This window comes from Oryctolagus cuniculus, chromosome 13 (genome assembly GCF_051225735.1).
Source record: "Oryctolagus cuniculus isolate XC-2025 breed Fujian yellow rabbit chromosome 13, ASM5122573v1, whole genome shotgun sequence".
Lineage (NCBI taxonomy): Eukaryota > Metazoa > Chordata > Mammalia > Lagomorpha > Leporidae > Oryctolagus > Oryctolagus cuniculus.
The window spans coordinates 59,708,558-59,778,452 of NC_142879.1; the positions used below are offsets into that span (position 1 = coordinate 59,708,558).

The 69,895-nt window shown below is 38.7% G+C and overlaps 1 long non-coding RNA gene across 1 annotated transcript; it reads left to right on the plus strand.

The window, feature by feature from the left end:
- Window positions 1–30,601: 30,601 nt before the first annotated feature.
- Window positions 30,602–42,161, plus strand: LOC149122615 (uncharacterized). Its single transcript, XR_016219332.1, has 4 exons — window positions 30,602–30,792; window positions 31,155–31,268; window positions 37,308–37,374; window positions 40,265–42,161. It is a non-coding gene; the product is annotated as an uncharacterized LOC149122615 (long non-coding RNA).
- Window positions 42,162–69,895: the final 27,734 nt, after the last annotated feature.

Below are 69,895 nucleotides of genomic sequence, written 5' to 3' on the forward strand. Positions count from 1 at the left end.
CATCAAGATTCATTTTCGATTCTCTTTATATACAGAAGATCAGTTTAGCATACATTAAGTAAAGATTTCAACAGTTTGCTCCCACACAGAAACATAAAGTGAAAAATAATAGATGATTTTTTAAATGATGATGAAATCAGATCAGACCTATTGTCATGTTTAATCCCAGTGAGAGTCAAGTTGGGAATTGATAATTTCTTTCTTTCTTTTTTTTTTTTTTTTTTACAGAAGATCAGTTTAGTATACATTAAGTAAAGATTTCAACAGTTTGCACCCCCATAGAAACACAAAGCGAAATATACTGTTTGAGTACTCATTATAGCATTAAGTCTCAATGTACAGCACATTAAGGACAGAGATCCTACATGAGGAGTAAGTGCACAGTGACTCCTGTTGTTGACTTTACAAATTGACACTCCTGTTTATGGCATCAGTAATCTCCCTATGCACCAGTCATGAGTTTCCAAGGCTATGGATGCCTTTTGAGTTCACCGACTCTTATCTTGTTTAGACAAGGTCATAGTCAAAGTGGAGGTTCTCTCCTCCCTTCAGAGAAAGGTACCTCCTTCTTTGAAGACCTGTTCTTTCCACTGGGCCACTGGGATCTCACTCACAGAGATCTTTTTGCCAGAGTGTCTTGGCTTTCCATGCCTGAAATACTCTCATGGGCTTTTCAGCCAGATTGGAATGCCTTTAGGGCTGATTCTGAGGCCAGAGTGCTGTTTAGGACATCCGCCATTCTATGAGTCTGCTGAGTATCTCGTTTCCCATGTTGGATCACTCTCCCCTTTATTTATTCTATCTGTTAGTATTAGCAGGTACTAGACATGTTTATGTGCTCCCTTTGACTCTTAGTCCTTTCATTATGATCAATTTTGAACTGAAATTGATCACTTGGACTGGTGAGATGGCATTGGTACATGCCACCTTGATGGGATTAAATTGGAGTCCCCTGGTATGTTCTAACTCTGCCATTTGGGGCAAGTCAGCTTGAGCATGTCCCAAATTGTACATCTCTTCCCTCTCTTATTCCCACTCTTATGTTTAGCAGGGATCACATTTCAGTTAAATTTCAACACTTAAGAATAACTGTGTATTAATTACAGAATTAAACCAGTCATATTAAGTAGAACAGACAAAAAAACTACTAAGAGGGATAATGTATTAAGTTGTTCATTAACAGTCAGGGCTATGCTGATCAAGTCACTCATTGTGGAGATCTTACTCTTCTTTAGTTGAATTTATTCCAAATTATTTGATTTTTCTTGTGGCTATTATGGGATTAATGTTGTGACTTCTCTTTCAGCAGGTTCATCATTAGTGGTGCAAAAGTTACTTTATAAATTGGTTTTCAGTCTTAACAGCTTTTTGGAGGAGTGTTATATTTTTTTTCTATATATAATGCCATGTCATCTACAAACAGAGATATTTGGCTACTTCCATTCCAATTTTGATTGCCTTCATTTATTTTTCCTCCTTAATTAATCTTGCTAATATTTCCAATAATCTACTAAATAAGAGAGGTGAACATCCTTGTCATGTTTCAGATCTGAGGGGAAATGGTCTCAACTTTTCCCCATTCGGTATAATGTTGGCTATTGATTTGTCATGTATGGCCTTTATAATTTTAAACTACTTGCCTTCCATATTTAATCTGTGAAGGGCTATAGCTTAGTATATCTCATCAAATGCTTTATCTGCATATATTGAGATGACCATATGTTTTTTGTTCATCAGGCTTTTGACATGATTTATGACATTTACATCATGTTGAACAATCCTTAGATCCCTGGGAAAAATCCCATTTGATTGTGATGTCTGATCTGTTTGATATGGCATTTGATTCAGTTGCTTGTATTTTGTTGAGAATTTTTGCATCTGTGTTCATCAAGGATGTGCATCTATAGTTTTACTTCCACATTGTGTCTTTGGTTCTGGCATCAGAGTTGTTGCTGGAAGCATAAAAAGAGTAAGGTAGTATTTCATCCGGTTCATTATTTTTGGAATAGTTTGAAAAGTATTGGAGTTAGTTCATCTTAAAGGTTTCATAGATTTCTGTTTTAAAGCAATCTGGCCCTGGACTTTTCCTTGATGAGAGTTTTAAATAGTGCATCAGTTATGTAACTTGTTATGAGTCCATGTATATTTTTTATAGTTATTGATTTAATCTTGGTAGATTATATGTATCCAGGAATTTGCCCATTTCTTTAATTTTCCAATTTGTTAGCCTATTGCTATCCATAGTAATTTATTACAATCCTTTGTATTTAAGGGGTGTCAGTTGCGATGTTTCTTTTCCATCTCTAATTAGTTTTTTCTTTTTTCTTTGTTAGTCTGGCTAAGGATTTGTCTATTATTTTGTTTATCTTCACAGAAAACAACTTTTGTTTCACAGATCTTTTGCATTATTTTGTAGTTTCAGTTTCATTTATTTCTGCTCTGATCCATATTTCTTGCTTCCTGCTAATTTTTGGTCTGGTTTGCTGTTATTTTTAAGTCCTCAAGATATATTAGTAAATCATCTGAGACCCTTCTATTTTTTAATGGAGGTATTTAAGGCTATAATATTCATTCTTTATACTACTTTTGCTATATCCCATAGGTTTTGGTATATCTTCATTTTCATTTAATTTAAGAAAGCTTTTTTTGCTTTTTTAAGTTACCATTTGTCAATCAGTAGCATGTTGTTTAATTTCCATGCTAGTAAATGTTCTGTTTTTTCTACTTAGTGCTGATTTTTAGTTTTGACTTTGTGATCTCAGATGATACATGGTATGATGTCAATCTTTGTAAATTTACTAATACTTGATATGTGCTCTAATATATAGTCTACTTTGGAGAATGTTCCATGTGCTGAAAATAAGATTCTGCAGCTTGAGTGGTTCATTTGCTCAATAGTATGGTTGGACACCAATGTATGCTTTTTGATTTTCTGCCTAGATGATCTGTCCATTGATGACAGTGGGTTTGATGCTCACCACTATTATTGTATTGGCATTTATCTTTCCCTTAGGTCTTATAATATTTGCTGTAGATGTATGATTGTCCCTGTATTGGGTGCATATATAAGATTTTAATACCCTCTTGCTGATTTGAGCCTCTTATCAATATAATGTTCTTTTTCCTCACTTTTTATAGTTTTTCACTTAAAGTGTTATGCAACTCTTGCTCATTTTTAGTTTCCATTTGCCTGGGATATCATTTTCTAGCCCTTCACTTTCAGTTTATGTGTATCTTTATTTGTGAATTGAGTTATTTATAATCAAGGTTAGTATTGGCAAATAAGAACTTGGACTTGTCATTTTGTTGATTGTTTATTGATTGTACCTCTTCTGTTAGTGAATCTAGTAGTATCATGTGTTTTCATGATGTTTACTTTTAATCTAGGACTCCTTCAGAATTTCTTGTAAGGCTGTTCTCTGGTGGTTAATTCTGTTTTTGATTATATGTGACATGTCTTATTTCTCCTTCACGTCTGAAGGATAACACTGGATATAATCTCATTTGAAAGTATTTTTCTTTTAAAACCTTGAATATATCACCCTACTCTTCTAGCCTGTAAGTTTCTGCTGAGAGAAGTCTGCTGTTAGTGTAATTGGATTTTCTTTATCTGTAACTTGACACTTTGTATGGTCTTTAGGATTCTCATTGTCCTTAACTTTAGACAATTTAAATACCATATGCCTTGCAGAAGATAGGTTTTGGTTGAGTTTGGTTGGGGTCCTTTAGGCTTTCTGTACCTGCATTCAAAACTTGGGAAGTTTCCGTCTATTTAGCAAGTCCTCGATGACTTTTTCCTTCTGTTCTCCTTCAGGAAGCCTTATAATAGGAATATTTAGTAACTAAATAGTATCCCACATTGTGTATAATCTTTCTTCATTCTTTATAATTTTTTATTTTTTCTGATTGGGTTACTTGAAATGTCTTGTTCTCTTGATCAGAAATTCTTTTGTCTATTCTGCTGTTGAAGCTCATCAACTTTTTATTTAATTGATTGGAAGTTTTCATCTTCAAATTTTCTTTTTGGTTATTTTTAATGATTTCTGTCTCCTTGGTGAATTTTTCATTCATGCTACTTTTTAAGTACTTTTTAAGACCTTACCCTACTGGCAAGCCTGGGTGATGATGGGACTTGATGCAACAATAGCTGTGGCTCTATGATGGAGTGATGTGAACAGAACCTTCCCCAGGTCTTATTTAAGGAGTCCTACTTGTGGTTGGGTGTACAACACTAAAAACTGTAGTCCACAGATGGGAGTATATGAACTGAACCCTGTTCTGCTCCTATAGGATGACTCCAAGGTATAAAGAATTTGTACTGGCATATATGGGTCTGGAGAGGTGAAATAAAGACAGATTCTCCCCCTAGTCCCACCAGGTAGATTCCAGTAATTTTGAGGAAATTGGTACTGGAAATTGTAGTCCTAGGGTTGCAGGATAGAGTGAGGTAGGCAGGTCTAGCAAGGTGAGAGCCAGGAATTGGGGATAGTGGTAGCTACTTGCCTGCAGCACAGTGATGCTGGTAGGGCACTATATACCTGAAAATGAGTACAGTTACTCCAAATATTGCAGTACCAGTATCAATTTTCCTGGCTCTCGAAGGCACAAGGAACTGCCAACAGTTCTCGCAAACATGAAAGAGTGACAGTGGGGTTTGTGCCTGGAGCTGTCCGCACCATGACAAAGGATGTACAGAAGGAACTTCCTCAGGTTGGGTCTGGATTTTTATGGACTGCTGCTGGTCCCAAGAAGCTGAGGGGATCTCCCTGGATCACACAGAATGAGGTGTTGTTGTTTTGTTTTTTTTGTTTTTTTTTTTTTTTTTTTTTTTTTTTTTTTTTTGATAGGCAGAGTGGACAGTGAGAGAGAGAGACAGAGAGAAAGGTCTTCCTTTGCCGTTGGTTCACCCTCCAATGGCCACCACGGCTGGCACGCTGTGGCCGGCGCACAGCACTGATCCGATGGCAGGAGCCAGGTGCTTCTCCTGGTCTCCCATGGGGTACAGGGCCCAAGCACGTGGGCCATCCTCCACTGCACTCCCGGGCCACAGCAGAGAGCTGGCCTGGAAGAGGGGCAACCGGGACAGAATCCGGCGCCCCGACCGGGACTAGAACCCGGTGTACCAGCGCTGCAAGGCGGAGGATTAGCCTACTGAGCCACGGCACCGGCCCCCACACAGAGTGAGTTAAGTACAGCCTCAGGACCTGTGCATAGGATTCCCACAGTAGCAGATGCAGGTGTGTGCTCTTTTCCCTGTAAATTGCCTTGTCTCTGGCTCTAATTGTTTCTGGTAGCTCCATGGACTCAGAACTGAGTTCAGCATCAGATACTTGGGAAGAGATGAGAGTGGGTAGCCAGGCAATGTGGCTTTGCTTTTCCAAGCAAAGTAGTCTCTGAGACTCCTCTCCACTCCATAGGCTACAACTGAAGTCGGTGGACTACTGTGGAATTCCCACTCAATGAAAGATGTTGGTGGAGGGGTGCTACCGCAACTTCTTGCTACCTTGGCAAGATGGTGTTTCCCAGCTGGGGCCTGACTGCACAGCTGCATGGATTGTTGACAGAGCAGCCAGCCATGGGAGCATGTCTAGCCTCTTTCCTCACTGTTCAACATTGCATCTGCTCAGTTCTGTCACTTCTCCACTGAGAATTTCTCTCAATTCATCCCCTAGGAATGTGTTCTTCCTCTGCTTTGATGGTATCTTTCTATGGCTGAGGTCTGTGTGGCTTCAGCCATCTTGGATATCTCTCAGGTGGGAGCTACCATTATTGTTTTTCTACATAGGACAAGTCCTTCAGCCAAAGGTTGCCTTGATAATCTTTGTATTCTGTAGAGCAACCAGTTGACTGTTTGACATACAATGGAAATTCAATATACTTACTGAATTAAAATGTAATATAACCTCATTGCTACAATGAAGTAGCTAAGACAAGCTATTAAGGAGTAGGATTTATTTTGGATAGCTGTTTTGGAGTTCACAGCCCAATATCATACAAGCACATTGATTCAGTCTGGTGATGGTGTTCTTGTTGGCAGCCCCAAGTCAGCATAGAGCAAGCATAGCAAGAGTGAGCACAATTCTATTTATGTTTGTCTTGTAAAGTCACCATGACAGAAGTACAGGGACTCCTCTCTAGCAACCTATACCAAGCTATGACTTCCTGAAATCTCCCTACTAAGCATCACAATAAATTTCCACCCCCTGAATACCATTAATATAAGACTTTGAGGATCAAGCCCATAGCACAAGATCTTTGGGGGGAACACTCAAACTAATATCTATACTACATCAACATGTGATTTAGTTTAGAAATTTAAAAAAAAAAACACCTTTTTAAAGCCAGATAAATTCTGCTATTACTGGACTGGCTTATCATGGAGGAAAACAAAAGTTTTAAAAATGGGAGGTTCTGATGTGTTTAGATGTTTAAGTACAGACATATTGAATATAGTAGAGCATTTTGGATTAAAAACTTGCAAGTAAAAAAGGACTATTATAGGTGATCCCTTTCCTATTCTAGAGGTTTAGGGTCTAAACGTGAATCAATATAGTTTAATCTGGGTATTAATTCTGAATGTGGCCGATAATCTTGCTATAAATAGTCTACGGATGTTGAAATTTCACCTCCTCAATTTTGGCCAGGCTGTAGCTATTGTGTCAAGCTTTAAAGGGAATCATGCTTGCCCTTTGTTTATTAAAATCCCCAAATGAAACGTTGTCCCTAGTTATTAACTCTATAACTGTATAGCTAATAGGCATAATGAAAATATGCTTAATGAGCTCATTCTTAACTTTTTAATGAGTTTCCCCCAAAGTTCCAACTAACCCCCACTAAGCCCCAAAGAGCATCCACAGACTAGAGCAGAGGCTTTTATTCACAGTTGTCATTTCCTCACTCAATAGCATTCTACCTTTGTTGAAGCTAGCAGCTGAATTCCCACTGTTTTGTTTACCGATTGTTTTGTTCACTAGCTCTTTAATTTCTTTGCTTTACTGCTTTGCATGCTCTGAACAAAATGAAATAGATTTTGTTGAATCCCAACATTATGTCATTCAATTTACATTGCTGTAATTCCTTCCCCCTTTTTTCTACTTTTGCTGATAATCATTTCTCTTAACTGAACATTATAATTAGCATTTTGTGTTCCTTAACATCTGTTTTCCCTCTAGTCATCTTAAAAAAGAGAAAATTTGGGTTTTTCTTCATTTTTGCCTTCAGATTTATTTTTCTTACTCAGTGCACTTCAGAAGTAATTCTGTTTTCATGTAATGCAATTTCAACTATTTTTTGAACAAAACTGTTCAGTATCTTCTGATTTTCTGCTCCCTTATTTCAGGATATAAAAATATCTTCTAGAAGATAATTATTTTTAAAAGATATATATTTATTTGAAAGGGAGACTATAGAGAGGCAGAGGCAAAGAGAGAGAGACATGTCTTCTGTCTGCTGGTTCACTCCCAAAATGGCTGAAGTTGGGCAGACCCAAAGCCAGGAGGAGCTTCTTTTGGGCCTCCCACGTGGGTTCAGGGGCCCAAATTGAACCACTGTCCCTATGGGATGTTGGCACTGCAGGTATTGACTTTACCTGCTACCTAACAGTGCCAGCCCCAAGATACTGATTTAACAAAGCAATCACATAATGTGTTTCTTGAGGATTGTAGTTTCTATGTAAAGCGTATGATATCCAAAGTCTGAAACTTAACAATAATTTGAAAACAAGTACATCAAACTTAGAAAATATACTAAATTAAGCATAAGGAGGCAAATCACCACAAACACATGTCTTTATAAAGGCCAACCCATATATACAATTAGGACACGTCTGTGTAGTAAAACAATTGAGTCATGGAGTTTTAGAGTAGAATGATGGGAACATAATCTATGAAAATTTAACTTTTCTTAGAAACTTTCAAGATTTGTAAAAGTTATTCTCTAAATATTGAAGAATTTCTGGGGTGGGCATTTGGCATAGCAGTTAAGATGCTACTTGGGACACCTGCCTCCCATCCTAGAGTGCTCCTGTTTAATTTCCCTATCCACTTCTGATTCCAGCTTCTTGCCAGTGCATACCATCAAAGGCAGAAAACAATGAATCAAGTACCTATATCATTGCCACCGATGTGGGAAACCTATATTGAGTTCTGGGATCCTGGTTTCAGCCTAGCCTAAAACCACCCCAGGATGCAGGCATCTGGAGAGTAAAACAAATGAAAATAAATGATATGATGTCATTCTTTTTAATGCATGAATAGTATCCCTATCTGTATGTGCATGCACGTGTGAGAGAGAGGGAATATGACTGTATCTGCTGTCTTTTTCTTTTGATTTTTTTTATTTTTTAAGGAATAGAAATTACATAAGTATAACTTTAGGAGTACAGTGATTCTTCCCACCACACCTATCTTCCCACCTACACTTCCACCCCTCCTCCTCTTCCCTGTCCCCTTGCCATTCCCATTCTCCATTAAGATTCATTTTCAATTAAATTTGTACACAGAAGACCAACTCTAGACTAAGTAAAAATTTCAACAATTCACACACACACCCAGACACAAAAACTGCTTGAGAACACATTTTACAGTTAACTCTGATAATACAATTCATTGAGAAGAGAGGTCCTGTGTGGGGAGTTAGTACACAGGGACTTCTGTTGTAAATTAAACAATTAATACTCCTATGTATGAGGTCAGTGACCAATCGAGGCACTTGACATGAGCTGCCTAAAGTATGGAAGCATTTTGAGTCCACAAACTCAGTCAGTATTTGTACAAGAATATAAGAAAATGGAATTTCCCTCCCCTTAGAAAAGAGTACATCCTTCTTTGATGGCCACTTCTTTCCACTGGGATCTCATTCACAGAGATCCTTCATGTAGGACATTTTCTTTTTTTTTTTTTTTTGCCATAGTGTCTTGGCTTTTCATGCCTGAAATGCTCTAATGGGCTTTACAGGACAGCCTTAAGGGCTGATTCTGAGGTCAGAGTTACTTAAAATGATGGTCATTCTATGAGTCTGCTGTGTGGACGGTTTCACATGTTGGATTCTCTCCTTTTTAATTCTATTGTTATTACCAGGCACTTGATCCCATTTATATGACCACTTTAACAATTAATCTTCTTTATATGTTCAATTTGACTCTTAAAATGATCACTTTAAAAATTAAGATGGCAGTTTTACCATCAAGCTTAATGGGATTTGGAGTCCCATGACAAGTTTTTAAACTGTACCCTTAGAAGTAAGTTCACAGGAATGTATGCAGAACTATACAGCTACAAACATCCTCCTCCTTCTCTTATTCCTACTCTTATTTTTTACTGAGATCTATGCTCAATTGTCTTTATACAAATATGATTAACTCTATGATAAGTAAAGAGTTCAACAAATAGTATAAATAAATGAAATTCAAAAAAAACAGTCCCTTAACAGTCAAGATAAGGGCAGTACAAGGCGTCAATTTCACTTCTACAGATTACATTTTAGGTGCTCAATTAGTTCTAACAGATCAAGGAAAATATATGGTATTTGTCTTTTTGGGACTGGCTTATTTCAATAAGTATGATGTTTTTCAGATTCATCCATTTATTTGCAAATGACTTTTTTTAAAGATTTACTTTATTTATTTGAAAAACAGAGTTACAGAGAGAGGTAGAGACAGAGAGAGGTCTTCTATCCACTGGTACACTCCCCAGATGGCTGCAATAGCCAGAGCTGAGCTGATCTGAAGTCAGGAGCCAGGAGCTTCTTCTGGGTCTCCCATGTGGATGCAGGGGCCCAAGGACTTGGGCCATCTTACACTGCTTTCCCAGGCCATAGCAGAGAGCTGGATCACAAGAGGAGCAGCTAGGAGCCACAGCACCAGCCCCAAGGATTTCATTTTTAACCACTATGTAGTATTCTGTGGAGTACATATCCCTTAGTTTCTTTATCCAGTCATCCGTTGATGGGCGTTTAGGTTGATTCCATGTTTTAGCTATTGTGAATTGAGCTGCAATAAACATGGAGGTACAGATCACTGATTTCATGTCCCTTGAGTAAATTCCATAGAGTGGGATGGCTAGGTTATATGATAGGTCTATATTCATATTTCTGATGTATCTCAATAGTGGCCTTACCAGTTTACATTCCCACCAACAGTGGATTAGGGCACCTTTTCCCCTTCATCCTCACCAGCATTTGTTTGTTGATTTCTGTATGAAAGCCATTCTAACTCTGTTGAGGTGAAACTTCATTGTGATTTTGATTTGTATTTCCCTGACAGCTACTGATCCTGAGCATTTTTTCATGTGTCTGTTGGCCATTTGGATTTTTTCTTTTGAAAAATGTTTAAGTCATTTGCCCATCTCTTAAGTGCATTGTTTGTTTTGTTGTTGGGAGTTTGCTGATCTCTTTATATATGCTGGTTATTAATATTTCATCAATTACATAGTTTGCAAATAGTCCCTTGCCTAATGCCTCTGGCTAAAACGTCCAGAACTATATTAAATTGTAAGGTGAGAGGAGGCATGCTTGTCTGCTATTGGATCTCAATGGGAATGCTTCCAAATTTTCCTCATTCAGTAGGATGCAGGCTCTGGTTTTGTCATAAATTACCTTGATTGTGTTGAAGAATGTTCCTTCCATACCCAGTATGCTTATAGTTTTTGTCATGAAAGAGTGTTGTATTTTATCAGATGCTTTCTCTGCATCTACTGAGATTTTCATATAGTTTTTGTTTTGCAGTGTATTAAAGTGATGCATCACATTGATGGATTTACAAATGTTGAACCATCCCTGCCTACCAGGATAAATCTCACTTGGTCTGGGTGGATGATCTTTCTGATGTGTTGTTGGATTCAATTGGTTAGAATTTCATTGAGGATTTTGCATCTATGTTCATCAGGGAAATTGGTCTGTAATTCTCTTCCTCTGTTGCATCTTTTTCAGGTTTAGGAATTAAGGTAATGCTGGCTTCATAGAAAGAATTTTGAAGGATTTATTATCTTTCATTTGTTTTGAATAACTTCAGAAGAATTGGAGTTAGTTATTCTTTAAGTGTCTGGTAGAATTCAGCAAGGAAACCATCCAGTCCTGTGCTTTTCTTTGTGGGAAGGGTCTTTATTACTAATTCAATTTCTGTCTTGGTAATGGGTCTTTTAGGTTTCCTATGTCTTCATGGCTCAATTCAGGTAGGTTGTATGTGTCCAGGAATCTATCCATTTCTTCTAGTTTTCCCAGTTTGTTGGCATACAGCTCTTTATAGTAATTTCTGATGATTGTTTTTATTTCTGTGGTGCCTGTTGTTAAATTTCCTTTTTCATCTCTAATTTTATTGATTATTTCCTGCTCTCTCCTTTTTTTGGTTAGGTGGGTCAATGGTGTGGCAATTTTATTTTTTTCAAAAACCAGCTTTTGGTTCGATTTTTTTCAATTTAGTTTATTCTCTAATTATTTTAATTATTTCTTTTCTCCTAATTTTGGGTTTGGTTTGCTGTTCTTTTTCTAGGTTTTTGAAATGCATTGATAGGTCATTTATCTGGTGCCTTTCCAATTTCTTTATGTAGGCACCACACCACCATTTGCTATAAAAATTCCCCTTAACACTCTTGCTGTATCCTACAAATTTTGTTATGTTCTGTTGTCATCTTCATTTGTTTCCAGAAATTTTTGGATTTCTCTTTAGATTTTTTTCTATGACCACTGTTCATTTTGGAGCATGTTGTTCAGTCTCCATATGTTTGCATATGTTCTAGAGATTCCTGAGTTGCTGATTTCATTTCACTCCATTGTGGTACAAGACGGATGGTATGATTTCAATTTTGTTGAATTTGCTAAGATGTGCTTTATGGCCTAGTATGTGGTCAATCCTAGAGAAAGTTCCATGAACTGGTGTGAAGAATGTGTGTATTCTGCAGTTGTAGGATGAAAAGTTCTGTAAATATCTGTTCGGTCCTTTTGGTCAATAGTGTCGATTAAATCTGCTGTTTCCTTGTTGCTTCTCTGTCTGGTAGATCTGTGCATTGCTGAAAGTGGGGTGTTGAAACCCCCCATTACTATCGTATTTGAGTCTATATCTCCCTTTAGATCCCTTAACATTTCTTTTAAACAGCCAGGTGCCCTGTAATTAGGTGTGGTGCATACACATTTATAATAGTGAAATATTCCTGTTGAATTGATACCTTAATCATTACATTATGCCCCTCTTTCTCTTTTAACACTTTTGTGTTGAAGTCTATTTTTTTATGTAATATTAGGATAGCTACACCAGCTCTTTTTTGGTTTCGGTTGGCATGTCTATCTATTTCATTGTCAGTCTACACGCATCCTTGTTGGAGAGATGTGTTTCTTGTAGGCAGAAAATAGATGGGCTTTGTTTTTTAATCCATTCAGCCAGTCTGTGTCTTTTAACTGTGGAGTTGAGATATTTACATTCAAGGTGACTATTGATAAGTAATAACTTTGCCCTGCCATTTTTCAAAAAATATTCCTATTTTTTACTTTGAATTTCCTTTTGAACTTTGAGAGTTCATTTCTTCACTTTCTTTCATAGTGATGACCATGTTTTTGTGTGCAGCACACCCTTAAGCGTCTTTTGTGGGGCTGGACGGGTGGTGACAAATTCTTTCAATTGCTGTTTGTTATGAAAGGTCTTTATTTCACCTTCATTCATAAATGAGAGCTTTGCAATGCACAGTATTCTAGCTGACAGTTTTTTTTCTTTTACAAGTTGGAGTATATCTTGCCATAATCTCTTGGCCTGTAGGGTTTCTGATGAGAAGTAAGCCATGAGTCTAATTGGAGAGCTTCAGAAAGTATTCTAGCGTTTTTTTCAGGCACATTTTAGAATCTTTGTTTTACTCTGGAGAGTTTGATTACAATGTGTTGTTGTGAAGATCTTTTATGATGTCTATTAGGAGTTTTATGTTTTTTTCTTTACTTGGATGTCCTTTTCTTTCTCCAAAATAAGGAAGTTTTCTCTTATTTCACTAAAAAAACCTTCTAATCCTTTCTCTCTCCAAGCCTTAAGGCATTTCAGGAACCCATATGTTGGATCATTTGATAGTAATGGTGTTTTTTAATTTTCTCTTTTCCTTTTATTGTTTTAGGTTTGATGGTGTAATTTCCTGTGCTTTGTCTTCTAATTCTGATAATCTTTCTTCTGCCTCACCAATTCAGTTGTTAAGGCTTTCCACTGCATTTTTATTTGGTCTATTGAATTCTTCATTTTATTTTGATTTCTCTAAGTTCTCAATTTCATAAGAGAAATTTTCTTTCATGTCCTGTACAGATTTCAGTGGTCCATGCATTTGTTTCTGATTACTTCTATGTAATCTTTATTTATTTATTTATTTATTTATTTATTTATTTTTTGGACAGGCAGAGTGGACAGTGAGAGAGAGAGAGACAGAGAGAAAGGTCTTCCTTTGCCATTGGTTCAACCTCCAATGGCCACCGCGTCCGGCTCAGCGCGCTGCTCAGATGGCAGGAGCCAGGTGCTTCTCCTGGTCTCCCATGGGGTACAGGGACCAAGCACTTGGGCCATCCTCCACTGCACTCCCTGGCCACAGCAGATAGCTGCCTGGAAGAGGGGTAACTGGGACAGAATCCGGCGCCCCGACCGGGAATAGAACCCCGTGTGCCGGCGCCACAAAGCCGAGGATTAGCCTAGTGAGCTGCGGCGCCGGCCACTTCTATGTAATCTTATGATCAATTTTTTAATTCCATTTTTTCCAGCTTATCATGTTCACAATCTAGTATTAAAGTGCTGTGTTCTGTTGGAGGCAGATACTCATTTTTTAATTTATTTATTTATTTATTTATTTATTTTTGCTGTGGCAGCTTTTATCTCTGGACTTTGGCTCTGTAGATAAGTGGAGTGTCTTCTTTCAGTGAATATCTTGAGACTTTTGGTGGGTGTGGCCAGGGACCTATGTTCAGTTCTCCAGAATAAAGGGCATGTCTAAGATGACACACACATATTTGGCATTGTAAATCTTTTTTTTAATCAGAGAGGAGGTTTATTCTGCTCAAAGGAGACCAGTGCTTGAGAGCTAGCCCCAATGGATACAGTATTCGTCCACTGTGGCCCAATGACCACACAAAAGATATGTTCAGTCCTCAGTGTGAGCTCAGGTTCCCCAGCAATGTCCCTCACCATATAACCAGGAAGCCCTAAGTGTGTGGAGTCTCCCACAGTGAGTGCTTAAAGTCTCAGCGACACAGTGAGTCCTCCCCCACAGCCTGTTTTTTTTTTTTTTCATAGTAACAGGACAGAAGCCTCCTACAGTCATGAGCTCCCAACCCCCTGTTAGTTCCCCTCACCAGTCAGGAGTCTCCAGTTGGCTAGTTGCTGGGCCCAGACACAAGCTGATGTAGCTGTTACATATGTACAAATTGACTTCCACTGTATTGGCTTGTTACATGGCACCATTGTAAAGTGATGGAGGAGAGAGAACCATCTCTCTTTGTCCTCCTCCTCTAGTTTGGTAGGTACACTATCTCCCATAGGGCTTCAAGCCAGGTTCCCTGCAGGCTCTTACTGCTGCTTTAGCACCAGTGGCTCTTGCTGCTATGGTCTGGTCTCACTTCAATTTGCCATACTGGTACATAGGCTATTGGCTGCTGCTGATCTGAGCTGTGGGCATCCATGCCCTCCACATAGGTCCACTGTGTCCCTCTAATTTCCATAGAGTTTCCTCTGCCATTTTCTCCCTACCTCTTCCCTGAGACTGCACTCTCTCCACTTTTTAAACTCTTCTCTCTCCCTACTCTACCACCTAGAAACTGGGCTGTTTCTGGTTTCATGGCTTAAGGAATCCATCTTTCTCATGGCTTATCTTAGAAAATGTGTTCTACTTAATATGACTGGTTTAATTCTGTAATTAATACACAGTTATTCTTAAGTGTTGAAATTTAACTGAAATGTGATCCCTGTTAAACATAAGAGTAGGAATAAGAGAGGGAAGAGATGTACAATTTGGGACATGCTCAAGCTGACTTGCCCCAAATGGTAGAGTTAGAAACATACCAGGGGACTCCAATTTAATCCCATCAAGGTGGCATGTACCAATGCCATCTCACCAGTCCAAGTGATCAATTTCAGTTCAAAATTGATCATAATGAAAGGACTAAGAGTCAAAGGGAGCACATAAACAAGTCTAGTACCTGCTAATACTAACTGATAGAATAAATAAAGGGGAGAGTGATCCAACATGGGAAGCGAGATACTCTGCAGACTCATAGAATGGCGGATGTCCTAAACAGCACTCTGGCCTCAGAATCAGCCCTAAAGGCATTCCGATCTGGCTGAAAAGCCCATGAGAGTATCTCAGGCATGGAAAGCCAAGACACTCCGGCAAAAAAAAAAAAAAAAAAAAAAAAAAAAAAAAAAAAAAAAAAAAAAAACAAACAACCAACCCTAAATGAAAGATCTCTGTGAGTGAGATCCCAGTGGCCCAGTGGAAAGAACAGGTCTTCAAAGAAGGAGGTACCTTTCTCTGAAGGGAGGAGAGAACCTCCACTTTGACTATGACCTTGTCTAAACAAGATAAGAGTCGGTGAACTCAAAAGGCTTCCATAGCCTTGGAAACTCATGACTGGTGCATAGGGAGATTACTGATGCCATAAACAGGAGTGTCAATTTGTAAAGTCAACAACAGGAGTCACTGTGCACTTACTCCTCACGTAGGATCTCTGTCCTTAATGTGCTGTACATTGAGACTTAATGCTATAATGAGTACTCAAACAGTATATTTCACTTTGTGTTTCTATGGGGGTGCAAACTGTTGAAATCTTTACTTAATGTATACTAAACTGATCTTCTGTAAAAAAAAAAAAGAAGAAATTATCAATTCCCAACTTGACTCTCACTGGGATTAAACATGACAATAGGTCTGATCTGATTTCATCATCATTTAAAAAATCATCTATTATTTTTCACTTTTTGTGTGGGAGCAAACTGTTGAAATCTTTACTTAATGTATGCTAAACTGATCTTCTGTATATAAAGAGAATCGAAAATGAATCCTCATGTGAATGGAAGGGGAGAGGGAGTGGGAAAGGGGAGGGATGCGGGTGGGAGAGACGATATGGGGGGGGAAGCCATTGTAATCCATAAGCCGTACTTTGGAAATTTATATTAATTAAATAAAAGTTAAAAAAAAGGAAAATTTGAATTCCATATCTGGCTATTGTCAACAGTGCTGCAACAAACATGTAAACCAGGTATCTCTTTAATATAATGATTTTAAGGCTTTCAGATATATACATGTTAGTGGATAGCTGGATAGTATGACCATTCTATTTGTAGCTTTTTAAGAACTATCCATACTGCTTTCCACAGTAGTTGTATTAATTTATATTCCCACCATTATTACATTAGAGTTACCCCTTCAATAATCACCTCAGATTTATGGAGGTGCCGTATATATGGTCCCCATCTGGTGGTTGTCTTGCTAGTGAAATCTGGATCCAGTGATCTCACATGTTTCTTTATATTGTCTATTTCCTTATAAGGCTACCAGAATTCAGTCATGGGAGATCCACTCTAACAAACTAATCCAATATACACTTCTCTAAACTTTAAATTTAGAATACACACACTTTTTTTTTTATCTTTTATTAAATGAATATAAATTTCCAAAGTACGTCTCATGGGTTACAATGGCTTTCCCCCCCATACCGTCCCTCCCACCCACAACCCTCCCCTTTCCCACTCCCTCTTCCCTTCCATTCACATCAAGATTCATTTTCGATTATCTTAATATACAGAAGATCAGCTTAGTATACCTTAAGTAAGGATTTCAACAGTTTGTTCCCACACAGAAACATAAAGTGAAAAATAATAGATGATTTTTTTTTAAATGATGATGAAATCAGATCAGACCTATTGTCATGTTTAATCCCAGTGAGAGTCAAGTTGGGAATTGATAATTTCTTTTTTTTTTTTTTTTTTTTTTTTTTTTTTACAGAAGATCAGTTTAGTGTACATTAAGTAAAGATTTCAACAGTTTGCACCCCCATAGAAACACAAAGTGAAATATACTGTTTGAGTACTCGTTATAGCATTAAGCCTCAGTAGAATACACACACTTAAAAATTTACATTATGTGCTAACAGTATGAATTGCTGTTACTTGGACATTCAAGTGTGTGTATGAGAGACATGACTCAATTATAAATTGGAACTTGATTTCCTACATAATCTCACCTGATGTGTTTTGTTGTAGTCTTAGACCCCCTCCTTCCTGAGGCAAAAAAAAAAAAAAAAATCTGGCCATTGCCACAAGTTGCAAAATGGGGATTTTATTGTTACCTAATGTATTCATCTGTGATGACAGTGATTATATTAATTGGCACTTTGATCATGACAGTTATCTCATTTGCCCATTATAATGCATTCACATGAATTTTTAATCAGATAGCAAATCAATGTATAAAATATGGCATTTAACATGCAAAATAACATCTGAAATAATATAGAAGCATGCTTCTAACAGTTTTCTCTTATGACTAGAAGGACAGCCTATACTCCAACAGTATTTGCTTTGAGTTGTGCTAAGGAAAGCTATCCTAAACATGGTGTCTGTGATGGCCCCCAGTTCTGGGCTAGAATATGTATGGTGAGGGATTAGTCCAAAAACAGCATAAGTAGTATCAATAAATGGTATTCATTGATCTGAGAACATTTGCTGTTTAGAACATAGTGAGACAGCACCATTGTGCTCTGTTAAATGTCTCAAGTACAACATATTTCACTTACTTCATTTCACCATTATCAGCATGCCTTACTTTTATCTAAAAGTGTTAAATCAGCAAATTTCTGCTTAGAACTAGCTTAAAGAAGTGGTTGTCACATGTAATATATCTTAATATTGAAATTTTCTAAATTTTACTGCATGAATTGTATTTATCAAATTGATGTGGAGAATATTTTGAAAAAGTGTGTTAACTTTAAAGGTGAGTTAGCTTAAGATATTAATAAAGGACAAAAGAGACTGATGTAAAAGTATGAAATAGCTAAATATTTAAAGAGAATAAATACATTTTCTCTTAGTAAGTTGATATAAGATGGAAATATTTTCCTAGAAAAAATACTGTACCGAAGTATTATGAACATACATAATACTGGACTTTGTTTAAAACAAAACTACAAAATCTTAATTCTAAACTTTTAACTGACATGACAATTGTATTTTTTGTGTGGATATCCATGATGCTGTCCTGTTATCTTAATCTAAAATATCCAGTCTCACAGGTTAGTTGCCTCTTCCATTGAGTTATTTATTTTGGTAAATAAAGCCAATAAAAGTTTTTGAAATACAACATATAGAAAAATGTTATACAAATTATAATGTGACTAATCAACCAATGATTTTTCACCCAGTGACACACAAGTATGCCCACCACACAGATAAACAAGTAGAACTCTATTAGAAACCTAGACTACTTTTGTCAGTATCAGCTAGCACACAGTCACTCCCAAAGGTAACTACTGCATTGCATGCTATCACCATAGATCAGTTTTGTCTGCTTCTGGAATTTATCAGAATAGAATGATGTGGTATCAATCTTTTGTGCAATGCTTCTTTGAATCAATTATATTTGAGAAAATGATATTATTACCTGAAAGAAGCAGGTTTTTTTGTTTCTTTACTATATTGTATACTTCATAATTTATTTATCCATTTTACTGCCAATGGATATTTGGGTTGTTTCCAGTTTGGGGCAATAATTAAAAAATGCTCATAATATATTAGGAACTTGACTTTTGTGGTCCATAATATATTGTCAGTCCTTGGCATCCATAGGAATTGGATTCAGGAAACCCCACATGGATACTAAAATCAGAAATCATTAATTTTGTTATATAAAGTGGTATAATAATTGTATATTATGCCCACCATCCCTTAGACTTTAAAGTAACTTCAGATTATATATTTAAAATATGTATTATGGTATAAAAGCTAGAATAAATGTTATACTATATTACTTAGGGAATAATAGTGAGGAAAAAAGTCTATAGATGTTGATGATTGGTTGAATCTACAAATGCAGAATCCACAGATGAGGGAGGCCAACTAGGTATGTATTTTTATTTCTATATACACATTTTCTTTAAAGTAGAATTGCTGTACTTTGAAAATGTGCAATTTATAAATTCAAAAGTATACCAGCTTAAACTTCTGATATCTACGTTTTAGTGTCTCAACATCTAGCCAACACATGAGTTTATTAATATTTACAGTTTTAACCATTTTCATGTGTTTCCTTGTAGTTCACACTTCTATAGGCATTTCTCTATTACTAATGACACTGAACACCTTTTCATATGTTTATTTGCTATTTTGATAACTGTTATCAATTGGAAATGAAGTATTTTGACTTTGTCAGTGATCTAATTTTGAGGTTTTAAAGATATTCTGGATGTGAATCCTTTGTAGACTAAGTAAATCACAAATAATGTTTTCTTTTGCTAGTTATTAATTTTAAAGTACTTTGATTATAATATTTACAAGTTTTAACATTTTACCACTAAGCATATTTTCTATAGATGTGTTAAGATTGTTCATCAGTTTTATTATTCTATGCCAAGTTACTTAAGAGCTGCTGTAAAAAAACTGTCAGCACAGAAGACTATACACTGTGAAGCTCTTATTTATGAATGAAGGTGAAATAAAGACCTTTCATAGCAAACAGAAATTTAAAAAATTCATCACAACTTGTCCAGTCTTACCGAAGATTCTTAAGGATGAAAGATAGTCATCATTATGAAAGAATGTGAAGGCAGAATATCTTCTAGTAAAAGCACAAAGGAACCCCAAAGCAAGCAATGAGAATATTTACAGAAAAAAAAGGGCAGGGCCACCTCAACACTTATTAATAGTAATCTTGAATGTAAATGAGCAAAGCTCTCCAACTAAAAGGTTTAGACTGACTGAATGGATTAAAAGGCCTTCATCTATTTGCTGCCTACAAGAAACATAACTCACCAACAAGAATACATGCAGACTGAAAGTGAAAGAATGGAAGAAGACATCTCATGCTAACAAAAAAGACAGGGTAGCCATCCTAATACCAGACAAAATAAACTTCAACACAAAAACTGTTTAAACAAAGAAGGGCACTATGTAATGATTTAAGGGATCAATTCACCAGGAAGATGCGGCTATCATAAATGTATGTACACGCAATGCACAGGTGCCTGGCTATTTAAAAGAAATGCTGAGAGGTCTAAAGCGATACATGAATCCAATACAATATAAACAGGGGAATTTGACACCCCCGTTTCATCAATGGACAGCTGAACTAAACAGAATAGCTCTGTTTCATTATTGATAATCAACACCATGGACCAAATGAACCTAACTAATAACTATGGAACCTTTCACCTCACAGTTGTAGAACACACATTTTTCTCATCAGTGCAAGGAAGTTTCTCTAGGACTGACCACATGCTAGGCCATAAAACAAGTCTTGAGAAATTTAAAAAAATTTAAAATGGTACCATGCATCTTAGCACAATGGAATGGAGCTGGAAATTAACAACTCAGCATCTCTGGAACATATGGAAACACATAGAGACTGAACAGCATGCTCCTGAAGGAACAGTGGGTCATAGGAGAAATCAAAATATTTCTGGAAATGTCTGAAAATGAAAATACAACATATCAAAACTTTTGGGATACAACAAAAACAGTGTTGAGTGGAAAGTTTAAAGCAATTGGTGTGTACATGAAAAAATCAGAAGGGTACTAAAGAAATGAGCTATCAATGCATCTCAAGGACCTAGAAAAACAAGAACAAACCAAACCAAAATTTAGTAAGAGGATAAAATAACTAAAATTTGAGAATAAAATTGGAACAAAAAATACAAAATAGCAGTGAAATGAGTACTGGTAGCTTGAAAAAATGATCAAAATTGATACATCATTGACCCAACTAACCTAAAAAGAACGATATGATGCAAATCCATAGAATCAGAAATGAAAAAGGAAAGATAACAGGTACCTCAGGAATTACTAGGAAGAGCTATATTCCAACCAATCAGAAGATCTAGCAGTAATGGATAGATTCCTGGACACATATTACCTACCTAAACTGAGCCATGAAATTATAGAAAACCTAAATCGACCAATAATCAACATGAAAATTCCATTGGTAATAAAGACCCTCCCAAAAAAGGAAAGCCCAGGACTGATTGGCTTCCCTGTTGAATTCTACCAGACATGTAAGGAGAACTAACTCCAGTTCATCTCCAGCTATTCAAAATAATTGAAAGAGAGGGAGTCTCCCCAACCCCTCCTATGAATCCAGCATCACCCTAATTCCTAAACCAGACAAATATACAAGAGATAAAGAGAACTATAGACTACTATCTAATGAACATGGATGCAAAAAATTCTCAACAAAATATTAACTAATCGAATCCAACAACATATCAGAAAGATCATTCAGCATGACCAAGTGGGATTTATCCTTGGTAGGCAGGGATGGTTCAATAATATACATCAACAATTGTGATATATCACATTTACACACTGAAGAAAACCTTAAACAAATTGGCTATAGAAGGAACATTCCTCAACATAATCAATGCACTTTATGGCAAAACCACAGCCAGCACCCTACTAAATGGAGAAATGTTGGAAGTATCCCATCTCTTAAAAATTGCTATTCAATATTTAGAGCCTTAATATTGTAATCAATGGATACAAGTGGGGAAGGAGGAAGTCAAAATATCCCTATTTGTCAATGACATGATTCTATATATAGGAGAACCAAAAGACTCCTGATAGACTATTGGAACTCATAAGAGTTTGGTAAAGTTGCAGAATACAAAATTAACACACAAAATTCAATAGCCTTTGTATACACAGACAATGCCGCAGATGAGAAAGAAATCTTTATTAATATATGCTAAATTGATCTTCTGTATATAAAGATAATTGAAAATGAATCTTGCCGGCGCCGTGGCTCAATAGGCTAATCCTCCACCTTGCGGCGCCGGCACACCGGGTTCTAGTCCCGGTCAGGGCGCCGGATTCTGTCCCGGTTGCCCCTCTTCCAGGCCAGCTCTCTGCTATGGCCAGGGAGTGCAGTGGAGGATGGCCCAGGTGCTTGGGCCCTGCACCCCATGGGAGACCAGGAAAAGCACCTGGCTCCTGGCTCCTGCCAGGATCAGCGCGGTGCGCCGGCTGCAGCGGCGGCCATTGGAGGGTGAACCAACGGCAAAAGGAAGACCTTTCTCTCTCTGTCTCTCTCTCTCACTGTCCACTCTGCCTGTCAAAAAAAAAAAAAAAAAAAAAAAAAAAAAAAAAGAAAATGAATCTTGATGTGAATGGAATGGGAGAGGGAGCAGGAGAAGAAGTGGGAGAGGGGAGGGTTGCGGGTGGGAGGGAAGTTATGGGGGGGGGAGCCATTGTAATCCATGAGCTGTACTTTGGAAATTTATATTTACTAAATAAAAGTTAAAAATAAGAGCTTCTAAGATGAATCCCATTCACAATAGCTACAAAAAACTTAAGTACCTTGGAATAAATTTAACTTAGTAAGCCAAATATCTTTATGATAAAAAGTACAAAATATTAAACAAATAGAAGATGCAAAAAAATGAAAAAATCTTCCACATACATGCCCACACAAACCAAAGCAAATTATAGCTTCAATACAATCCCAATCAAAATACTGACATTCTTCACAGATCTAGAAAAAAGATGGTAAAATTCATATGGAAACACAAGAAACCTTGAATATCTAAAGCAATCTTATACAACAAAAACAAAGTTGCAGGCATCACAGTACCAGCTATCAAGACATACTAAGCGCAGTTATAGTCAAAACAGCCTGGTACTGGCATCAAAATAGACATGTAGACAAATGAAAGTGAATGGAAACTCCAGAAATCAACCCATGCATCTACAACCAACTTATCTTTGACAGAAGAGCTAAACTCTATCCTTGGAGCAAGGGCAGTCTGTTCTACCATTACTGATGGGAAAACTGGATTTCCACATGCACAAGTATGAAGTAAGACCCCTACATTACAGCTTACACAGAAATCCACTGAAAATGGATCAAGGATCTACATCTATGACCCAATACCATCAAATTACTGGAGGAACTTAGGAAACTCTGTAAGAAATTGGCATAGGCAAAGGCTTTTTGGAAAAGACCCCAAAATCAGGCAACCAAAGCCAAAATTGACAAATGGAATTACATCAAGCTGAGAAGCTTCTGCACTGCCAAAGAAACAGTCAGGAGAGTGAAGAGGCAACCAACAGAATGGGATAAAATATTTGAAAACTATGAAACTGATAAAGGATTATATTCAGATTCTACGAAGAGCAAAACAAACAATCCCATTAAGTAATAGAACAGGAATTTTTCAAGAAAGGAAATTCAAATGGCCAACAGACTTGAAAAATCCTCAGGATCATAGTCACCAAGGAAATGCAAGTCAAAACCACAAAGAATGACTCTTAAACAGAAATCAAAGTAATCCACTGTTTGTGGGACTCTAAATTGGTGCAGCCATTGTGGAAAAGAGTATGGAGATAAGTCAAATATCTGAAAATAGATCTACTATATGAGCCAGAAATCCATCTCCTGGAATTTACCCAAAGAAAATTAAATCAGCATGTGAAAGAGTGCTTTGTACCTCCATGTTTACTGCAGCTCAGTTCACAATAGCTCATGATTGGATAAAGAAATTGTGGTATATATACACTATCAAATACTAATCAATGATTAAAAACATATAAAATGGTATCTTTTGCAACAAAATGGATGTAACTGGAAACCATCATACATAGTAAAACAAAGTCAGTCCCAAAGAGGCAAATACAAATATTTTCTCTGATCTGTGGTAACTAATAGATTTCCAAAAATGTAATATATAGGAGTGAAATTGACATTTTGTGATTCAATGATCATTTACCACCTTGTCTCTTCTGTTGAGGAACAGTGTTTTTTTTTTTTTTTCCTTCATACTATTTGTTTGACTCTTTATTTAGTATAGTGTTAATCTTATGAGTATAATGTAAATTGCAAATGGATCTTTGTAAAATTTAAAGGTATGAGCATGGGCCAGAAGCAGGGCAGGATAGGACATGTCACTGTGTTCCTAAATCTGTATGTATGAAATTTGTATACCTTAAATAACAGTTTAAAAATATAGTTTGTTAAATTTCAAAATACTCTGGTTTAGTGAGTTTATTTTATGAGAAAATCAATAAGAATAAGATTTCCCCTTTAGTCTACAAAGGTCACAAATTACATTGCTTAATCATTTTATATAAAAGTTATATGGAATGACTTATGTCATGATATGCATATTACTTTTTTTTAAGATTTATTTTATTTATTTGAAAGAGTTACAGAGAAAGGTGGAGACAGAGAGAAAGAGAGGTCTTCCATCTGCTGGTTCACTCCCCATATGGCCACAATGGCCGGAGCTGCACCAATGCGAAGCCAGGAGCCAGGAGCTTCTTCTGGGTCTCCCATGTGGGTGCAGGGGCCCAAGGACTTAGGCCATCTTCTGACTGCTTTCCCAGGCCACAGTAGAGAGCTGGGTCGAAAGAGAAGCAGCCAGGATTAGAACCGGAGCCCATATGGGATGTTGGCACTTCAGGCCAGGGATTTAACCCACCGCACCACAGTGCTGACGCCCACATTACTCTTTGTAAATGAGGGATTTCAAAAAGGTAACCGAGAGCCCAGCATGGTGGCCTAACAGCAAAGTTGCCACCTATGATGCTGGCATCCCATGTGGGTGCCAGTTTGGCTCCTGTCTGCTCCACTTCTGATCTAGCGCCCTACTAATGTGCCTAGGAAAGAGGCAGAGGACAGCCCAACTCCTTAGGCCCCTGTACTCATCTGGGAGACCCAGAAGAAGCTGCTGGCTTCAGTCTTAGTGAGCCCTGGTCGTTGCGGGCTAATTGGGGAGTGAACCAGCAGATAGAGTTAGAGACAGGGAGAGATAGAGATCTCCTAACTGTAAAATAAAAGTTAATTGAAAATCTAATGAAAAGTTTAGTTTGGTGCAAGCTAAATTTGGAATCCATACAGATTTTTTCAAAATATGAATTTCCATGAATTTTTGGAAGACCTTCTCATGTTCATTCACTTCAAAATTTTTGCACCAAAATAAATTTATTTTTAAATTTTACTTTCCATGAACTTCTTGGAATATACTCACATATTTTATTGGATTAAATTTGCAGATATTTTGCTTAGGATTTTTGCAAATGTTTAGGAAAGAGATTGTCCTATAAAGAGTTCTGTCAAGATTTGATGAGCCTTCTAAAACAAGTTGGTAAGTAATTCTTTTCATACTCTTTAGAAGAGATTTTGTAAGATAGCTGAAAAGCTAGTGAAGTCATCTTGGCATGTATTTTTTTTTTCTCCATGAAAAGACTTTTAATTGTATATGCATTTATCAGCAGACATTGTTTCTTTTTTATTTATTTATTTGACAGGTAGAGTTATAGACAGTGAGAGAGAAAGATCTTCCTTCCATTGGTTCACCTCCCAAATAGCTGCTATGGCCGGCGCTGTGCCGATCTGAAGCCAGGAGCCAGGTGCTTCCTCCTGGTCTCCCATGCAGGTGCAGGTGCTCAAGCACCTGGGCCATCCTCCACTGCCTTCCTGGGCCATAGCAGAGAGCTGGAACAACCGGGATTAGAACTTGGCGCCCATATGGGATGCCGGCGCTGCAGGCAGAGGGTTAGCCAAGTGAGCCACAGCGCTGGCCCCTACATTTTTTTCTTTCTTCTAATTCTGTTTATCATTTCTATTCCCTTTGTGTTAGATTAAGTTGTGTTTGCTTATTATATCAAATGTGTTAGATTTATAATGCAATGCATTATGAATATTATCCTTTTATCTGTAACATCTACAGTCATATCTTTTATTCATTTTTTATAGTGGTGATATTTTATTTTCTCATTTTTTCTTACTAGCAGTTTATCCAAAGTTTTTTTTTTTTTTTTAATTTATTTGGGGCTGGTGGTGTAGTGGGCCAAGCCTCTGTCTGTGGACCGGCATCTCATGTGGCACCAGTTTGAATCTTCCTGTCCAGCTCTTCTATGGCCTGACAAAGCAGTAGAAGGTGGCCCAAGTGCTTGGGCCCCTGCACACATGTGGGAGACTCAAAAGAAGCTCCTGGCTTTGGATTGGCCCAGCTCCAGCCATTTTGACCACTAGGGGAGTGAACCAGGGAATAGAAGACCTTTCTCTCTGCAGCTCTACCTCTCTAATAAATAAGTAAAATCTTTTTTTTTTTTTTTAAAGTTTGAAATCTGAGTGACAATGGTTGAGAGAGAGAGAGAGAGAGAGAGAGCTCTTCCATTTGCTGATTAACTCTCCAAATGGCCAGAAGGCCCAGAGCTGACACAGAACAAATGATATTGTGTGGGTTCAAATACGTGGGCTGTCATCCACTGTTTTCCCAGTCACACAAGAGAGCTGGATTGGAAACAAAGCAAGTGGGACTCGAGCTGCCATTCCTATCAGCGCCAAACAGGGGCTTCAGGTCTTCAGCCACCACCAGTATGTGGCATCACACACCCACAGTGAGGTGGAGGCACCTTTGCAAGGAGCCTGGGCAGCTGCTCAGACAAATTTCTCTTTTTCTGCCACGGTGGCAGAGTGAGACCTTGGAGCCTTTTGGAGGAGAGAAGCCACCTCTGGAAAAATGAAATCCTGGTAAAGTAACCTCAAAGAACAAACTTCTCTGTGTCCTTGCCTAGCCCTTTGGCCATGTGTGAATCTTAGATAGCCCTTTGTTGGGTTCAGTTTGGCCCTCTGGGCTCGGGTTTTCAGGTGCAGATGCCCCACAAATCTGGATAATCAGAGGCAGGACAGAGCTCAGTGGCTGAGGTGCTTGTAATTGACTTCTGCAGAAAGGGTGAGGTTTTAACTGCACTTGATGTCTGGTATTTGTCTGAGGTCTCTCACAATTTGTCTTACCATTCCTGTGCTTGTCATTTTTGGAGAATGAAAAGGAATTTTTTTTTTTTTTTTTTTTTTTTTTTTTTATGGAAAGGCTGCCACACAGACACAAATCCCTTAGTGAGGATCTTAGGAAGGTTAATAAGAACTCATGGGAGAGTTGGGGCTGGTAGCCTACGACGTGGGGCAGCCTTCAGGGATCTCCACATAAACATACTCCACTCCTGGGTCCGAGGGAGCTTCTTATGGCTCTACCTCCACAAGCAGCACTGGTGGACCTGGTATCCGGGCACATGGATTAGGTAACATTTGTTGTGGTTTTTTCCTCTGTGAATGTTAGTCAACAGCTCATCAGGCTATGTTCCATAAAACTAAGCAGTGTTCAGTTGTGACCCTATGAGGAAAGGAGGGCATGGCTCGATTCAGGCAGGAGGAAGCAGGATTAGATTTGAGCTTCAACCTCCGATTAATCCCTGGTGGCTTCTTTTCTTCCATATGGTAGAGGGTGGCAGGTGGCAGAGGGTGGAACTCAGGCTTATTTTCCAGAAATGCATGGGTATGAGACAAGTAAAATATACGTTTTATTTTCATATATGTGTGTATTATGAATTTATACATGTTATATGTTGTGTCTCCATAGTAAAACCCCTAAATAACTCTATTTTGGTTGATTTAAAGATCAGTGAGCACTCAGGAAAGTAAAGACTGATAAATGCTGTTGCTCCCCGTCTTCGTGGAGGAACGACACTGAACCCTGCCTAGGCTTCGTATCCGAGTCACGGCACCATTATGTCGCTCCCCGTCTTCGTGGAGGAACGACACAGGACCCTGCGTTGTTCTTTCGTCTGCTCAGCCTTCCCCGGGTTTGCTGCTGTTCTTCCCGGGTTGGCTGCCGTCCCTTCCACCTCCGTGGAAGGGCGGTTCCCCCTGGCCACTTTCCCCACTTCCGCAGGGGAGCGGCACACCGCCGGCCGGCTCTCTCGGGGGCTGCACAGGTGTTCCTTCAGATAGATGTTCCCCTTAGATGTTCCTGGTGCATGCTGTCTCTCTCCTCCCTTATAGTCCTCTTCCGCCAATCCCAACTCGGCTGCCCGCACGCCGAGTACGCTGCTCTCCTCCAATCAGGAGCAGGTCCTGCTGTCTATTGGTTGAACTGGAGGCAGCTGTGTAGAAGCTGTTTTCTCCTCTCCCGGCGCCATATTGTGGGAGAGCAGATGCATAGAGTAAGTCTTAATTCCAGTAACTTAGTCTAGTCCGAGTTGCTCCCCACAAATGCAACCAAACTCCTTTTGGTTCATGTTATTTAAACAAATCTCTGATGGATAAGTTGTTTTTTTTTTTTAAACTGAAAAATTTTAAAAGATGATTCCAGAATGTTAACATGCATTTGAGCCTGGGTTTGCTAGCTAAGCAAAATCAAGCTTATCACTGTCGGATAATTATAATCCTGAAAGTATAGTTTTGACATAAAAAGAAATAATGCAGTTAAAAGTACAATGCAGTGTCTATGGCTTCATAAATACACAGTTCAATGATTTAGCTTTTGGGGAATCTATGTAAAACAATATGAATTCAAGTCCATAAAAAGGAAATACCTTTGTATCTATTCATACATTTTTATCAATTACTGGTGTGGTAAAAGTACTCTTGAATTCTCTGCTGTATTTATTAGGTTTTGGCTCCTTAAAAAAATGAGTCTTTTGTAGATAGCCATTTATTTTTAAATGTCTTAAATGATCACTTTATAGCTCTAGTTAGATCACCTTGAATAAATGAATGACTATGATCTTGTACCCTGTTTTGTTTAAATGTTTTAAAATCCTTGAAATCTTTAGCAGTATTTCTTAAGATCAAAATTCTAAATTGAGTTGTTGTTTTTTTTTTTTTTTTTTTTGTTTTTTTTGTTTTTTTTGACACTGAGATTTCCAGCTGGGCCCCTGGAGATCCTCAAAGAGTCTATCTCTTATGTGGTAAAGAAAAAAGCCAATTGGTCTAATTAGGATTATATAGCCAGAGCCACTGCTCACTAGGCTAATCCTCCGCCTCTGGCACCAGCACCCTGGGTTCTAGTCCTGGTCGGGGCGCTGGATTCTGTCCTGGTTGCTCCTCTTCCAGGCCAGCTCTCTGCTGTGGCCCGAGAGTGCAGTGGAGGATGGCCCGGAAAAAAGGAAGACCTTTCTCTCTGTCTCTCTCTCACTGTCCACTCTGCCTGTCAAAAAAAAAAAAAAAAAAAAAAAAAAAGCCAATTGGTCTTATTAGGATTACATAAAACACAGTATCAAATCAAAAATAATGCTAAACTTCATCTGGTAGGCTGGCAGGAAATTATTAATCTTATTATTATCTTCTTAATAAAAGGCCTAAAATCAAAATAGTTTAGAATGTACCTGTATGACTTGATAAAATACTGTATACAAATAACTAAATTGCCTTATCAATTGCTAAGACTTTATCAAATTCAAATATTTACTTAAACTTTTTTTTTTTGAGAGACAGCTAGAGATCTCCTATATACTGGTTCACTCGCCAAATGCCTGCAACAGCCAGGGCTGGGCAAAATGAAAGTCCAGTGAATTCTTTGAAATTCATTCTGGGTCTCTCATGTGCATGGCAGGGACCCAAGTAATTGAGCTGCCTCCTAGGGCATGCATTAGTAGGAGGCTGCCATCAGGAGTGGACCTGGGATTTGGACTTGGGATATGGAATTAGGGCATCCTAAGACATGTCTTCTCAGGGTGGATATGTGGTACAATGACTATCAAGTCTTTTGTCATTAACAATTATGATGTTAAAAACATTTACAATCTGGTTCACAGAAAAATATTATTCTTGAATATAAGTTTCTGACAACTTAAGATCAGTGAACTAAGTAAAAATGTCCAGTACTCTCTTTAAAAAAATACTGATGGATTCTAAAACCTGCAAATGAAGATCACACAGGACAAGAAAATTAGATGACTATAAATTAACTGATGAATTTCACAAAATTCTGTCTTTTCTTTTTTTTTTTTTTTTTTTTTTTTTTTGTTTAACAGTCAGAGTGGACAGTCAGAGAGAGAGACAGAGAGAAAGGTCTTCCTTTGCCGTTGGTTCACCCTCCAATGGCCGCCATGGCTAGCGCGCTGCGGCCGGCGTACCACGCTGATCCGATGGCAGGAGCCAGGTGCTTCTCCTGGTCTCCCATGGGGTGCAGGGCCCAAGCACTTGGGCCATCCTCCACTGCACACCCGGGCCACAGCAGAGAGCTGGCCTGGAAGAGGGCAACCGGGACAGAATCTGGCGCCCCGACCGGGACTAGTACCTGGTGTGCCGGCACCGCCAGGCGGAGGATTAGCCCATTGAGCCGCAGCGCCAGCCCTGTGTCTTATTTCTAACATTTTGTACTTAAATGTTCAGTCTTCAAGGATTAAGGGAACTTTTTCTTAGGATTTCTACTGTTTATGACACTTTAATAAAGTATACTTTTATAAAAAAATTTTCTTTTCTCTGCTTAATTCCTCCCAAGTTAAAAAAAAAGGTTATTTTTCATGTCAGTGTTATTATTTACATAAGCTCAATAAAAATCTGTTCTCTTCATAGGACACAATTAAAAACATTGCCATATTTTAAAATTTGCACAAAATGTCTGGCTTTGTTCCTAGGAATTTGGCAAAGCAGTTAAGATGCCACTTGGGAAACCTGCATACCATAGTGAAGTGCCTGGGTTAAAATCCTGGTTCTGCTCCCAATTCCAGCTTCCTGCCAATTTGCAATTTGAAGGCTGTAGCTGATAGCTCAAATACCTGCATCCTTGTCACCCATCTCAGAGACCCAGGTTGGGCTGGATGTGACCTGGCCAACCCCTTGCTGTTGCAGACATTTGGTGAGTAAACCAGCAGACAGGATGATAGTTCTGTCTCTCTGTGTCTTTACAATAAAATAAAAAAAAAATTAAAGTTCCTAGTCTTACAGTGAATAAATATAATTATCACCTGTTGATGATCCCTGAAATTTCAAAGCATGTTGTGCTACAGGTCAAAACCTATAGTCTGCTTTGGTTTCCCATTCTAGCATTGGCAATTTTTTAAAATAGGAAATTATCATATAGTAAGCCACTTTTCTTGCTACATTTATTTAAAAAATTCTAAAAATGTCATATACCTGCTATTTGACTGTAATTGTATTCATTATTTTTTAATTTTCAAATTGGATTGATGTTCTTATTTTGTATTTCTCTTTTTTTAGTTTTACACATGTTGCCTGCCAGTTTTAGAGAAATGCAACTTCTATCAAAATAAGGCTGGCCCTGTACTTTGTAACTCGACTTACAGAATGGATAAACTTAACAATGGGCTTCAGGTAAAGTTTGTCTGAAAATCACTATCTATCTATTTATTTATTTATTTGACAGGCAGAGTGGACAGTGAGAGAGAGACAGAGAGAAGGGTCTTCCTTTGCCATTGGTTCACCCTCCAATGGCTGCTGCGGCCGGCGCGCTGCGGCCGGCGCACAGTGCTGATCCGAAGCCAGGAGCCAGGTGCTTCTCCTGGTCTCCCATGGGGTGCAGGGCCCAAGTACTTGGGCCATCCTCCCCTGCACTCCCTGGCCACAGCAGAGAGCTGGCCTGGAAGAGGACAACCGGGACAGAATCCGGCGCCCCAGGGTGCCGGCGCCACAAGGAGGAGGAGGATTAGCCTAGTGAGCGTGGCGCCAGCCTGAAAACCACTATTTCTAAAAGCTATGTTAGATAACTGTGGCTGAGAGGTTTGATGCTATCCTGATTATGGCACCAGGTCAGAACAACAACCAAGACAGGTCCATCCAAGAAATGAGAGACAGGATGACTAATCAGTGATGTTTTCAGAAAAAAAAGATCTTGATTAGAAGGGGGCAGGGAGAGCGATGAGAATTATCAAACTCAATCTGGAGTAACTAGTGGCAACCCTATACAAAAATAAACCTGGGAGGAATGGCTCTCATACATGATAACCTGAGAGTAACATTCAGAAAAGATTCTTCTAGAACACTAAGCTACTCAGAGTTCTATTCCAAGAGAGGTTTTTTCAAGCCTGAAGATTTTTGTTTGTTTGCTTCTTAAGAGGCAGAGTTACAGACAGATCTTCCATGTAATGATTCACTCCCCAAATGCCCACCATGGCGGGAACCAGTAGCTTGTTCCAGGTTTCCCAGGTGAGTACAGGGGCCTAAGTGCTTGGGCCATGTTTCACTGCTTTCCCAGGTCATTAGCTGTGATCTGGGTCTGAAGTAGAACAGCCAGGACTCCAACATGAACCAGCACCCATATGGGGTACCTGCAGCTGAACAGAGGCTTAGCTTACTATGCCACAGCACTGCCCCCTCCCCCAAGAAAGATGTTTCCTGGATATAATGGCAATGTTAGGTAATGTATTCTTGCTGATTTTACATCTAGTGCTGGAGTCCATATAAACCAGAATATGATTTAAGATCTTTCAGCTTTTATTGGCTTGCTGAGAACATAGCTGCTCAATAGACATCCTGAACCCCCACCCCCATGCATTTTAAGATAACCAAGGCTGAGTAAATAAATGATATAAAAAGCTCTGTGGTTGTAAAAAATAAAGAGAGAAGCAGCTCTACATTTCAAGTTTAGCTGTCAGTTGAGGGTCAGGCAGTCTTCCATTCAGGGTTAAAAATGATTATCAACACTGTTGTGGGTAATTTGAGGAGCTGTGGGTAAGGACCCCTACAAAAATTTTAGGTTTCTCCTTTGAGTTCTGACAATTCAAGTCTAACCTATGTTGTGACTGTGTTATTAGAAACATGCACATTTTTAATTATTATCTTTTGGTTCTTTGCCCCATTTACCATTATGAAGCACCCATCTTTATTTTGAAAATTTTCCTTTAAAGTCTAGGCTTACTAATATTGGTATGGCTATATTATCTTCCTTTTGCATTTAAATAATGTTTGTATACCTATATTATAAATTTCTAAGCTAATTTTTCAATGACCAGTCTTCCAGTTTACTGATTTTCTATTGCATTACTTCTAATCTGTTGTTAAATGCATAAGTATTTATTAAATTCTGTTTCACTTATTACGTGTGCCAGTTTTGAAATAGTCATTTGACCATTAGAATTTGTTTTTATTATACTCTTGTGGTAAATTTCCTCACATTTTCATCTATTGTTTTAATATAAGAAATACACTATTTTATAGGATGTATGTGACAATTCTAGTACATGTATAACCCATACACTATTCAATTTCATTGTTCCCAACCATTTTCTTCCATCTCCTGGCATTCATGGAAATTTCTTTATGGTTTCCTGATACTATGATTGAAAGATCATGAAGATAATTTGAGACTTCAAATATGTCATAACCTTCCAGTTACTTCTCTTCTCCTTTATCTCCCCCGACCCCTTTCCTTTCTTCCAATCAGAGGAATTAGGTTAAACACACAGAAATTAGGTTCTTTGCTGCTAAATAGTATTGTGAAGGCTTTATCCATCTCATTCACTATACTTTCTAAGGTATGTCCCTAACAGCATCTTAATGGGGATTCTTTGTCTTTTAACTAAGGATTCTGGTAGACTTTGAATTACTTCATTTTAATTACCAATTCTCTCCTCATGACCTCATCCTCTTAGGTCAAACTCCTTAGTGTTGTAGATCCATGGCCATAAGTTACAGCCACTGGAGAGGAAAAGAACAGAACATTGGGTTCATCTAAGTGCTCTTGGGATCTGATTCTATCAAATTTACCACTGTTGATTTCATAAACGTACATGATGGCCAAATGTTTTTAGCCGGTAATTACAAATAAGCTGAGGACTCCAAAATCATTTGAGTATTTCAGTAGTTTCAGGGCAAAATAATGCTTATGATAAAATTTAAAAACTCCTTAGCCAATTTGGTTTATAAAGCAATTTCCTGAGTTAGTGATATTTACGTTTCAAAAATATTTATCAACTGTTGCTCCCCCATTCGCGGAGGAACGACACTGGACACTGCGCTGTTCTTTCGTCTGCTCGGCCCTTCCCGGGTTTGCTGGCAACTCCTCCACCTCTGTGGAGGGGCGGTTCCCCCTGCCACTTTCCCCACTTCCGCGGGGGAGCGGCACACCGCCGGCCGGCTCTCTCGGGGGCTGCTCAAATGTTATCCGGATGTTCCCGGTGCATGTTGTCTCTCTCCTCCTTTATAGTCCTCTTCCACCAATCCCAACTCTGCTACCCACACGCCGAGCACGCTGCTCTCCTCCAATCAGGAGCAAGATCAGCTCCTGCAGCTCATCAGTCAAGTTGGCTAGAGGCAGCTATGTAGAAGTTGTTTACTCCCTTTCAGCGCCATATTGTGGGAGAGCAGATGCACAGAATAAGTCTTAATTCCAGTAACTTAGTCTCGTCCGAGTTGCTCCCCACAATCAACCATTGTCATTGATGGAATATTTTAGCTACCTTCCCTTTAGGACTAGCAATAAGATTTGGATGCTATTTTCCCTTCTGTCAAGACATCCCTAAATAATGGAATATATTCTTAAATTATTCATCTGAAAAGATAAGTATCCATAATATTTAACTTAGAAAATATAATAACAAGTATTTGAAGAAAAATATTCAAGATCACTAATCATCAGGGAAACGTAATCAGGGAAACACCATGAGATATCATCTTAGTCATAATGGCTATTATCAAAGCTGTAAATTAACCTTGATGAGACTGGAGAATTCAACTCAAACTATTGACAGGAATGTTGATTAGTACAATCATTATGGAGAAGAGTATGAGATTCCTCAAAAAAATGGAAACTATAACTACCATATAATCTAGCAATCACACCAGCAGGAATATATCCATAAACAATGATGTCTTGTTGCTTAAAAGAATCTGCACTCCCATACGTATTATAGTACTATTCACAGTGACCTCAGTTTCCATCAATTGAAGTGTGAATAAAGAAAATTTGGTACATATACTATTCGGCCAAGAGAAAAGATGAAGTCTCGTCATTTGCAACACCATGAATGGAACTGGAGGTCACTTTGTTAGGTAAGATAAGCTGAGCACAAAAGTCAAGTATTCTATGAGTCTACTCATATGGAATCTAAAAAGTTGATTTTATACAAGTTATGAGTATAATGCTATTTACCAGAGGTGGGGGAGAGAGAGAGGAGGTAGAGAGGGAGAAAGCTTGTTGAATGAGAACTAAGTTCTATACATGGGAGTAAGAAGTTCTGGTGTTTTGTTCCAGAGCAGAGTGTCTATAGATAAGGATATGCCTTATATAGTTCCCTAAGAGAAAAAAGGGAAAAGATAGAATAAATGATTTTGAATGTTTTCATGATAAATGGTAAATGTTATAACACAGGTATTTTATTCTTATTAGACATTACATGATGTATACCTACATGTAAATACCACATAGTCACCAATAAATAAATAAGATTTTCTATATCATTAAAATTTAAATTATTTAAAGCTTTAAGGAATTGGTAATGCTAAATAACCAGATATGATTATCACACTGTAGCTTTAAAAATTTTTCAGGAATTCAAGAAAAAAAGCACACTAGTAGATATATAAGATACTGGTAATAGATATTTTCAATATAAATATATTTGCTTTTCTATTACAATAGAGAAAAATAACAAAATCTACACTTAAAGCATGTAACTAATAATAAAATTTACTATAATAAAATTTGAGTGTTTACCTATACCTACAAAAACTCACAACTGTTTGTTACAAAGCATAAGTCATGTTTCATAATTGCAAAAAACAATAAGAAGCAACTATGAATTACCCTACTCTATAGTGAATAGGAACACTGTGGGCCAAATTGTAACCCCTAATAATGCAAATGGAAGAAAATCTGAATAAACTGCAAACTTCATTTTCTTGGAAGAGATGACATAATATAAAAACACAGACTGAAATAAATATTTAGATATAATTCCACTCCAGAAACATTTTTTATTTAAAGAACTTCAAGAACATACTTTAAAACTTTTTTGAAGACTTCAGTGCAAGAGTCACTTAATATTCTTTAAAATTAAAAGGGGAAACAATGCTGTTAGGTAATCACATTAAGAAAGGTGAGTACACAGTGTAGATTGGCACCAGAACAGGCAAATTATCAGAAGTGATAGCCTAAAGATGCAGTCAGGTGGAACTAATTGTAAAAAGTCTATAAAGGCAGACATTAAATGGATTAAGAGCCCAAACTGAGAAATAATTTATAGACCTAGTAGGAGATGATGTAGTCAAATGTGTTATCTACCAAAGAAGCTTATTTAAAAAAAAAAAAAATTTCAAGGCTCAACAAGAAAGCAAAATGTTCATTAGGTTGATTATATCAGAAGTAGATATTTCTATGAGTGGGGAACAACAATCACTAAACATTTTTAATTTTTTAAATTGGAAAAAAAATTTTCTTGTCTAAAATCTCTAATTTTCAAAGCATTCCTGCAAGTCACAAGAAAAATATAGCAACCTTAACAGATCATTTTTAGGTAAAACAGTCAAGGCTATTTAGCATACACTTTAATTCTAATATAAAATACATACCGATGAAACAAAGATGTAAGCCTCAGCCATTCTTGCTCATTGCCCAAAAGAGATAATATTGAAATTTATTCCTTACCCTTGAGACTCAATTCTGTCTCTCATCCTCTTGTTTTTACACTCCACTCCAAGATTCAGAGACTGGAAAGCCACATGAAAGACCAGTGTGTAGAAATTCACCTCTACCTGCTGCCTTCCACCCCCACCCCTAGCCCACCTAAGGTAGAAAAAGGCCTATCCCCTGAGGTTGGGGCCTCCTGCGGTGTGTTCCATCAGTATGCATCCCTGCAGTTGGTCTCCCACCTTTGCAGATTTATTTTCTCTGAATAAATTCAGTCTAGCTCTGGATTCATATTCCTGCCTCCTCTCTGTCCTGCACCTTTTATCATAACATTTTAGTGCCCCATTTAAGGAGGGGAGCAAAGGATCCAGCTTTCAGGTAAGAGCTGAGAGTCCCTTCCCTCTTCTGAACTCTCCTGCCTTCTCTCTGTGGCATCCTGAATCTTCGTTTTCCTTTCAAGAATGAAACCATGGATGCGTGGAACTGGGAATAACCTTGTGAATGACTGAGGGCCTCTGACCAAGGTGACTCTCTGGTGATGCTCAAACTTCCCCATGCTAAAAACAGCCCAACAGGGTATCCTGGAGTCTCTCTCCATTTCTGCTTAAATTTCTCACCAGCTTCTCCTTGGGGTGGGGTGGGGGTAGAGGGTAGAGGATGCAACTTCCAGGATTCCCCCAGAAGGACCTGGGAGACACTCCTACAAAACCTCCCATGTGAGTTGAGAACAGCCTTAGTCATTTTATGACTCTCACCTGCACTTTCTCATCTTCCCAATGACTATACAGCCAGAGCCCTTGGCCAGATCTCATCCCTGCATCTGACACTGGATCTCATTCTTCACCCATCGGATTGGTAAGAGAGGCCTCTGTTGCCTCAAGCATGCAGGGGAAATATTCATCCACCACAGCTTGGAACTGAGACGCTGGTCTAAGCATGGGGGTTCTCTCTCTGCTCTTAGAGGACTCAGAATTTGGTTCTTGGTTTGGGTGATCCTTTCCCAGGGGACACCCTCTGAAAGGACCCCCTTCCCACAGGATATATTTTGCCTAATCCATGGGCCCCAAAATTTCTTGCATTTCACCTGACTCCACTCTGGCCTGCCTCTCAAACAGCTTTTGCAAGCTGGGCCTAGAACTATTAATTAACCTCTATACTAAAATTTGGCTTCAATGTGAATTAGACAGTGGCTCAAAGTGGCTAGAATGTGGGACCTTTGATCTCCAAATTCTCTGTGATCATAGTTTTACACCAAGAAACAGCAAACAGTCAGAGGCCTCCTTTGTCCAGGCTTTCTTCCTCCTTGGGGGACAGTTTTCCTCACTCCAAGTTTTCATAGAGGAAGACTGCTCCCTTCTCTGCCTCCACGTGAGAAGCTGGCACCTGAAGAACACTGCCTTTGGCTCACTCCAGCCCTCTCTAGCCACTCCTCCTCTTCCACCCCACCAGCAGTAGCAGGGGCAATTACTACCCTCCACCTCTTCTCTTCAAAAGTCTCTTTACCCAAGTCTCCCTAAGGAAGAAAAAACTCATTATAAGCCTTCTGCCCTCCCACCATTCCCTCCCTCCTTTCATTCCCTCTGTGACCCTGACCCCTCATCTGACCTCCCATCCTAGGGAATTTGGGATCCTCAGGCTTGAGCCTCCTCTCTAAGCAACCAACCTAATTCCCCATCAGATCCCACCCCACCTCCTCCCAGGCACTCCCAAAGTATACAACCCAGACCCTGCCTCCCTTTGAGGGAGGTGGCTGGGCTGAAAGGTCCGGTTAGGATCTATGTGCCTTTCTCTCTAACAGACCTTAGTCAGACTGAGGAACGTCTAGGCTCATTCTCAGAGAACCCCTCCAAATAGCATAAGGGATTTCTCTACCTGACTCAGTCCTATAGCTTCCCTTGGAATGATCTGTATTTAGTTCTATCCTCTACCCTAACTCCAGACAAATTTGATGCGATCTGGCATGCTGCCCAATAGCTTGTAGATGAGATGCACTGCCAGGTCCCAGAATCCACTTGAGCCATCCTCAGAGGCAACCCTAACCCAGATTGAACTTAACAACTGGTGATATGGGGCTACAGGCCCAAGACCACATGATCTCATGTCTGCTGGCAGCTGTAGAAAAAGAACAGCCATAAATGGGTTAATTATGAGAATATCTGGGAGGTCACCCAGGATCCCCATGAAAACCCTGCTGCATTTATGTCCTGCCTTACAGAGGCAATGACAAAGTATGCTAATTAATACACAGATCCCAATTCCCCAGCGGCATGGCTGTCACTGTGCACTTACTCCTTATGTAGGATCTCTGTCCTTAATGTGTTGTTCAGTGTGACTTAATGCTATAACTAGTACTCAAACAGTATTTTACACTTTGTGTTCTGTGTGGGTGCAAACTGATGAAATCTTTACTTAATATATACTAAATCGATCTTATGTATATAAAGAGAATTGAAAATGAATCTTGATGTGAATGGAATGGGAGAGGGAGCAGGAGATGGGAGGGGTGTGGGTGGGAGGGAAGTTATGGGGGGGAGCCATTGTAATCCATAAGCTGTACTTTGGAAATTTATATTTACTAAATAAAAGTTTAAAAAAAATTCCCACTTAATGTCCCAGTCAGTTCCAGATATCCGTCACAAACTCCAAAAATTATAAGATGGTCCACCCCCACCCCCCAAGACGGACGTCATAGATACAGCTTGTGTGCTTTTAACAATAAAGATGAGGAAATAAGGACCCGAGAGGAAACAGAAAACCAAAGTTTCAGATGCTTGCCTCTATAATCCACCAAGACCCCAACTGCAAGCCAAGTCTAGCCTCAGGAGCCCTGTTATCAATGCGGCAATGCTGGGCCCTGGGCTAAAGCCTGCTCCAATTAGAAGTCCACCTCCGCTCAAGGCTCTAGCCCTCCTGGAGCCTGTATAAGTGTGACAGTACTGGACATGGGGCCAGGAGCTGCCCTAATCCAAGGCTTCCCCCTGCCTCATGTCCCAAGTGCAGACAATGAGGGAGATCCCCTCTCTGGAACAGTCCTCTGCTCAAACCCCGCCGGCACAGGACATCTCATCTCTGTTAACAGAATGAGGCCCAGGTTCCACAGCCCCCATCACAGATGAGTCCAGGGACTTGAGGGTAATAGGGACAGTGTGTGGTAAGCAAATTTCTTTCTTGGTGGACACTGGGGCTACTTTATGTTTTCAGTGAATATTGTGGTCCACTCCTCCCTTTCTCAGTCTCTGTTGTTTGCAAGAAAGGCCTTAGATAAACCCTAATAAGACCCCTCCCTTGTATTGCTCCTTTGGGGATACTACTCTCCTGTATTCCTTTCTTGTCCTGCCTAACTGCCCCATGCCCCCCTCTTTCCTGGAAGCTGTTAATGCTTGGCCCATTCGAACTTCTCTATTAAAAGATTTTTTCTTTCACCTAACTTCCCTCCACTACAAAATTCTGAAGCTATTCCTCTTCCTCTCACTTTCCCTTTTCTTAACAAAATGAGCTCCCAATATGGACTTTGCAGACAAACATCTACCCAAACCACACTGTCTCCCTGCTATACTCCTACCTATCAACTTGGTGACTGGATTTATCTAGAACAAAATGAGGCTGTGCTAAAGCCAAAATGGAGCAGGTGCTACCTGGTGATATTGACTACCCCACCACTGCCAAACTCAAAGGGCACCCCCCTGGGTACATTTTACTTCACTGAAGCTAGTAACATCTCCCTCATATAAGTCTACTTCCACAGGGCCCACCTCTCTCAGGTTGATGTGCTCCCTGCAATACCAGAAGAACCACCTTCTCATGAACTTGACAATTCCTGAATTCCACAGATTTCTCCATATTCTTCTACAAGAAAGCTACTGGTATTCATCTCCACCAATCTACCTCCTCCACCTGTCTCAGATTGCTGGCTCCAGGGAAATCTGCGACTTCACATTGGAATGCACTGTCACCCTCTGTTATTGTCTGCTGCTGGAATCCTAGCCCTAACTTTAGCCAAAGGCTTGCCAGAAATCGCTTCCAGTGCTGGAGCTGTGGTAAAAAATTTCTCTTAGCAATCTTTTATCCCTTCCTGATAGGATGCTTTTCTACCATCTCCTGCTTCTAACCTGGTCCACTATCATGGCTCCAAGCCCCCAAATGCCTCTCACCTACATTTCCTCTAGCCTGGTTTTTGAAGATAATCCCAAAGTCTCTTCATGTTGGATCTTCAACACTTCTCCCCTAAGGGCTGGCAAGCCCTCCCCACTGCCACCCAGCTCTGGGAAACTGCCCATGGCCTTGTTCATATTATAAGGACCAGAAAACCCTCTTAGCAGAACCCCAGGACATATATCTCTTCTGGACCTCCCAGGAAAAAACACCAGCATGGCTAGAGGAAGGAACACCAGTATTATACAGGGAAATAAAACCAGAAGATGCACCTGCTCTACCTGGTCAAGGCATTTTTGCTGTAGCCTCACTAATCAGCGAAGCCCCTTTCTGCATCATACAAGCTTCCTTTCCTTCTTACCATAATGTGAGTTCCTTGCCCTCAACACCTGTAACCTAGCTGTCACTCTCCCAGACCCACCCCCCATTAGCTGCTACTACTACTCACACCCAATGAATATGGCTGCAATGGCGTTTACTCATCTCTTACTACCTGGTTGCATGTCTAGGACCAGAAAAAGGGCGTTCTCAGGCATACATATGCCTCCCCACCAGCTGGACAAGGACCTGTCCACTCAGCTTCCTATTTCCCCCTTTGACCTCTACCCTAGATCAATCTCCCTCCTGTTCCTATAACCCACCAGGTCACCCCCTTGATACTCTGCTGAGTATCTTGATAGGAATCAGATGAGGAATGACGGGATGAGTCATTTCAGTGGACAAGGCAAATAAAATTGAAGGTTTCTCTCTCAGTCTCAAAGAAAACATAAATAACCTAGCAGAGCAACTATCTCACCTCCAGGATCAGGAGGATTCATTGACAACATTAGTTCTCCTGAACCACTGAGCACTATACCCCCTCACAGTGGAGAGAGGATGACTTTGTCTCTTTTTAGGTGAAGAATGTTGTTTTCACATGAATAAACCAGGTGTGGTAGGAGATGGGGTCAAATGTATAAAAAGACACACTAATGCACCATGGGCAACATCTTCATAGTGCTCCATTTTCTGCCATGTATAATTAACTTATTCCAAAGGTTCATTCAGGAAAGAATAACTGCTATATCTCAAGCCATCTTGCAAGAGCAACACAAAACTTCTATTCTCTTTTAATCAAATGGCCCTCACGCAAATCCTCACACCAGGTCTATGCCCTGTATCAGCAGGAAGTAGCCAAAAAGAAATCAGCGCTCATCTCCTTATCTATACTCAGAGTCAGGATTGACTGAACAAAGACATAAGCCTTGGCCATTCTTGCTCATTGCCCCAAAGAGAGATAATATTGAAATTTATTCCTTCCCTTGAATATCAATTCAGTCTCACATGCTGTTGTCTTTGAACATTACCCATTCATTCTTCCCCAAGTTCAGAGGCTGGCACCCACATAAATCATCTGTATGTAGAAATTCACCTCTACCTGCTGCTCCTACCCCTGCCCCTAGGCCTCCTAAGATAGAAAAAGACCCATCCCCTGGGGCCTCTTGTTGTGTGTTTCATCAATGTGCATGTGGGCAGTTGGTCACCAAGCTCTGTGGACTCATTTTCTCTGAATAAATTCGGTCTGGCTGTAGATTCATATTCCTGCCTGCTCTCTATTCTGTGCCTCTTTTCCTAACATATACTATTGCATATCTGTTAGGCTAGCAAAGGTGAGTAAGCTTTATGTTGGCAGTTATAGGGGGCATGCAAGGCCCCTGCACTTCCCTTCTAATGAGTACCCATGCATTCCATATGGATAGATTCAGTCTTACCAGAACCCTATAATTAAATTACAGATAAATTATATATCCCAGAAATTGCCTGAGTATGCATCCTTTTGAAAATCTCATTTTTCATTAAGGACCTGCATGAGGACATTTCCATGAAAGAATGGGACATTAGCAGCTGTCAAGCATTCTGAAGTTCAGAGAGTTGGGAGGACTATATGATGGATGCATACTGCAAGGGTGTATGGGTTAGCCACCTGTTTTACTAATAAAGTTTCCTGCAATATACCAAGCCCATTGATTTATGTTTCATCTATGATGCTTTTGTATCACAATGGTAGAATTGAATAGTTGTGACCCACAAACCTATATATGGTAGAAACAGGATTAGAATTCAACTATTCCTAGAAATCATGCTCTTAATTACTAACCTACATTAAGACTACATATATTTTCCTTAGGAGGAAAATGCTACAAACCAGGTTTAGAATGGCTTTCCTTGTTAACTGCCTAGTCACACAGACAAAGAATCCAGCATATCATTTATTCACTTATTATCCAAAGTCCTGCTGTAATTTCATTTTATTCTAATTGGCAAGTTGAATTGGTAAGTGTTTCTGATGCTTGAATGCATTGCAAACCTGTAAATACTGGAAAAGAAATGAACTGTGTGTCATGGGTTGTTCTATTTTTGTATTTAACTTCTACCTGTGTATTAGTTTCCAAATGAAGCCTCACAAGTAATGTTGTTCCTCACGTTTCTGTGCCAAGAAATTACTACCAGGGAGTAACATATTTAAAGTAATAGAACATAAGGAAAGAAATATTTTAAAGGCCATTATAATAAATTATCCAGCTATATAATATCATAAATCCTTTCTCATAATTAGTTAAGTGGCATATTCCCTGTTTGTCTTAATTTACTTTATAATTCAGGCTTGTAAAGTAGGTAATGATGTTCTAGTGAAAAGAGTGTTTCACATGGTAGTGACTGCCCCCAGCTTCTCCTTCGACGTGGTCATTGGCTTTTAAAGTAGATTTTGGGGAAAGTTATTTTATGTCCAAATATGAATAAGAAAATTGAAATATCTAGACCTTCCTATCTATATTAGAAATAAGTAATTATCTAGAATGGTACATTGCAACTCTAACAGCAAAGAAAATGATCATAGCAGTTGGTCTAAAAGTCATGCACTAACCAAGAGGCAAAAGTGAAAAAGTAAAGCAGTTCTACAAATTATTTTGGCAACTTTGGCAAAAAGTTTACCCTTGGGGCCCACGCTGTGGCATAGCAGGTAAAACCACTGCCTGCAGTGCCAGTGCTGCATATGGGCTCTGGTTTGAGTCCTGGCTGCTCTACTTCTGATCCAGCTCCCTGCTATGGCCTGGGAAAGCAGTGGAAGATGGCCCAAGTGCCTGGGCCTTGGCACTGCATGGAAGACCTCTCTCTCTCTGTCTCTGCCTCTCTTTCTCTCTCTGTCTCTGCCTCTCCTTCTCTCTCTGTGTAACTCTGACTTTCAAATAAATAAATAAATCATAACAAAAAGCTTACTCTTGTGGAGGCTATTTTATCTATTAAATTAAGGAATTAGAAAGCATTTTAGGAATCCCTTTGAGTTGTATGATCTTCAGCTGAAAACAGAATAGGCAACCATTTATTAGAGCCTATAATACATAAATTTATGTCAGAAAGCCAGTGTTTTACTGATATTTAATTATATCTTCATTTTCGTAAGCTTTGGATTAAAATGAATCATAATATAACTTGGTTCATGTGAATTTAACATTGCTTACATATGATAAAAATAAACACTAAAGTCAGATGGCTTGTTCTTTCCCCAGTCTCTGGTGATAAATTACAGTGGGCACATGAAAAGCATCTTAATTTGTAAACATAGCCCATGTGTACCCATACCAACTGGTCTTCTCATAGTCTCTCAGGTTCAGGTTTCTCTGAAATAAATATTTGACATTGAGTTTATGTGTAATGGTCTCCCAAAAGGTACTGGATCCTAATTCTCAACCTATATATGTTATCTTATTGGGAAATAAAGGTCCATGATGATGTGGTTATGTTGAGAACCTTCAGTTGGAGAGGTCGGCCTAGATTATCTGAGTGGGATCTAAATGCTATCCAAAGTGTGACTGATCAAGAGCTCAAGAAACTAAACAACAAAACAAGCTATCAGTTTAAGAAATTGGCCAGGGGCTCGAACAAACATTTTTCATAAGAGGAAATCCAAGTGGTCAACAGACACGTGAAAAAATGCTCAATCATTAGCCGTCAGAGAAACGCAAATCAAAACTACAATGGGCTTTTACCTCGCACCAGTCAGAAAGGCTATCATCTAAAAATCAGAAAATAATCAATGCTGGTGAGATGTGGGTAAAAAGGAACCTAATCCACTGTTGGTGGGAATGGAAATTAGTACAACTATAATGGAAGACAGTATGGAGACACCTCAGAAATGCTAATATAGACATACCATAGGGCCAAGCCATCTCATTCCTGGGAATTTACCTAAAGGACATGAAATCAGCTTATGAAAGAGTTATCTGTACCTCATGTGTTTATTCCAGCTCAATTCACAATAGCCAAGATATGGAATCAACCCAGATGTCCATCAACTGATGACTGGATAAAGAAAATGTGGTATACATTCACTATGAAATACTACTCAGCCATAAACCAGAATTAAATCCTGTCCTTTGCAGCAAAATGGATACAACTGGAAACAATTATGCTCAGTGAAATAAACCAGTCCCCAAAACACAAATACCTGTGTTTTCCCTGATTTGTAAAAACTAATATACAGAGCACAAAAAAGTATATGAGAAATTGATATTTTGAAATCTGATTATTCTTGACAGCCCTTGTATATACTCTTGAAGAACATTTTTTTTCCTACTATTTGTTGAATTCATTACTTAGTAGAGGGTTAATCCTGTCATTATACAATGACCGTAAAGTATGTCATTGGAAAAATTAAAAGAAAATACAAGGAAGGTAGGGTAGGATGTATCACTATGTTCCTAAATCTGTATATATGAAATTTGTTCACCTTATATAAATTTTAAAAAATCACATACACACACAAAAAAACAAAAGTCACCTTATATGCAAGAACCAGGCTAAAATTTGCATACAGCAGAAGACATGGCAATGTGAAGACAGAGGCTGATGGGACTGAAGTGGCACATAACCTGAAATGCCAGCATAAGGAGCATGTGTTCCCCTGTCCTCCAGAGAGGATGTAGAAACCAAGCAGAGAGAAGTTAAGACTGGACTGTGTTAGAAAACAAGGCATGCTAGAAATCACCACAATGGGAAGAAACAAGGAACAGATTCTCTTGTGAGCTTTGGAGGAGGGAAGCCTGCTAACACCTGCTTGTAGCCCAGTGATAACTGATTTCAAAGTTCTGGCCTCCAGACTGTGAGAATGTCAATAGTCAAGTTTGTGATGATTTGTTACAACAGTCATAAGGAATCAATAGTGTGCAGAGAAATAGTTGATTCAACACAATTAGACAAAGGGTGAAAGCAGAGACCTGATGGTATTCCAAACACATTTACAATTCCTAAGTCTACACTGCAACAATTTGGGATTAGCTAGGCCTGGAAAGATAGGAGTGACCCTTTATAATTAGAGATGTGTTGTCACTGTTTTTCTGAAAGTTCCAGTGGGTCTCAGAACTCTGGATTTTAACTCATAAAATCTGTTGTTCTACACACAGTGTAAAAGTGGATAGTGGTTGTGGGACTGTAAGAATGGAAAAGTATGCTTCTGAGAACAGCCCTGGAAAGATAATTTCCCCTTCAGTATTTTTTGAAATGAGATTCCAAAACAAATACACAAATTCTTAAAACCTTAAAGCAGATTTACTATTTGAGATTGTATGAAATGTATACAAATAGATTTGCATTGGCAGAGTCAGGGTTTTTATTTATTCACAAGTTGCAACAAACAATGTAAATGAAATCCTGTAAACAGTCATTTGGTGGTATGCTAGACTGTTAGTGCAAAATGAAAACACAAATCTATTTCTTCTAACTCTGGATATGGATATATTAGCTGTACCTGCCTCAACTTAAATTAGGAGTGAGATATAACTCATGTCACTGAGCTCTCTTCAATAGAATGCCTTTGTCATTTTGTGCATCTTTCCCTTGTTCTTTTTGCTTTCTACAGGTTAGATGGAGACCAGTGTGAGGATTTAAATAATGATGGATTTGAAAGTGGATATGATATAGGTTTCTAAAGCACCTGCATTAGACCACTGTCAACAACAAATTCCTATTGCAATAAGCAACATACAAATCATAGGAATATTTACTGCTCCAGTCTTGCCTATGCTATTTAATAGAGAAATATGTGTCTTGAAGAAAGACTCTGCTAAAAATAAGATCAGGAGACATTGTGTACTTTTTAAGTAACTGGAAATGTGGGAATGGATATCAAGCTCTGAAGAGTTAACAAAGCTTGGTCTAACACTTAGTAAAACAGTCACCTGTACTAATTTGCAAGGAAGACTGACTACTTGTGCCTCTGGAAGAAGAGGTTATGAAGTATCATAGCATTTGTTTTACTTTCTGTTTTCAGTAAAAATGCATGTAATGCAAGGTCAAGCAATCATTTTAATGTTTGGGGACATTGAGAATATGGAAAGACAAAGAGTAGAGATATTTGGAGCCTTATACAGCTTGAAAACCAAGTACTTCTGATTTCCAAGCTGTAGGAGTTAAGGCTGCTTCCTGTCCATCCAAGCCTGTGTTTCAGGCTTTCCTTTAATGTAGCTACCAGTAGGGCAAGAAACAGACAGGCAAAGATAGAGGGATATTGGAAAAATAAAGGAGACACACAATATATTTCTAAAAAGGGAATTTGATTATGGATCATGGCACATAGAGCACATTGGAAGCACATAGGGAGAAAAATCTCCTGAACTTTACAGAGAATTATATTGCCAAACAGACCACAAGCCTGGCATTAAAAGCTAACAACTTCTCAAACAATTTTTAGACCTCTAAATTTATACAGGCTCACCTGGAGACATTACAAAATGCAGATTTCCAGCCCAATCAGTAAGAATTCTAAGTGGCATATACAAAAATGCTCCCCTCCCCACCACAAAGATATTTATGTCCTCATCTCTAAAACCGAATATGTAACATGACATAAAAGTCACTTATATTAAAAATAATTTATTTCCTATAGTTTTAAGAACCCTCTGTTAAACACATGCAGGTACACACATTGCCATTCCTTTATGTTTTGCCAATGAGCCCCTTCTCACCTTCACATAGGACCAAGTACAAGCCCATGGTTTAATGGCTCCTCCAGATACCAATCTATTGATACTGTTAAAGGAAAATGGTGGTGGAGAAAGTTTTATCACCTCAGTACTTTGTCTCACATGTAATCACAATTTCTAAAGGGGGGATTCCAAGAGAGGAAAAAAAAACCCAAAAGCCTTATAGCACTGGGGTGCTTTAAATACAATTTCAAAAGAAAAGAAAAAATACAACAGATTAGAATTCAGTTACCAAGCCAGGACAAAACCAAAAGGACCTGATTTACAATTCTCCATCATGTCTGACCTGCTCAAAAAACCATCCTGAAGGGTGGGATAGGTGACTTGTTTTCACAATAAGCTGTGAGCTCAGGAAGAGCTCCCTTGCTATTTTCATGGTAAATTTGGAGACTCTGAAGGAAGGAGGGCAGCCTGTTTGTTCTTGCTAAAGATAATATTTTTGGAGAGGAAGTAAATATTTTACATCCCAAATTCTATGGGGACCACCCTGACTACCTATTAACCCATCTGACTCCTCACAGTGTACCACCATTAGATGAAGTACACTCAGTCAGCCACGTTCACTTTACTCCATGATCTGAAGCTTCAGTAACACCCCTTGCTGCTCATTTGTTACTCTAAGTAAACCTTTGATCAAACAGTTAAGATCCTCTACTCTCTGAACCCAAGTCCCTCTTCCAGCTTCAGCTCTCAGCGTGGTTTCCAAAAGTTCTATAAAAGCTTGAGGAGTAAATCAGTGTCAGCTGAGTTGCCGCTCGCTCCTGCAATCCTTTCTTCACAGATAGACCAATTTGAACAGCAAATCACCTTCACAAAAGCTATCGAAGCAGAGGAGAGATCACAATGCCTGGTTTTAGTATAAGAAGAAGAAAAACAAACCGAACAAAGAAGACATCCCCAAACTTCAGGTAGCACAGCATAGAAGTAAAAGTCTTAACCCCCACCCCCACTTACAGAAGGCAGAGGGAAGTGAGTCCACATCATAGGCTTGAAACCCAGTGCCAGAGATTCATGGCCCCTGCTGAGTAAGACTTTGGCCCCTAGTTAACCAAGTGGTTACCAGAACCACTTCCATAACTGTTGGCAAAACACTAGCAGACAGTAGAGTGAGACTCTAGTTGCTGACCAATAAAATGCACTTGGGAGTTTACCTTGAGGCTCAGCATTGGGCCCATTTCTATGAGACCCAACAACTAACCAAGTTCAAATGCATTAACTCAGGAAAATGAAGACAGAGTGTCTAAACTTGACCAGGCATTAGGCAGACAACTGTAACTTGTTGGAACATGCTTTGGTGTGTATTACCACCAACCTGGCAAGGGCCTAGTGTGTATTCCTAGAGTTGCACATGAGGGTCTACTATGCATTCACAGCACCTGGTGAATATGAGACCCAGATGTGACACAGAGTTAGTGCTAGCCTGCTTGGACAGGTGGATGCTTTTTAAGCCTTCACTTTAACAGCACACATACTAAAATTGGAGAAATAATTTAGATCTATAACAGGGATTGCTAGAGAGATGGGAGATATTTTGAAAATAAAATAGAAATCCTCAAAGTAAAAATACACTAAGGAAAATGAAACAGAAGCCATCAATAGCAGAATAGATAAAATAAAGAAAGAATTAGTGAACTCAACAGATCATGTGAAAATAGAGTAGGAAAAAAATCACACGGAATGAGGAAGGCTTTTGGAAACTTTTGGATAGCATGAAAAGGGAAAATACCTGAATTATTCTGGTTCAAGAAGGTTTTTAGAGTGCCAAAGGGATGGACAGGATATTTATGTAACAGAAAATTTCCAGAACCCAGAGAAAGATACAACTAATCAGGTATGTCAAATATCACCAGTAAGATTCAACTCAACCAAATCCAGCATGAGCCATGGTATAATCAAGTTCTCCAGAGTTAAAAAGAAGATTCTCAAAGTTGTAAGAGAAAAGAAACAAGCAGTATAAAGGTGTGCATTCTGCTTGATGACAGATTTTTAGCAGAAACCTCAGAGGCCAGAACACATTGGGATGACACTTGCACACTATCAAAGTGGGGAAAACCAAAAACAAACCTCCAACAAAGAATGCAAAACTGTTATTTAGATTGAGGAGAGATCAAGACATCTTCAGACCCAAGTTGAGAATTTATCACCACCAGTCTTGCTTTCAAGAAATTTAACTTTTTTTTCATTACACTGAAAATGATGGTAATGAGTAATAATACAATATCAGAATGTAGACAACATTCTGGAAAGCAGCTATGCAAATTCAGGGTGCTCTAATAGTATAAACGTGATATAAAAACATCTTTAGCATGAAAAACAAATTTTTAAAATAAGAAATACATTAAAATGTGGAGAAACAGGCACTATAGAAAAAAGTAAAATGAGACATCAAAAATTCAGAATGTGTGGGCAATGGAGTTCAAGTTTAGATTTCTTTAATACCATTTCTATCTCTTCTTGTTTCTTTCCATATCATTATAATCAATGTTAAAGTGCTATCATTTCAAAATAGCTTATTGTAACAAAAAGATATTTGTAAATCTCATTGTAACCAAAAAGCAAAAATCTATGATAGACTAGCCATAGTAAGCAAGGAATACAAGAACACTACTAGAAAAAAAAAAAAAAAAAACAATTATCCTCAAAGGAATATTATAAAAGAGGGAAAAAAGAAGGAACTACAATAAAATTAGGAATTGGATATCAAAATGGCACTAATAAGACTTTATGTAATTCGGGACGTGCTGAAGCTGACTTATCTCAAACGGTAGAGTTAGAAACATACCAGGGGACTCCAATTCAATCCCATCAAGGTGGCATATACCAATGCCATCTCACTAGTCCCAGTGATCAATTTCTGTTCACAATTGATCGTAATGATAGGACTAAGAACCAAAGAGATCACATAAACAAGAATAGTGTCTGCAAATATTAACTGATAGAATAAAAAAGGGAGAGAACGATCCAACATGGGAAGTGAGATACACAGCAGACCCATAGAATGGCAGATGTCCTAAACAGCACTCTGGCCTCATAATCAGCCCTTAAGGCATGCGGATCCGGCTGAAATGCCCATGAGAGTATTTCAGGCATGGAAAGTCAAGACACTCTGGGGGAAAAAAAAAAAAAAAACCTAAATGAAAGATCTCCATGAGTGAGATCCCAGTGGAAAGAATGGGTCATCATAGAAGGAGGTACCTTTCTCTGAAGGGAGGAGAGAACTTCCACTTTGACCATGGCCTTGTCTAAAAATGATCAGAGTCAGTGAACTCAGGGGGCTTCCATAGCCTTGGCAGCTCATGACAAGAGCCTAGGGTGATTACTGAGGCCATAAACAAGAGTGTCAATTTTTTAAGTCAACAACAGGAGTCACTGTGCACTTACTCCTCATGTAGGATCTTTGTCCTTAGTGTGCTGTACATTGAGATTTAATGCTATAACTAGTACTCAAACAGTATTTTTCACTTTATGTTTCTGTGTGGGAGCAAACTATTGGAATCTTTACTCAATGTATGCTAAACGGATCTTCTGTATATAAAGAGAATCAAAAATGAATCTTGATATGAATGGAAGGGGAGAGGGAGTGGGAAAGGGGAGGGTTGCAGGTGGGAGGGACATTATGGGGGGGAAGCCATTGTAATCCATAAGCTGTACTTTGGAAATTTACATTCATTAAATAAAAGTTTAAAAAAAGGACTTTATGTAACAATAATTACCTTTACTGTAGTTTAAATTTTCTAACATAAAGACAGAGAAACTAAATGTATTTTTTTAAAAAAGGGATTTTATTAACTGAATATACTTACAAAAACTCATTTCACCTCTGAAGACACATGTAAGTTGAAAATGACAGAATACAATATTTCATGCAAATGAAGCTAAGCAAGGTCAGCCATATTGCTATCATATAAAATGGATTTTTAAATAAAAAAGAATTAAAGAAACAAAGAAAGTCTTTAAAGAATGATAAAGACTTCAATTCAGCAAGAGAAAATAACACTTGCAAATATATATGTTCTCAATATCAGAGACCCAAATATATAGCAAATATTAATTTATCAAGAGATATAGACTCAAATACAATAATACTTAAGGACTTTAACACCCAACTTTCAGAAATGGATAGATCATTCAGACAGAAAATCAACAAATGAACAGCACAGTTCACTGCTACCTTAGTCAAATATGTCTATCAGACATCTATAGAACATTCCCTCTAACAGCTATAGAATTCATATTCTTTCCAGTAACTCATGGAGCATTTTCCAGGCTAAATCATATGGTTGCTCATATAGCAAATCCGAAGTTCTATCAAACATATTTTCTGACTATGAGGCAATAAAACTAGAAATCAATAATAATAAATGCATTTGAAACTATATAAATATGTGGGGAGCAACTGAGACTAGACTAAGTTACTGGAATTAAGACTTATTCTATGCATCTGATCTCCCACAATATGGCGCTGAGAGAGAGACCAAACAACTTCTACGCAGCTGCCTCCAGTTCGACCAATAAACTGCAGGAGGTGATCCTGTTCCTGATTGGGGGAGAGCAGCGTGCTCGGCGTGTGGGCAGCAGAGCATGGATTGGTGGAAGAGGACTATAAAGGAGGAGAGAGACAACATGCACCAGGAACACCTGAGGAACATCTGAGCAGCCCGCGAGAGAGCCAGCCGGCGGTGTGCCGCTCCTCCGCGGAAGCGGGGGAAAGCAGCGGGGGTGCCACCCCTCCACGGAGGTGGAGGGGCTGGCAGCTAACCTGGGACGGCGTCATTCCTCCGCGAGTGAGGGACCAGCAGCTAACCCGGGAAGAGCCGGGCAGAAAGAACAGTGCAGGGTCCTGTGTCGTTCCTCCGCGAATGGGGGAGCGACATAAATATGTGGAAATTAAATATATTCCTGAAAATAAATGAAGAAATTATAAAGTATACTTAAAATTTTCATGAAACAACTAAAAAATCAAATACATTTTACCAAAATCTATTGGACATATCCAAAGCAGCACAAAAAGTGTGGGTCATATTAATCAATGACTAGATCAAAGGCACAAAAATCTCAAATATGTAGCATATAACTATAATTCCATAACATGGGAAAATAACAAAACTAAAGACATAGAAGAAATGAAATAATAAAACTCAAAGCATAAATAAAAGACTTAAAAATATCAAAAATAAAGAGCTAAAAAGCAATGAAATGAAGATTTTTAAATATTCAACTCTTAGCTAGACTAAAAGATCAAAAATGAAAAATTTTTACACCCCAAAAGTACAAAGAAATGTCAGAGACTGATATAAATCATCATTCACCAAAATATTTAATCAGTTAAACAGACGAACTGCTAGACATATACAACTTACCAATATTCAACTGTGAGTAAATCGAATACCTAAACAGACCATTAACAAGCAATAAGATTGAATCCGTATAAAAAGTTTCCCATTAAAGAAAACTCCAAAGCTCACTGATCTCACTGCTGAATTATATCAAACATTTACAAAACAATATTCACTGTGCTTAAATTATTCTAAACACTAGAAGAGGGAATTATTCCAAACTCATTCCATAAAGACAGTAGTATGCTGATACCAAAACCAGAAAATGATGCAAGAAGGAAAATAACTGCCATCTAGTATCTTTGAGTATAAATACAGAAATCCTCAACCAAATACCACCAGAACAGATTCAACAACAGCACATTTAGAGATTATTCACCATTATCAAGTGGGATTTATTCCAGGGAAATAAGGATAATTCAACAAGGACTGGCATTGTGGCAGAGCTGGGAAACCATTGCTTGCAATGCCAGCAACCCTATCAGAGTGCTGGTTTGAATTCTTACTACTGTTTCTGATCCAGCTTTCTGCTAATGCACATGGGAAGGCAACAGATGGCCCGAGTTCTTGAGCTCCAACCACCCATTTGGGGAACCAGGCTGGAGTTCCTGGCTCCTGGTTCAGCCTCATGCAGCCCTGGCTGGTAAGGCATTTGGAGAATGAATTCGAGATAGAACAATCTCATTCTCTCATTCTCTTTCTCTCACTCTTACTCTCTCTCTCTCTTACTTCCCTCTCTCTGGACATTAACATTGAAAATGGGGATGGAAAATTGCATTGTTTGCGTATGATATGATATTGCATGGGGAAAACTCCAAAGATCCTGCCTGCACCAAAAAAAAAAAAAAAAAAAAAGAATTCAGAATGAATAAACAAATTCAGGGAGGATATAGAATATGAAACCAATGTTCAAAAATCATAGCACTATAAAATGCAACAAATAACTATCTGATCAAGAGTTCAAGAGAAAAATTCCATTTCTATAAGCTTTAAAATAAGTAATAAAATTCTATACATTTTATTGAAGAACAGTATACATACCAAGAATTGCCTAGAAGTGTAGAGATAAATGAGTTTGAAATCTGGGGATACTTATATCACCCACCCAAATTCAGAAAAAAGCATCATTACTTCACCAAGAGATCTCACTCTATTCCCTCTCCAACTTTTTCTTTTTAACAAATCCTGTGAAATAAGTAAACTGTCGTTCACATTGTCTGATTTGATGAGAGCGCCGAATCCTAACCACTAGACCACCAGGGAGCGTCCCATATCTATAATGGGTGATATCACATCCACACAATTTTTACACTCTCAATACATATTAATTACAGTAAGAGAAACAAGTGATATCTGTCTTTTGGATCTAACTTATTTCATGTAATCTCTAGTTGTATCTATTTTGTTATAAATATCAGGATTTATTTCTCTTTTTATGCTTGGGTAAAATGCCATTGCGTTTTCCTTATCCAGTCATCAGTTGATGGACATCTGGGTTGATTTCATATCTTGGCTATTGTGAATTGAGTTGCTATAAACACCAGAGTACAGATAACTCTTATGTTCTGCTTTTATTTCCTTTGGATGTAGTCCCAGAATGAAATACCTTGGTCATAAGGTAAAAATTTTTTAGTTTTCTAAGGAATTCCCATACCACCTTCCATAATGGGTATACCAGTTTGCATTCTCACCAAGTAAATCATGGTACCCTTTTTTCTATATCCTTATCAGCATTTCTTATTTTATTTTTAGATGATAGCCATTTCAACTAGGGTAATACTTCATTGTGGTTTTATTTGCACTTCCCTGATGGCTAGTGATCCTGAGCATCTTTTCATGTGCTTGTTGGCCATTTCATCATTTGAAAAATGCCTATTTATATCCTCTGCCCCTTTCTTAACTGGATTGTTTGTTTTGTCATTGTCTAGTTTCTTCAGCTCCTTACATATTGTGACTATTAATCCTTTATTGGATGCATAGTTTGCAACTATTTTCCTCCATTCTTCTGGTTGCCTTTCTAGATTTTTTGGTTTATTTTAAGAATGATTTATTTGTTTATTTGAAAATCAATTACAGAGAGAGAGAGAGAGAGAGAGAGAGAGAGAGATTTGGTGGCTCATTCCCCAAATGGCCACAACAGTCTGGGCTGGGGCAGGCTGAAGCCAAGAATCAGGAGCTTATTTTGGGTCTGCCAGTTGGTGCAGGAGCCTGAGCACGGGAGTCATCCTCTACTGCTTTCCCAGACACATTAGCAGGGAGTTGGATCAGAAGTGGAGCAGCCAGGTCTTGAATCAGACGCCTGCATCACAGGCAGCTGTTTTTCCCATACACTACAATGCCGGCCTGTTGATTGTCTTTTCACTTTGTTGTTTTCTTCACTTTGCAAGTTTCTTGGCTTGATGTCATCTCATTTGTCCATTTTTTAATTGTATTGCCTGTGTTTTTGGGGTCTTATACAAGAAATCTTTGCCTAGGCCAATATCTTGCAGCATTCTCTTATGTTTTCTGCTACTAATTTGATGGTTTCATGTTTTAGATTTGGATTTTGAACCATTTCTGTATCCTTCTTGGTCTGAATCAATCCTAGTTTGTCTGAATGGATAATGTTTTTGATTTATTTGAGGTTCAATTCACTAGTACTTTGTTGAGGATTTTTACATCTATGCTCATCAGGGATATTGATCTATAGTTCTCTTTGTTTTTCTCTGGTTTTCAAATTAGGGTAATTCTGTGCCTCCATTTCAATTGTTTTGAATAGTTTAATTAGAATTGGGATTATTTCTTCCTTAAAAGTTTGCTACAATTTAGCAGAGAATCCATCCAGTACTGGGCTTTTCTTTGTTGGGGGGCTCTTTATTACTGAATCAATTTCAGTGTTGGTTACTGATCCACTCAATGTTTTCTGTGTCTATCTGCCTCAATTGTGGCAAATTATATTTATCCAGAAATCTATTCATCTCTTCTAGATTTTCCAATTTGTTGGCTTATGGCTGTAATAATTCCTAATTACCCTGTGTATCTGTGGTATCAGTAGTAAAATCTTTTTCATTTCTCATTTTATTAATGTGGGTCTTCTCCATTTTTTTTAGGATAGTTTGGCTAATGATTATTCATATTTTTCCAACAAATTTGCTCTTCATTTCACTGATCTTTTATAGTTTTTTTAGTTTATAGTTTGTTTATTCTCTAATCTTTGTAATTTCTTTCCTTTTAATTTGGGGCTTAGTTAATGTTTTTCTATGTATTTGAAGTGCATTATTAAATAATTGGAATCTTTTCAATTTTTTATGTAGGCATTCATTGCTATAAATTTCCTCTTAATAAACTGCTTTTGCTGAATTCCATAAATTTTGGTATGCTATGTTTTCATTTTCATCCAAATCAAGAAATTTGGTGGGGGAGGGGAGAATAGCACTGTGGCATAGTAGGCTAAGCCTCTGCCTGTGGTGCCAGCATCCCATATGGGTGCTGATTCATATCCCAGCTACCCCTCTTCCAATCCAGCTCTCTGCTAATAACCTGGGAAAGCAGTGGAAGATGGCCCAAATGCTTGGGCCCCTGTACCCCAAAAGAAGCTTCTGGCTATAGACCGGCTCAGCTTCAGCCGTTGCATCCATTTGGGGAGTGAACTGGAGGATGGAAGATCTCTCTCTGTCTCTCCCTCTGTCTGTACCTCTCAAATAAATGAAATCTTCAAACCCTTTTGATGTATTCCATGACCCACTACTTTTCAGGAGAATGTTGTTCTATTTCCATGTGTTTGTATACTTTCTTCTTTTTTTTTTTTTAGTTAAATGTTTTTTTTTTTTTTAACTTTTATTTAATGAATTTAAATTTCCAAAGTACAGCTTATGGATTACAATGGCTTCCCCCCCCATAACGTCCCTCCCACCCGCAACCCTCCCCTTTCCCATTCCCTCTCCCCTTCCATTCATATCAAGATTCATTTTCGATTCTCTTTATATACAGAAGATCAGTTTAGCATACATTAAGTAAAGATTTCAACAGTTTGCTCCCACACAGAAACATAAAGTGAAAACTACTGTTTGAGTACTAGTTATAGCATTAAATCTCAATGTACAACACACTAAGGACAAAGATCCTACATGAGGAGTAAGTGCACAGTGACTCCTGTTGTTGACTTAAAAAATTGACACTCTTGTTTATGGCCTCAGTAATCACCCTAGGCTCTTGTCATGAGCTGCCAAGGCTATGGAAGCCCCCTGAGTTCACTGACTCTGATCATTTTTAGACAAGGCCATGGTCAAAGTGGAAGTTCTCTCCTCCCTTCAGAGAAAGGTACCTCCTTCTTTGATGACCCATTCTTTCCACTGGGATCTCACTAGTGGAGATCTTTCATTTAGGTGTTTTTTTTTGTTTGTTTGTTTGTTTTTCCCCCTAGAGTGTCTTGACTTTCCATGCCTGAAATACTCTCATGGGCATTTCAGCCGGATCCGCATGCCTTAAGGGCTGATTATGAGGCCAGAGTGCTGTTAGGACATTTGCCATTCTATGGGTCTGCTGTGCATCTCACTTCCCATGTTGGATCATTCTCTCCCTTTTTGATTCTATCAGCTAGTATTTGCAGACACTATTCTTGTTTATGTGATCCCTTTGGTTCTTAGTCCTATCATTACGATCAATTGTGAACAGAAATTGATCACTGGGACTAGTGGGACTCGATGGGATTGAATTGGAATCCCCTGGTATGTTTCTAACTCTACTGTTTGAGGTAAGTCAGCTTGAGCATGTCCCGAATTGCACATCTCTTCCCTCTCTTATTCCCACTCTTATATTTAACAGCAATCACTTTTCTGTTAAGTTTCAGCACTTAGAGTTTCTTTTGTTGCTGTCACATTCCATTAATAAATTGTGTTCCTTGGAGGAGACATATTGCCTTCCTTGGTCATGTTTTTCGTGTTTCTATGTTGACTTTTTTTTTAAGGTTTATTTATTTGCAAGTCAGAGTTACAGAGAGAGAGAGAGAGAGACAGACAGACAGAGAGAGAGAGAGAGAGAGGTCTTCCATCCGTTAGTTGACTCCTCAATCGGCCGTAACAGCTGGAGCTGCTCCGATCTGAAGCCAGGAGCCGGGAGCATCTTCCAGGTCTCCCACATGGGTGCAGGGGCCTAACATCTTGAGTTCTACTGTTTTCCGAGCCATAGCAGAGAGCTGGATTGGAAGAGGAGCAGCCAGGACTAGAACCAGTACCCATATGGGATGCCAGCACTACAGGCAGCAGCCTTACCCGCTATGCCATAGTGCCGGCCCCTCTGTTGACTTTTTTAAAAACAAGTTTATTTATTTATTTGAAAGGCAGAGTTACAGAGAGAGGGAGAGATAGAGGGATCTTCTACCTGCTGGTTTACTCCCCAGATGGCCACAATGGCCATAGGTGGACCCATCCAAAGCCATGAGCCAGGAGCTTCTTCTGAATCTCCCATGTGGGTACAGGGGCCCAAGCACTTGGGCCATCCTCAGCTGCTTCACCAGGTGCATTAGCAGGGAGATTGATTGGAAAATGGAGCAGCTGGGACTTGAACCAGCCCCCGTATGGGATTGCACTGCCACAGGCACTGCCTCTACCCACTATGCCACAATGCCAGCTCCTCTACACTGATTTTTGTGCACCTGGGGAAATCTGTTGTTGTTACCTCCTCTGGAGAATGTTTTTGTTTGTTTTTATATATTGAAGGTTTTACTCCCTGAAAGTGTGTCCCTGGGGCTTCCTGGAGTGCCTAAGGCTTACATTTTCATTCCAGGGGTCTGTGGGTAGGGCCAGGGAGACCTGGCCTGAGGCAAGAGTCCAGAGTAATATCCAAGTTGGATGATGTGGAGCACCTCTAGCTAGTCAGTGGGGCAAGGAGATGTGGGAGCTAGCTAGGGTGTTCACAGCCCCAGCCCTTCCCTATGCCAGGGTGAACAAGCTTAGTCAGAGTTTAGAGTTAGTTCATGGTGCCAGTGTATCCCACCCCCATGTACCATAGAGAATTGACCACTCAGCAATGTATCCCCTAACCCTTCCATGAGATCTGTCCCTAATAGGCAGGGAACTCTGCATGCAGTCAGTCCAGGTGGGAACAAAGGAATCTAACCACAACCCACAATGCTCTCAGCTCTGTGGGCTATGCCCAGAACTCCCACAGTCACAGGGGATCAGGTCTTCCACCCTGAAAGCTACCACATTCTCAGCCCTAGTACCCTCCAGCAGTGCAGAAGTGCCCACTGTCCCCCAATTCAGGCAGAGTTCAGCTGCCGTTCCTCCTCAGCAGGTTGAGTTTGGAACTTTGGTGGGGGGAGGAGTACAAGGCAACATGGCCTCACTTCAAGGAACAAAGTAATTGCCCAGACCCTCGTCAGTTCTAAGGTTGGACTTGAAGCCAGTGGGGACTGGAATTCTCTCTCAAAGCCCCAGTGTGAGGGGCTCTGCAGCCCCCTCTCAGTTCCCCTTGGAAAATAATGATTCCCAGCCTGGACCCAGCTGTGCAGATGCAGAAATGGCTGGCAGTGGGGTGTCTCTTCTCCCTCATTGCTGCTCCACAATCTGTTCTATTTTGTCCATTCTTCACTGTCAATTCTCTTCGTCAGCTCCCTGCTATCTTTCTGTGACTGAGATGAGTGTGGCATCCCACTATTCAGCCATCTTGGATCATCTAAGAATAACTTTAACCAAAGAATTGAAGGCTCTCACCAACAAAAACTAACATACTGATGAAATAATTAGTATTATTAAAATATCCATACTATGACATGTGATTTATAATTGCTATGAATCCCTATCAAAACACCAATGATGTTTTTCACAGAAATTACTAAAATGTGTATGGAGCTACAGTTTATCAAAAACCAAAGCAATCTTAAGCAAAACAATATATAAACAAATCCATAGACATGACACTATCTGAATTTTAAATATATTACAATGCTAGAGAAATGAAAACAATATGGAATCAGCATAAGAATAGACCCATAGACCAATGGCAATGAACAGAAACTCCAGAAGTAAATTCGCACATCTACAGCCAACTGATACTTGACAAAGGTATGGACAACATGCTTTAGAAAAGGATAATATTTTTCTTTTTCTTTTTTTTAAACTTTTATTTAATGAATATAAATTTCCAAAGTACAGAATATTGATTACAATGGCTTCCCCCCCATAACGTCCCTCCAACCCACAACCCTCCCCTTATTCACTCCCTCTCCCCTTCCATTCACATCAAGATTCATTTTCAATTATCTTTATATACAGAAGATCAGTTTAGCATACATTACCACTTGCATTAGTTGCAACTGAAGAACATCATATTAAGTAACATAAGCCAGATACAGAAAGACAAATATTGCATGTTCTCCATTACATGTGAAAGCAAAAATTGAAAAAAAGAAAAAAAAAAGTTAAATAAATGCCTATGTGTATAAGTACTACTGCAAATATAGTTTTGTAAAATTTTGTTTTATGCTTTTGTCAACCCAATGGTTAAGAGTGTTATACTACTAGAGTTTGAATGATGTGTAATCACTTTAAAATTTACTATATTTGGATGAAATGGTCATTTTACCATTCAATTATTCTTTATAGCCATTGTCTATAGTCTCACAAAACTTTGTCTTTTTGTTTTCTCCTTGTCAAATTTATTATTTGGTAAAGCATTAAGCCTTTTTACTGTAATGTAAATTTAAAATGTGTTATCTCAAAAACTAAAAAAAAAAAAAAGGAGGAGGGACGGTGGGAGGGAAAGAGAGGGAAGAAGGGTCAGAGAGTGGAAGGCAATATCATTCTGTTTGTAGGATTTTATATATGAACCATATTGAATCTATTAAAAAAACTAATTAAAAATATAAAGGGAACTACTAAAAATCCATACCTCTCATCATGTGCAAAACTTATTCCAAATGGATTAAATACCTAAAATAAGACCTAAAACTAGAGAACTATAAGAAAAAATCTTGAAAATGATGAGGAAATGCTCCAGGAAATTGGGCAAGAATATTTTTGATCAGATTCCAACTAAGAAGGAAATGACAAATGGATTTTATCAAACTAAACAGCTAAACTAAATAAAAAGATTAAGGGTAATAATCAAAAGAATATACAACCTACAAAATGGGAGAAAATGTTTGCAAGCCAAGCATCTGATGGCAAGTTAATGGACAGAATACATGAGGACTTCAAACAATTCAACAGAAAAAAATCCAATGCAAATATGAGTAATATAACAGGTAAGCATTTAACCTAGTGGTTAATATAGTTGTAACTCACATTGGAGTACCTGGCTCCTCACTCCAACTTCTTGCTACTATAGGCCCTGGGAGTCAGCAGTGATGGATCAAATAATTGGGTTCCAGCAACCCAAATGAAAGACCTGGATTGAGTTCTTGTCTCCATTTTTGGCCTGACTGAATCCTAGCCATTATAAACATTTAGGATTAAAACCAGCAAATGGGAGAGCGAGTGAGCGAGCTCTAATCTCTCTTGCTCTATGTTTGTCTCATAAATAATTTTTTAATTGGGCATTAATTCTAAATAGACGTTTCTCAAAGCACGTCATACAAATGGCCCCCAAGAACATGAAAACCTGTTCAACATCACTAATCATCAAGGAAATGTAAATCAAAACCACAGTGACATATCATCTCATTCAGTTAGAATGGATGCTATAAAAAAAGAGAAAGGCTAAGTTCTAGAAAGGATATGGAGAAATGGAATGTTTGCAGACTTTTGGAGAGAATGTAAATTAGTACAACCATTGAGGTTAACAATCCAGAAATTTGTCAAAATACTAAAAATTAAGCAACCACATGATCCAGAAATCACACTACTGTGTATATATACAATGCAAATGAAATCAAGAGAGATCCTCACTCTCCTGTTCATTAGTATACTGTTCATCATAGCCAAGATATGAAGACAACTTAAGTGTCTATCAACTGATAAATGGAAAAAAAAAATTGTGGAGGCAGGAACAGGGTGTAGGTAGAGCCAGTGCTTGGGATGCCCACATTCCATATCAAAGTTCCTGGTTTGTGTTCCAGCTACTCTATACTTCCTATTCAGCTTCCTTCTAATGTTCCTGGGAGACAGTGCATGATGGCCAAATACTCGGGTTCCTGTCACCCATGTGGTAGATGTAAATGGGGTTCCTCATTCCTGGGTTTGTCCTGGATGAGCCCAGCTTTTCAGGCATTTGGGGTAAACTAGTGGATGGAAGTTTCCTCTGACTGCCTCTCCCTCTTTCTGCCTTTCAAATAAGTAAATAAATCTTTGTTAAAGTGTAGTACATTTACACAATGGAATACTCTTCAGCCAACAACATGGATAGAATAGAAAGCAGAATGGTAATTACCAGAGGCTGGAGAGAAAAGAAGGTTAAAATGGGATGGGAGAAAATTTATGGCAAGTCAGAGTTTCAGAGAGGAAGAGGACAGAAGGAGAGAGAAGGAGAGGGAATGAGAGAGAGAGAGAAAGAATCTTCCATCTACTGACACACTCTCCAAATTGCTCCAATGGACAGGGTCGTGCCAAGCCATAGCCAGGAGCCCAGAGTGTATTTCAGGTCTCCCATTTAGGTGCAGCAGCCCCAGCACAAGGGCCATGTTCCACTGCTTTACATAGGCACATAAGCAGGGAGCTAGAATAGAAGCGGAACAGTTGGGTCTCTAACGAGCACCCATGTGGATTAACCTCACAGTCAATGGCTGAACCTACTACACCATTATACCAGCTGCTATGTGTCACTTATAAATAAAAATGAAAATGTTTGAATTGTAATAACTTTTTTTAAAATGGTTGCTACTTTAGATTTTTTGAGATATACTTGAAAATATCATTTCCTGTTATCATCCTTCAACTTGTTTTGGGGAGATTTTTTACCATGTAGAAACATTTTAATTTTAAGGTATTAATGTAATGGTTATTTTCTTTATGAAAACATGAAAATTAAAAATGCAGCAGATATTTTAGCCAAAATGAATGACTCTCAAGTTCAGCCAAAATTTCTTTCCTACTTCTTTGCATTTTCATAAGTCATTTACCCTTATTAAATGCCCTTTCTTTTTTATTCTTTGGAGCTTTATCCATTCTCTTAGACTTCACCTAGATGCCACAAACTTCATGAAAATGTTCTCTTTTCCCTTGGCACAAGTAAATTGGCTCTTACCTATTGCTGCTTTTATAAAGTTGCCTGAATCATTGTCTGCTCTTCTTTTATGAATTTTAACCTCTTTTTGGATAAGCACCAATCTTCATTATTTTTAAATCTATCAACATAAGTATTAGATTGCAAAAAAAATGCAGGAAGTAATTGTGGAGTAAATTAATTGTTGGATGAGTAAATCTATGAATGAATTTCATACTGAGTGATGAAATCATGAACCAGCAGCCAAGTTTTCTGATTTTCAATTGCAATGATAATAGATATAAATATAAAAATTTTATAATATAAATTTTTTTAAAAAATAAATATATTCATATATCTGGATGCGGTATAATATATATGTATGAGGATACCTTAAAAAGTTTATGGAAATTGGAATTTAGAGATAAGTTAATTTTCATGGGAGAATTTGAAATCCATGTATATAGGACTTTTCAAAAAGTTCATAGAAAATTCACATTGTGGAAAAACTGTGTGCTGATTTCAAAATTACTTATTATTATATTAACACATATGTGCAGGCTTGTGTACATTATGGTAAAATAATTTTAAGCTTAGACTTTAGAAACAAAGAATTTACATGGTATTCAATAAAAATACACATAATATTTAATATTTTTATTTAATTGTACATATTCAAGTACTACAGTGTAATAACTTAATACATGTCTTCAACCTGTGAAAATCAAATCAAATTCATTAGAACTTACATCTCAAACACTTTAAACTTTTGATTACTAATAATTGTTCATGTTTATGAAGTTCACTGTGACTTTTCAATAAATGTATGCAATGTGTTCTGGTAAAATCAGGATGGATGGGTTGGTGTAGTGACGTAGTGGATAAAGCCACCACCTGTGACACTGGCATCCCATATGGGTGCTGGTTCATGTCTGCATTGCTCCACTTCTGATCTAGACTCCTGCTAATGCATACTGATAAAGCAGAGGACAATGGTCTACCACCCAAGTGTAAGACCCAGATGAAGCTCCTTGCTCCTAGTTTTGGCCTGGCCTAGTCTGGGCCACTGCAGCCATGTGGGGAGTGAACCAGTAGGTGAAAGACTGATGTCTCTCTCATTCTCTATCTCCTCCTTTCTCTCTGTAACACTGACTTTCAAATAAATAAACTTTGAAATATTAATCACCCTGATTTTTAAAAATTTCTGTCATTACTATATTATTGGATCATTTAACCTTCTCTGTTTTATTTCCTCAGAAATAACAGTAAACTATAGTCACTTTTATGTAATATGGTGAACCTTTTCCCTCAATAACAAAAGAACAACCCATCCATTTAAGAAATGCTCAAAGGGCAGGCATTGTTGCACAGTGGGTAAAGCTGCCACCTACAGTGCTGGCATTCCATATGGATGTCAGTTCAAATTCCAGCTGCCCCACTTCCTATCCAGCTCCTTGCTAATGCACCTGGGAGACAGCAAATGATGGCCTATTTTGATCCAACACCTATGTGGGAGGCCCAGATGAAGCTCCTGGTTCCTGGCTTCAGCCTGGCTCAACCCTAGCCATTATGACTGTTTGGGGAGTGTACCAGCAAATGGACGATCTCTCTCTCTTTCTGTAACTGTGGCTTTCAAATAAATAAATCTTAAGAAAAAAGAAAAAAGGAATGGGCAAAGAATCTAAAAAGACATTTCTGAATAAGAATACAAATGGACAATAAATACATCTTAAAATGCCCAATACTCCTTACTATCAGCGGAATGCAAATCAAAACCAAAGTAAGATATATCCTCATCTTATTTAGAATGACTGTTAGCAAAAATACAGAATTAATAAATGCTAGCAAGGATGTAGAATAGGAGGAACTCAATATAACATTGGTAGGAAGATAAAGACAATCTCTATGGAAAACAGTAAGGGGGGGGGGTCCAAGATGGCAGAATACTGATAGAACAGTCTGACTCAGGTGGGGAAAAATTAATAAAAAGGGGAGAAAATATACTCCTAAGATAAAGCTGTAGGAATCTCCAGTGGGAGATGCAGTGAAAATAATAGAAAGAGTACAGGTCTGCACCCAAAGAGCAAATGCACAACAAAAAACAACAAAAACTTGGATCCAGGGAGGAAGATACATGCCCTGACAGACCAGGTGAGAGGGGAATCCATGGGCCCACAGTGCTGTGGGTAACAGTGGGAAGGAAGAGCTTGGTGAACTACTTTTGAGCTTCCACAGGAACCTCTAGGACAGCAGAGGCCGGAAGAGAAAAAAAAAAAACAAATAAGGAAGTGAATCAACTTTCTCCCCTTCCTCCTCCCACCACAGCAAGAGACCTGCAACCAGCCAGGAGAAGGGTCATGCTATTTTTTTGGTTTTTCTTTTGGACACAAGCAGGTGGCTTCTACCCCTACCTCCCATGCATGCACCCAGCAATAGCAGTGGTCACCTCAACCCACACCCAAACAGCAAGGGCCACAACAATTCAGAATTCCTTCCCCTTTCAGGCCAGCTGTACCACTCCAGTTATCTGGCAATGAGAAGGGAGGGGAAGCCCCATCTATGGGACTCTCCTATCTGTCCAGCACCATCAAGAAGTGAGTGGGGCTGCAGTGGGTTGGGCCTCTGCACATGCGCAATCCACAGACCTAACTCAAGAACCTTCTCCCCTATACCCGACACTGAAGCTGGCTGGGAAGACCACACACAGTCAGTGGCTCTGGGAACACCTTAGTCTCTTTATAGACAGGACTGGCTAGCAGGGCGGAGTGGCCCCACTGACAATCCATGACCGGGAGAGCCCTAGAAGCTGACTCTGAGAAAACAGTGACTGCATAAGAGCAGACAGTGTGGCTAGGCCCTGGGCAACTAGGGAGTTCTTCTCTGTACCCCCCACCCCAGCTCCTCAGTTACCTATAGCAGCTAATAACAGAGGGAACCATGATCACAGGAAAAACTCCACACATTAAATGTGCAGTTCATTAAGCAATGCAGATGAGTGCCAAGGACACTGGGAACTAACACTGGGGTGTCCCGCAGCTGTGAGGAGAAGGGTGGATCCCACCAGAGGTGACCATTCTTCCCCATCCAGATAACCAGAGTAGAGCTACCAAGTCCAATAGGGGCCTTACTTGCCCCTCCCTGGAATACTGAACAGAGCACCCTGGCCACCCCCAACACACACCTCGTGGTATTCACTGAAAGTATAGATGCCGCACTAAACCACAGAGACACAGACCAATGTTAAAAGTGATGAGACAATAAAAAAATCTGCAAAAATGCCAAAAAACATAGGAATAAATATGTACCTAATTACTGGAAACCTGACTATTTAAAAGAGATCTAAATGAATTTATAGGGAAACAAAGACACAAATACAATACTAATGGGGGACTTCAACACCCTACTTTCAGCAAGGGACAGACAACCAGACAGAAAATCAACAAGGAAACAACTCTCCACCCATCCTACAGCCGCAGAATACATATCCTTTTCACCAGCTCATGGAACTTTCTCTAGGATGGACTGCATGCTAGGCCATAAAGCAAGTCTCAGCAAATTCAAAAAAAGCAAAATCATATCATGAATCTTCTCTGAAAACAAAGGAATGAGTTGGTAAATAACAACTAGGAATCCCCAGAAAATCTGCATGTAGACTGAACAACATGCTACTGAACAAACAGTGGACCATTGAAAAAAATCAAAAGAGAGGGGTGGGCACTGTGCAGCTCTAGGTTAAAGCCCTGGCCTGAAGTGCCAACATCCCATATGGGTGCCAGTTCTAGTCCTGGATGCTCCTCTTCTGATTCAGCTCTCTGCTATGGCCTAGGAAAGCAATAGAAGATGACCCAAGTCCTTGGGCCTTTGAACCCACAAGGGAGACCCAGAAGAAGCTCCTGGCTCCTGGCTTCAGATTGGCACAGCTCCGGCCATTGTGGTCATCTTCATCTGGGGAGTAAACCAGCAGATAGAAGACCTCTCTCTCTGTAAATCTGTCTTTCAAATAAATAAAATAAATCTTTAAAAAAAAATCAAAAGAGAAATCAAAACACTTCTGGAAACAAAGGAAGATGTCAATATGACATAATAAAATTTATGCAATATACCAAAAGCAGTGTTAAGAGGAAAGTTTATAGCAAATGGTGCCTACATCAAGAAATTGGAAAGGCATGAAATAAATGAGCTATCAATGCATCTCAAAGACCTAGAAAAACAACAGCAAATGAAATCAAAAACTAGTAGAAGAAAAGAAATAACTAAAATGAGAAATAAACAAAATTGAAACAATGAACTATACAAAAGATCAGTAAAACAAAGAGCTGGTTTTTTGAAAAAAAAAAAATCAGTAAAATTGACACAGCATTCGCCCAGCTAACCAAAAAAAGGAAGGAGAAGACCCAAAATTAATAAAAAGTTTACTGACAGATATCATAGGAATAAAAAGAATCATCAGAAATTATTACAAAGAGCTGTATGTCAACAAATCAGAAAACCTAGAAGAAATGAATAGATTCCTAGAAACATATAGCCTACCTCAATTGAGTCATGAAAACATAGAAAATGTAACAGACCAATAACCAAGATAGAAATTGATTCAGTAATAAAGACCTTCCCAACAAAGAAAAGCCCCAGACCAGATGGCTTCACTGCTGAATTCTCTCAGATTCTTTCTATGAAGCCAGTATCCCCTTACTTCTGAAACCTAAAAAAGACACAATATAGAAAGACAACTACAGACCAATTTCCCTGATCATCAAAGCCACAAAAATCCTCAACAAAATACTAGCCAATCAAATCTAACATCAATCAAAGATCATTTACCAAGGGCCGGCACCACGGCTCAATAGGCTAATCCTCCGCCTAGCGGCACCGACACCCCGGGTTCTAGTCCCAGTAGGGGCACCGGATTCTGTGCAGGGTGCCCCTCTTCCAGGCCAGCTCTCTGCTGTGGCCAGGGATTGCAGTGGAGGATGGCCCAAGTGCTGGGGCTCTGCACCCCATGAGAGACCAGGAGAAGCACCTGGCTCCTGCTTTCGGATCAGCGCGGTGCACCGGCCGCAGTGCTCCGGCTGCGGCAGCCATTGGAGGGTGAACCAACGGCAAAGGAAGACCTTTCTCTCTGTCTCTCTCTCTCTCTCTCACTGTCCACTCTGCCTGTAAAAAAAAAAAAAAAATCATTTACCAAGACCAAGTGGGATTTATCCCTGGTATGCAAGGATGGTTTAATATTCACAAACCAATCAACAAAAACTTTTTGATTATTTCAACAAATGCAGATAAAGCATTTGACAAAATACAACACCCTCTCATAATGAAAACTTTAGGCAAATTGGGAATACACGGAACATTACACAATGCAATCAAGCCATTTTATGACAAACCTACCATCAGCAACCTATTAAATAGGGAAAAGTTAGAAGCATTCCCAGTGAGATCCAGAACCAGACAAGGATGCCCACTCTCAACATGATGCAGGGTATGATTTTGCTTTTTTTGAGTTTGCAATTCAATATAATTATGGAAGTTTTAGCCAGATACATAAGGCAAGATAAAGAAATCAAAGGGATGCAAATTGGGAAAGAAGAAGTCGAATGATCCCTATTTGCAGATGACATGATCCTATATATAGGGGTTCCAAAAGACTTCACTAAGAGACTATTGGAACTTATAGAAGAGTTTGGAAATATAGCAGGATATATAATCAACACACAAAAATCAATAGCCTTTGTGTACACAGAAAACGCCAAAGCTGAGAAAGAGCTTGTAAGATCAATCCCATTCATAATAGCTGCCAAATAAATCAAAAATAAATTTCAAAGATCTATAAATGAGATTTACAAAACATTAAAGAAGAAATAGAAAACAAAGATCCAAAAATATTCCATTTTCATATATTGGAAGAATCAATATCATCAAAATATCCATAAAACTCAATGCAATTTATAGATTGAATGCAATAGTAAACAAAATATCAGATATTCTTCTAAGATATAGAAAAAATGATGTTAAAATTCATATGGAAACACAGGAGACCCAGAATAGCTAAAGCAATCTTATACAACAAAAACAAAGCCAGAGGAATGCCAATACCAGATTTCAAAACATACTACATGACAATTTTAATCAAAACAGCATGGTACTGGTACAAAAAGAGATGCATAGACCAATGGAACAGGATAGAAACTCCAGAAATCAATCCAAACCTACAACCAGCTTATCTCTGACAAAGGAGCTAAAATCAATTTCTGGAGCAAGGACAGTCTCTACAATAAATGGTGCTGGAAAAATTGGATCTATACATTCAGAGGTATGAAACAACACCCCTAGCTTACACATTACACAAAAATGCACTCAAAATGGATTAAAGACCAAAATGTATTAAGTTGTTGGTGTTCTTCATCGACAGTCAGGACAAGGGCTGATCAAGTCAAGAACTTAATACTTAATAGCTTATTCATTTTAGTATTTTTTTCTACTTAATACTATTAGTTGAACTCTGTAATTAACACACAATTATTCTTAGGTGTTTAAATTTAACTGAAAAGTGATCCCTGTTAAATATAAGAGTGGGAATAAGAGAGCGAGAAGATGTACAATTTGGGACATGCTCAATCAGACTTGCCCCAAATGGTAGAATTATAAATGTGCCAGGGGATTCCAATGCAATCCCATCAAGGTGGCATGTACCAGTGCCATCTCACTAGTCCCAGTGATCAATTTCTCTTCATAATTGATCATACTGGTTGGTCTCAG